At 44.0% G+C, this 60,948-nt stretch overlaps 1 protein-coding gene across 4 annotated transcripts; it reads left to right on the forward strand.

The window, feature by feature from the left end:
• The first annotated feature begins 23,893 nt into the window (after positions 1 to 23,893).
• INO80C (INO80 complex subunit C) lies at positions 23,894 to 53,044 on the forward strand. 4 transcript variants are annotated; one of them, XM_050767313.1, is made up of 7 exons: positions 23,894 to 24,359; positions 32,736 to 32,789; positions 34,681 to 34,734; positions 41,854 to 41,964; positions 43,005 to 43,116; positions 44,077 to 44,144; positions 52,640 to 53,044. In XM_050767313.1, exons 1-7 carry the CDS (start codon positions 24,204 to 24,206, stop codon positions 52,769 to 52,771), a joined length of 687 nt encoding a protein of 228 aa, XP_050623270.1. In that variant the 5' UTR covers positions 23,894 to 24,203; the 3' UTR covers positions 52,772 to 53,044. The 4 variants fall into 4 exon arrangements, with proteins under 4 accessions (XP_050623270.1, XP_050623271.1, XP_050623272.1 ...); XM_050767314.1 differs by lacking the exon at positions 32,736 to 32,789; XM_050767316.1 differs by lacking the exon at positions 23,894 to 24,359 and having other exon boundaries at positions 24,441 to 32,789; positions 34,296 to 34,734.
• Positions 53,045 to 60,948: the final 7,904 nt, after the last annotated feature.

Raw genomic sequence — 60,948 nt, forward strand, 5'->3', positions numbered from 1 at the left:
TTGTTCAGGAAATGAACTATGAACTCTGGAACATGGTAGTTGGCACAAAGGAGTCCTCTGGCTAACCTCTTTTCTTGTTGAACTTAAAGCAGGGATGGTCAGATGTATTCTGATGCTTGTTTCCCTCTAGACCTAGAGCCCCTGAGAACCAGGATCACGGCCTGTTCATTTCCTTATTCTTAGTCCGCAGCACAACACCAGGCACACGGTAGGTGTTCAATAAACATTTGATCAGTGGATGAAAGAACGATAAAACCAGTAAGAGCTCACTGCTATATGCTGCCTATCTCTTCCCAAAGGCAACCCCTTCCTGCCGTTCCAGCAGCTGAATCCACAACTTACCTGTTAGTGCACAGGTAAGTTGTTGTGTAAGATAAGGGATTTTTTTGTTTGTTTGTTTGTTTGAGATGGAGTCTTGCTCTGTCACCCAGGCTGGAGTGCAGTGGTGCAATCTCAGCTCACTGCAACCTCTGCCTCCCAAGTTAAAGCAATTCTCCTGCCTCAGCCTCCTGAGTAGCTGGGATTACAGGCACGTGCCACCACGCCTGGCTAATTTTTTTTTTTTTTTTTTTTTTTTTTTTTTTTTTTGCATTTTTAGTAGAGATGGGGTTTCACCATGTTGGTCAGGCTGGTCTTGAACTCCTGACCTCTAGGCTTTAAGCATGGGAAGGCTAGGCCTGTCATCCTTCAAACCTCAGCTTCCAGTGTTCTGTATTTCAGTTGTTATCATCAAAAGCAAACATTTATTGAGAACTTGATCCCATGTGCAAGGCTGGATTCTGAGGATTCAGGTAAAGTAGCTCAGCTCCTGAAGGGGCTTAGAATCTTGTATCTGTTAGCTTTGGCTGCATAACAAGCCATCCCCCAAAGTACTGACATATAAAAACAAACATCTCTTATTTTGGTTGCAATTTCATGGATTAGTTGGAATGGCTTTTCCGATCCAGGCCAGCTTATCAGGGGCTGGATGATTTAGGTTGGCTTCACTCGCACATTTGGTAGTTGGCCAGCTGTTTGGTGGTCTCAGGGGTTTCTGACACACCAATGGCCAAAACAGGTCATATTCAGATTCAACCTCAGATTCAAAGAGCAAAGACCTCTTGAGGATAGAAATGGCAAAGGGGCATACATACAGGCATGGGAGAAATTACTGTGGCCGTTTTGCAAACTATCTACCCTAGGTCTCTTTGGGACAACATGGGTAATGCATAAAAACATAAATAATGATATGAAATAGCACAAGATACATGCCAGAAAAGCTTCACAGCAGAAATCAGACTTGAGTTGAACAGGAGAGATAGCCTGAGATTGGATGGAGGCAGGGGAATGTTTCAACTTGAAAGAGTACTGCAGATGTGGAAATGCATTTGATGTGTTCAGGGGGCCAACGAATGTATGGCTTTGACCATGGTAGAGAGCTCACTTAGGAGGAAAAGAGGAACCGAGGACAATAAAGTAGTTGAAAGCCAAATTAGGCAGAATCTTGATAGAAGGAATTTGAGCTTAATTCTCTAGGCAGTAGGAAGCAGTGTAGGATTTTTTCGGTTTGTTTTTTGTTTTTTTTTCTTTTTGGAGAACAGGGCCTCACTCCTGTTGCCCAGGCTGGAGCACAGTGGGGGGATGTCAGCTCACTGCCGCCTTGACTTCCTGGGCCCAGGTAATCCTCCCACCTCAGCCTCCCGAGTAGCTGGGACTACAGTCATGCACCACCATGCTCAGCTAATATTTGTATTTTTAATAGAGACAGGATTTCGCCACGTTGCCCAGGCTCGTCTCAAATGCCTGGGCTCAAGAGAAATGCTGCCTCAGCCTCCCAAAGTACTAGGATTATAGGTGTGAGCCACTGTGCCTGGCTGTAGTGCGGGTTTTTGATCCAGGGTCAAGCAATAAGAATATTACTCTGCAAATAGTGTGCAGACTGGAAAGGGAAGTTCTCTGATTTTGCCACAGTATATAGACACAACATCATGCTTGCCCAAAGTATAAGAGATCAAGCACAAGAAGGATCTTTCAGTGATGGGTGGAGGGTGGGTCTCTGTTATTGTTGCTATGTTTTGTTTGTTTTCTAAGTCTACGTGTACCTTGGTTACAAATATACTACTACTTACCTTCTAGGGTTGTCGTAAGGATTGAATTGGTGAATATATATTAAAGGCCTCAGCATAGCACTTGGTTTTTGGTAATTCAGAGTAGAAGGATTTTAGAAAGGGAGTCATAGTTGGGCTGGGCGCGGTGGCTCACGCCTCTAATCCCAGCACTTTGGGAGGCCAAGGTGGGTGGACCAAGAGGTCAGGAGTTTGAGACCAGCCTGGCCAACATGGTGAAACCCCATCTCTACTAAAAATACAAAAAATTAGCTGGGTGTGGTGGTGGGAGGCAGATACTCGGGAGGCAGAGGCAGGAGAATCGCTTGAACCCGGGAGGCTGAGGTTGCAGTGAGCCAAGATTACGCCATTGCACTCCAGCCTGGGTGACAGGGTAAGACTCTGTCTTAAAAAAAAAAAAAAAAAAAAGAAAGAAAGAAAGAAAGAAAGGGAGTCACAGTAAGCAAGAGAAAAGCTATGTGTATTACAATGTCCCCCTCAGAAGGTCCCAGAGCCCTTCCAGCTAGCACAAGGGAGACTCAGCCCATCTGGCCTCGCAAGTTGAGCTTTTAGCTCTCTTCCAGGATAAAGGGGCTGGTCAGGGTGTGGGGTAGAACAAAGGGAACCAGGGGAGTAGAAATGACTGAGAACATGAAGCAGAGTACAAACAATCTTTCAGAACACCAACATCAGACAAGGTCACTTAGACAACACAAGGCCACTTCATAATTTTGCTTAGGCACAGACAAAAATAGTCATTGTGTCATTCACAAAATTATAAGCATTCCTCCCTTGGCTAATATGAGTGACTGTTGCTTCTTTACCAATTATAGCTTTATTCTTGCTCTAGCGAACCCTCTCATAGATAAGTTTTATTGACATAACCAATCACAGAATTGTCCTCACTTTCTGATATTGTGCAATCCAGGGAAAGCCTCTGCCTTCTTGGTTCCTCTTTAATAACTCCCAAAGCCCAAATCCCATAATGGAATTTTTCTAGCACACTCTTATTGAGATGCCCCATGGCTCCCCTGGTGTATTTCTATCTCACTATGAGAAGTACACCCAACACCTCGTCAACTTACAGGTGTGTTCTTGGAGGCCTTTGGGTGGAGGGCGTTTATACCCTGTTGACCATGAGCACTTTCTTTTCCTTTTTCTTTTTGAATTTCTTTTGGAGATAGGGTCTCACTCTGTCACCCACGCTGGTGTACAGTGGCACCCTCATAGCTCACTGCAGCCTTGAACTCCTGGGCTCAAGGGATCCTCCTGCTTCAGCCTCCTGAGTAGCTGGAACTACAAACATGCACCACTGCACCAGGCTAATTTTTATAAAGACTGGGTCTTGCTTTGTTGCCCAGGCTGGTCTTGAACTCTTGGCTTCAAGCAATCCTCCTGCCTTGGCCTGCCAAAGTGCTGAGATTACAGGCGTAAGCCACCAACCATGCCTGGCTATGAGCACTCTGAATCCTGAGACTGAGTGTATTCATTGGGATTCTCCAGAGAAACAGAACTAATAGGATATATATATACACACACATATATATATGAAATTCATATTTATTATATCAACTAATATACTAATATATTATAAATGTTTATATACATGATATAAATAAAATAACAAATCAGGTCATACCATTGTTGAAGCTGAGAAGTCCCAAGATCTGTAGTTAGCAAGCTGGAGACCCAGGATGGTGTGGTTTTAGTCTGGGTCCAAAGGCCGGAGAACCAGGAGAGCTAATGATATAAGTTCTAGCCCGAAAGCCAGCAGACTTAAGACTCATGAAGAGCCAATGCTTCCCAATGAGTCCAAAGGTGGGAGAAGATTCTTATCCCAGCTCAAGGGAGTCAGCAGGAGGAGTTTTTCCCCCCTAACTCACAGGAGGGTCAATCTTTTGTTCTGTTCAGGCTTCAGCTGATTGGATAAGGCTCACATTAGGACGGACAATCTGCTTTACTCAGTCTATCAATATGGATGTTAATCTGATCCAAAAACACTCTCATGGACACATCCGGAATAATGTTGGACCAAATGTCTGGGCACCCTGGGGCCCAGTCAAGTTGACACATGAAATTAGTCATCACACTGTGGTTTGATGTTGGCCAAAGACCTAAAGAAAGACCTGGATGCAGCCAGCATGCTGAAGGTGTGGACAGTGAACAAACAGATGCTGAGATGAAAGGGACCCAGATGACCTCTGCAGTCTACGTCTGTTGCCTTGGCCCTGGAACACTGTGTTCTTATTTTTGAAAGTTTGTAAACAGAAGGAATTTTGTACAGGACCACAGTGAGAGGTGGCATGTAAGTGCTGGTTTGGAGCGTTATCTGCTCTCCCACATAGACTTGGGGACTTGGAGGCAAAGGGAGTATCTGTGTCCAGGAATCAGAGTCTAATTTCTTGAGGGCCCTGGACACAGTCCACAGAATGAAAGGAGGCTAAAGGGAGTCATTTGGGAAATCTGAACAGGAAATGACCATTCTTTTCCAAGAATTTGGACATGACCCAGACGGGTCGAGGTTGTCCATCAAGTTGGTGTCATTTTCAGGGCCAGTTTCAGGGCTGTGCCACCTGGGCATTCACACAGAGTCTATGTACATGGGCCCAGGCTTTGTTGTCACTGTCTTGAAATTTTTAATATCTTTGAACAAGGGACTCTGCATTTGTATCTTGTACGGGAACCCAAAAATTGTGTAGCCAGTCCTGGACATGTGGTCTGTAGCCCTAAATGGTGACACCCATTCTAGATGTAGACAAAGACTGATTCTAGAGTGGACTCATGAGTCCCCCGAGTCCAGGTGTGGTGCCACCAGGGCACCCCTGGCTACCTCAGGTCAGGCTGGGTTAGACCATGACAATTGAGCCCCTGAAATTGTTTTTCTTTGCAATTAAATTGTTTTTAGTAGATTTAAAAGTAGAAATGTCAACTCTTCCTTCCTCTAAACCTTAGCACCTTGTGTGTGGCTCTCATCCATGCAGAGTTGCAGGACGAAGATGGGAAAATGTGTTAAGGGTAGGGTGGAGCCAGGAAGTGGTCAGTGGGCAGACAGTGACAGTGGAGGAGGCCAGAGGTGGCTCAGGGAAGTCCTACAGGAGAAATATGTGGGTGGTTCTGACTTGTCAGGAATTCCATCACAATTTTCCATATCCCTTCATATTATAATAGACTGGCTTCGTGCCCCACATTAGACCTCAAGATGCAGGAAACAGCAACATTCAAGCATTAGGAGAGAATGTTAAGTACCTGGATTTAAGCTAGTGAGTGTACTATTACTTGGTTAGTTTAAATATATGGTATACATATTTTTCCATTTGACTTCATTACCACAATATAACAACATTGTTTTCTACCAGTGTGAGTGCACATGCATTATGGATTAGTTTTAGCAAGGTTTTCATGTAAAACCGGATTCTGGGTGCCAACTAACCAACTGCAAATGCACTTTTGCAACACAACTTGTTTGTAAGCTAGGGCCATGCGTGTTTAAAATTAGTAGAATACTGGATTGCGAAGTCCCAAAGGGAGTGACACAGCATGAATGCACTATATATATATCCTTAGGAGAATTACAGAGGGAACTGGTCTCCATAAGGGCCTCAGTCATATGCAATGATGACGTCTGGGGACATTTGCAGAGTTTGCAGAGTTTCTTTTTTGTTTAAGTCCATGAAACCACATTTGACTCAGTGCCACTTGTGAGGTGTCTGGAACCAGCTCTTGGTATATATTTTGACAGTCAGGAAACCCGGGGCCTCAGATAGAGACTGCCTGACCAATCTAAACACAGAGGGTGTGTGTGAGCTGAAGGAGCCATTGCACGGGAGGATTTTAGGAAGCAAGGCCAGGGAGCCTCCTGCTTTGAGCTGCCCTCCTCTTTACTGCTCTGGTCTCTGATGTTTTGTTGTTGACTGGTGTGTCTGGGCTCATGTTTTATGAGAAGACTCTCTAAATGTTTTTTCCTGCCTTTTCATCTGAGCTGGAGTTCACCGTCTTCATTTTCCCTCAGGAGGGATGGGGCAGGCAGGTGAGTGGAGTCACTTCTCAATCTGACTGAATTTTATCTTTTCAAAATCTATGCTCTTAGGTCACTCCCAGGTAGTTCTAGAAGAAGCACGAAGGGAGAAGAATTTTCCCCAGGCTAGACAGAATCTCCCGGGGCTGGAGAAAGATGATCTGTTGAGTAGGCTGAACCAGCGGGGGTGCGAACAGGAAATGGCTTCATTTTACTTTCTTTGTCTGTCTTGAAACATTTTTAGTTGAATTTCCATTCCTGACTCCTTAACATGTCAGGCTAACTTTTACTTTTAGTTTATAAACTTCCAGTGGCATTTAACTTAAAATGTCACCCCCAATCTAATCCTAACTCTTTCCATCTTCCCTGCACAGGGCACTCATCGCAGCGTGGAGGCAGGGGTGTGGGCAGTCCTCTTCGCTCTCCCTCCTCCACCTCTCAGTGTGCCCCAGCAGTGAGAGGCCACATCTCTCTCCAGTCACTGACAACTCTTCAAAGAGCTCTCCCACTTGAATTTCTTTCCTTCTCTTTAACCTGAGCACGGAGCTGAAGGTAGTGGACCAGTTTAGTCACCTCAGTTATGTGGGGATGCTTTTTAGGATGTCAGGGTGTGGAAGGGAAGAAGGAATCAATAGAGATACACACACACACACACACACATACACACACACACCCCCACCCACAGTGCTCTGTGGAGTCCTGACACCTGCGAGGACTGCACTGAGCTGCTTGGCAGTCTCCAGAGAGATGGATGGACCCCAGAGAGGAGAGGTTGCCAACCAGAGACCATAGCTGGATTTGGTTGTCAAGACCAATGTCTTGTTTAGCATGTTGTTATAAACAATTTGAATGTCACTCCAGTTTGTCATTGACCGGTGCTTCTTAGATCCCGGGCCTCTGCGGGCTTCACTAATGTCCATTCACATCCTGGTTTCTGCTTGGGAACTTGGCCCAGATTCCCACTCCTGGGGGTACCTGGGGCACAGAGGCTGCCAAGGAACCTGGGACCTGAAGGGCCATTTGAGGGCAAGGACAACAGTTAGTTATCCCTCAGTACATACACATACCCTGGCACTATGTAAACTGGGGAGGGGAAGAACATTCCAGCAAGGACAGCTCATGTCATTCAGCAGCTCAGAAGATCTGGGGCTAGGAGTCAGCTATGCATTTATCACTTGAAAAAATCAAGCAACTTTTCTTTGCAGTAAACTTGTCTTCAGTTAGTGAGAGAAAAAAATTTAGAAGGTAAAATTAACAATTTGTCAAGTTATCTTATTTCTCACATTATCTCTCAACTGTCTTTTCAAACATCTATTTTTGCTGTCATCTTCATCATTATGCACAGTCACTGCCTCTAAATAACTGGATGTGTTTGTCCATTCATTCTTTCAGCCATTCACTAAAACCAGGTGGCCACCGCCTGTGTGTGATGGGAACTTAGGACAAAAACAGACAAACCAAAATACAAAAATAAAAAGTCAGACAGTGTCTCTGCCCTGGACAAGTCTATAGCTGGAGGAAGGAGAAGGTGTGATCTTCAGAAACACACTTGCCGCAGCCACAAGCAGACACACCCTAAATCATGGCCTTCTGCTTCTTAAACTGGAGCTTATTTATTTAATAGCACCTCAATGTCGTGTGGATGCACTGGTCCAGTGGCCACTGTCCTCTGCACCCCCAACTCCCCATCAAAGGGAGATGGGGGATGGGGAGGTTTGAATCAGAACTGGTGTGTCTCTGCCTGGGCGACAGAGAGAGCCACTTGAAAAGGTGGCTGTGTGTATATTAATATGTGTGTGAAAACATATACGCATATATTTGTGTTATGTATGTGTAGATGTATGAGAGTCAGTATGGTTTTTTACGTGTGACTGTGTACATGTGTATGAATGTATGTGTGCTATGTATATAAAGGTGTGCATGTATTTTGTGTGTGTGTGGTATATGTATGTATGTGTATTGTGTGTGTACACCTGTGTAAGATGTGATGCCAAGTCTTGGGACAAGCAGGGGGAGCTGAGAGCTAAATGCTTCTTAGTCCCACAGCACAAAATTGCAGTCAGAAGTGGGGCTGGGGGCATTGTGGCTAATAGTCAAGACTGGAGCCACACTGACAGGACCAACATTTCCCAGGGGGGCTCTGAAAATGGGATTCCTTCTCACTGTGCAGTGTCCCTGATAGCTGAGGTCAGCTCTTGGCTCTCTTGGAGGGCCTGGGGATGGCTGAGCCTGAGCTGTCTGCATTCTGTAGGGCACAGCAGGGAACCTGGGCTGGAAACCCTGGCTGAGACAGGCCGCCCATTCCAAAGGCATGACGAAGTCACTCCCATGCGTGGGGCCATGAACCCGGGGCAAGAAGGGAGGGTTCCGAAAGCATTGCAGGCCTCAAAAGGTTTTCACCTAGTGGGGCAAAGGAACCCTGGGGCTGCTGGGACCTCCAACTTTGCTCCTCCTTCATTGGGATACTATCTGAAACTGCCTGGCTCCTAGTCAATAAAGCGAACACAAGAACAACGCCATAATGCTGGGTGGAGTGAGAGGAAGCACCTAAAATTCAGTGTTATAAAATACAGGGTCAAGTTATGAGGAAATAACTGAGTAGCCAGGGGTGGCTTGTGCAGCCAACGGACAAGTTGAACCTGGCTCAAATTTATGCAGGATGCATTCCTGCTGCGGGGAGAGGTTAACATTTCCACACCCTGGAAGGTGCGTGGGATGGCTGGTCTGGGAGGGGCAGGAAGCTTAGCTTGTCAAGAGGCTGCCATGAGACTACCATGATTATCCATGACATAGGCGTCCCAGAGTCACCCCAAAGCCTTTGTGTATGACAGACACTAACATTCAATTTCCTATTTGCTCAGATGTCACCCTGTGAGAGGCAAGAAAAAGGAATACATATTTTGACAGAGACCAGTTTCCCTCTGTGAGACTGTCCAGATGGGACCTTCTGGTCTCTGGGGTTACCTCATGATATGAGCACCCAGTATTATGGAGCAGTCCTGGGTTCACACTTGGTGACCCTGGTCAGGTGAGGTGATGGTGGGAAGGTCTACGTGAGTTATTTGTGGTGTCCCCTGTGCATTTCCTTCGAAGTCAAGGGCTATTTGCCTTTGTAGCCTATGATGGAACTGGGGGGCCCATAGCATAGCTGGGGTGTGTGAGGTAGTGAGGGGAAAAGACCCGTCCATAACCTGGGGACTATGGGCCCCTCTACAAGAGTGACCTGAGGATGAATGTGGCAGTGCATGTGACATGTTGGGCAAATGGCTTGGCACATAGGACATGCTCAGGATGTAGAATACCTGGGCAATTTTGCAGGCTTATTTCTGGAGCTGAACCGTGGCCTCACCTAAACTTAATCAGCCTGCTGAGCCATCATAATAGTAGAACTGCTTATATCAGTGGCACGAAAACATGACTTCCTGCTACCCTTTGTGAAGAAGGAGGAAGAGTTTGAGAATGCTCATGATCCTAAATTTCAGGTGTGTTTTAGAATAATTTTGACATTATTTACTCCTTTCCTAATAATCTTACAATCTTAAGACTTTAAGCAATTCGAATATGGGAGTTGTAGTTATAGGACATTGAGTTTGGTCTTTACGGGAGTTTTGCATGAAATAAGTGATACATTTATTAATAAGATACAGCTGCCTTGAGTGAAATCACAGGATTTCTCCCCAAGGCTCCCATTTGAGTTGGTTGTTCTCCTTTGTCATGAGATTACTTCAAGTGTCTATACCCCAAGGTGGTGTAAAATTTCAACCTGCATTGCTTCTGGATGACCTAAACACCTCAAAGTCCATCAGCAGGAAATCAAGGGCACAGTCAAATTATTAAAATCTGTGGAGAGTTCAATGAAGTAACAGTTTAGAAAGGTTGGGGCTGGGTGTCAGGAGATCACAAGGGAGCGAGGGGACTAAATATCTTGAATCCACTCTCCCTCACCTATTTCCTGCTGAGTTTCCCCATTGGCTGAACCCACTGGGCACCAGAGGGCAAGAGAGCCCTTGGTCTGTTCATCTGGATAGTTCTTGGGCAGAAAACAGGGGAAGGAGTGTTTACCAATTTCAGATATGCACATGTGGGATAGACAATTGAATGAGCTGGGGTATGAAAAATATAAGGGATGACTCCTAAAGAAAAACCAAAAAAAAAAAAAAAAAAACCACCCATGTTTCATGCTGGGCAGATCTATGCACACCTAACCTAACTCAGACTTAGGCTAACAGTTGGCCTCCAGGGACTCAGTAAGAAGGGGATAACCATGCAGGCACATGGTTGAGCTGGCTTTCTCTGGGGCAAGAAGTGAAACTGTGATGTCTTCCCCAACACCCTCATTAGGGCTGGGCTCTGTGACTGAGAGAGTTTCCATCTTGCCCATTCTCTGTGCCCAAAATACTCACTGTCCCTTTTGACTCCTGATTGCCAAGACCTGGTGTGACCCAATGTTGAGCCAGCCCAGGTCACAACAACACTAAAAAAGATCAAGAAGGCAATAGGAAAAGGAGAGAAAGGGAAGAGAAACCAAATACCGCAGTCACCTCAGCCAAGGCAGTCCCACAAGTACACTCAAATAGACATTCAAGGATATGTACACGAAACAACAAGAATCAGAAAAATAAGGAACTGGAAAACAGGGAGATGAGATGAAGAGACTTCATGGATTTTGATGATAAACGTATATTTTAGTAACAGTTGATAGCTTGGGTTTAGGCCATCAGAATAAATGTTCACTGCCTTTTGAAATACTGACCAACTCTCCAACAATAAAAATGACTTTTCTTTGGGAGGTTGAGGTTGGAGGATTGCTTGAAAACAGGAGTTTGAGACTAGTCTGGGCAACATAGCAACACCTCATGTCTACAACAAAATTTTAAAAAGAAAAGAAAATGACTTTCAACCTCTATATTTATTCTTGAAATCAAGGCATATTTTGTTAGTGAGTTCTAAAGATGTTTTTAATAGTATGTGATAAAGCAAATCAAAGTGTGGGTTTTTTTTTTTGAAATTTATTCAAGTAGGAGTAATTCTGCCTGGGGGCAGTTAATATTCACTTGGAAATATATCTGAATTGGACCCTGGTGAATTTCCAGGCCAAAGGAACAGCATGAGGCCTGGAGCATGGACTAGTATGTGGTAGTGGGGGCTCAGCCAAGACAGCAGTGAGTCCAAACCTGGGCCCAGAGGAAGCATGGGCAGTGCCAAGGCTGGAAAGATGAGCCTCATAAAGTGTGAACATGGTATCTGCTTTCTCTGCCTCATGGCAGAGTATAATGAAATAGAAGTAAAAATGCTTTGGATATTAGGAGACACTAACTTTTGTCATATACGCTTTTAGAATTTTCATTGAAAAATCAGGTCAGTCATTTTGCCATTAAGAAAGCCATGTAATGTTTAAGAGACATGCAGACCTGACATATAACATGGGCAATACCTTAGGAGAGAAAGTCGTATATGAAAAGACATTCTCCCTGGTATTTGTTTTCCAGTGGAGCTGCTGCAGAATAAGCAGGCATTAGGAAATTGCATCGGGAACTCCTACACAACGTGCTATAAGGCTGCTCTTATAGCAGTCAACCGCATATCAGGTGGTCTGAGGCAATATGAGAAAAGCAGCTTATAATCTAGTTAGAAAAACATTCAAGAACCAATGAGAAAATAGCATAAGGTAGTGCTTAACAATGGGCTCAGTGGTGTAGTTCTGGCTGTCAGGGTGACAGGAATTTGGAGAAAGGTCTGTGAGGTGTTGACAGAGTCTCAGGGAAGTTAGATGGATGCCAGCTGGGCCTGGAAGGGTGGAGCAAAACTGAAAAGTGCAAGAGAGGGAATATGCTGTTTGAGGGGTGGAGACCATGAGTGACAGAGGAAGGGGTGAGAACCAGCTGTGCTGAGGGCTCCTGCCTGCCCAAGGGTCCTGAGTGAGGGGGCTGAAAACATCACTAAGTCATCTACAGTAGTACTCATCCTCAGGGGCTGCTGGTTTCTGAGAGATTTGGGTTAAATGTGAACTCAGCCCACCACTAGAACATCATTCAGATGCCAGCTTCATTTTCTTTGTGAGCTAACAGTGGTGATTAAAAATAATGACACTAAATACTGTTGGTAAGGATGTTGATGCTGACAACAGCAATTGGAATTGTCAGTTGTTGACATTTCCTGGATTATTATGGTTATTTTAGAATAACAACCAGAAAGCCTCAAAACAGCCATAGATATCTGCACTGGAAAATTCAACCAAACACTTATGGAAGAAATAATACATAATATATAAGTCTTCCAGAAAATCAAAGAGGAGGGAACACTTTTCAACTCAGTCTACGGGGACAGCATTACCCTAATACCAAAAGCAGACACAAAGACATGACAAGGAAAGAAACTACAGACCAACATCTCTCATGAACATGGATGCAAAAACTCATGACGAAATTGTAGCAAATTAAATCCAATGTTACTACAAGGGTAATATATTATAATCAAGTGAGATTTAACCCAGGAATTCAGGGTTGGTTTAACATTCGAAAACCAATCTAATTTGCCATATTAACAGAATGAAAAGGAAAAAGTATATGATATCCTTACTAGATGCAGAATAAGCATTTGAAGAAATCCAACCTCCATTCCTTATTTAAGACTTTCAGCAAACTAGGAACTTCCTCACTTCATAAAGAACACCTACAGAACACCTGCAGCTAACATCATACTTAAAGGTCAAAGATGAATGCTTTCCCTCTAAGACTGGGAGGGAGATAGGGATGTCTGTGCTCATGGCTTCTATTCAGCATTGTACTGAAGAGTCTGGCCAGTGCAGTGAGCAAGAAAGAAGGAGCAGGGCTTTGATTGGCTCAGGCCTGGCACTGAGAAAAGGGGAGAGGTCTTCCAGGAATGCCTTTGATGTTCTCCAGCACACGACGGGACATCAGATACATTGCTGATGCAAACCAGCAGGGCCACTATGGAGCTGCGTGACTTTAAAACATCCTTTAATCTCTTGGAATCTGTTTCCTAAGTGATGGAGTGAGCATAATAGTAGCCCACTGGCAGATTTGTTGTGACGCTTAAATGGAGTAAGATTGGGTCAAAGTGCTTTCAAACTGGAAAGGACTATTCCAGTGTTTGGATTTGTTACAGTCATACTGAGTGACCAGGGGAGCAATGGGATCCATTGTGTATGTAACAGGGGAGGTGTGAGGATTTGGGATTTGAAGACCAAGGTCTAGACTAGGTGCTCAAAGAGGGGCTGGGGGTCAGGCTGGAGATGGGGACTGACACCTGCTAAATTGTAGCAGGACCCTGGAGCATGCTGTGCAGGCAGCCAGCTTGGGTTGAGTCTCTTCTTCCCTCAGGTGGGGCAAAGGCATGCTGGTTAGCAAAAGGAAGGGGCATGGGACATGAGAATCCTGGATCAGATCTGACAGCAGGTGTACCCTCCTTACCGTTCTGTTCTCTCTCTGTTGGCTTTTACAAGCTGTTTCCATCCTAAAGACTTCTCCTGGCTCAGAGGAAAGTGATCTGACAAAATAACTCAAAGTGGGACACCAGGGATTGGCGATTAAACACTCAACCTCTCTGCGGGAGTATCTGCCTTTTAAGAGGCCTCAGGGTCAAGGCCATGCCTACAGTGGCTCTCCAGGTGTTTGGAGAGGTGCTGGGGCTCCTATATATAAGGTATTTTTGGTCTTATTCTTCTGTACGGAGTCCCCTCCTCCCATACTGAGTTAACTGCCCTATAGCAGTGGGTAGGGGAAGTGGAAAAAAAGCCCTCATGACAGAAGGAGGCTTAGGAGGAAGGATCATATAAGCATGACGTGAGGCTGGGGAGAGTAAGGGCAGATAGAGTAGTTTCATAATCCACCCATAGCTGGCCTCAGGAAGAGCACCCAGTGATACAAAAGCCAGCTCTTCTGGCCAGCCCCACAGGGAATGGCCAGGAGGGCTAAGGGCTAAGGAGGACGACACCGGTGTTTGTGATGTGTGTGCATTTGTTAGTGTGTGGCTGGGCATCTGGACGGATGGGAGGAAGCAGATTTCCTTTGCTCTTAGAATGAGTACCTGGTGAGGTCTTTGCTTGAAGGATAGAGTGAAAGCATTCAAATATTTAATTGAGGAATCATGAACCATTATGTTCCAGGACTTGGAACAAGCCCTTGCCCTGCAGATGGCTGCTTTGGATAATGGGAAACTATAGTGGCTTGTTCTGGACACCTCTTGGTTTGACAAGTCCTCCCGCATATCTTGCATGGTTTTGAGAAGTTGTGTCACTTCTGGACACATGACAATTGTGTACTTTGGGGGCAGGGTGGGTTGAAGTTGTGGATCCTGGGAGCTTTAACTATAGAAAACAATAAAGAAAAAAATAGTGTTCTGATGTTCTTTAGTTGTACTTTTTTAAAAACTCCAGGAAGGGTGAACAACTGGCAATCACTTTAGCTCTTGGTATCATCAGTAGCCATAGCCCTAGCAGTCCAATATCTGAATCCATTTTTGGGTTTGGAGACTTCAACGTTCTAAAAAGCAAAAAATGTAACATAGAAATTTTCCAAGTCTCTCTTGCTGTGAGGGCCTGAGCACAGGCTACAGGCTCCACCCACCCACCCAGTGGCCCACCTCAAATTTCATGCAGGAGAGCTGTGTGAGAAGGAGACAGGCACAGGCAGCAGCATCCCACCTGCCTTGCCCAGGCATGAAGGAGAAGGTGCATGTCATCCACGGTGGCTGTAGCACTGCCTCTGCCACCAGCTCTTTCACACTCTGACCATCCTGCCAGCTCAGTCTTACTGTCCAGAACAAAATGACTCCACTCTGAGACCAAGAACTCTTCTTGCAGATTTCTCTTGTTCTTTCCCACCCTTGTTTCCAAAGCCCTTCAGGTCGTCAATGTCCCTGCACCAATGAGATCTCTGCACTTGAAGCAGTACATCTATGGCAAATGTGTATATGTCTGTTGTTTAGTGTCCACCCAGAGCTGTCCTGGGCCTATCACAGGGAGACACTAGAAAGTATGTGACAAACGAAGCACTTCCCGTGAAAATCACAAAAGGAGTCAACACTTTCATAGATGAAAGTGGTCTTACAGATCATCACTGCTTTACAAGTAATAACTTCCTGGTCCAGAACAATTGCATCCTTCTCTTGAGGTTTTACCTGAGTGTGATTTCTGTTATAACCCAACAGAAGGTTACCTATGTATGCTAAAAGACATGTATGCACAACGTTCAAAGCAGCTTCATTCAAAAGAGCCAGAAGACCCTGGAAACAACCTAAATGTCCAGCAGAAGAATGGTTACACTGTGGCTTGTTCTCACAACAGAAAACCATACAGCCAAGACAATGAAGTACTGCTACATGCTGCAAGAGGAATCTCATCCAAGACAGATACACAAGAATACATACAGTACACGACTGATTACATGTCTATAAATCTCAGAACTAATCTCTGGTGGTAGAAGCCAGGAAAGTGGTAGCCTTAGGGTATGGTAGTCTTTTGGGATTGGCAATGGGCACGAAGCAGGGGCTTTTAGGTGCTGATAATGCTCTGTTTCTTAAGCTGGATTACCAAGTGTGTTTACTTTGTAAAAATTCACGTGGCTGTCCACTTATGACTTGTGCACTTTTTTTGTGTTATGCTTTAATAAAATGTTTACTTAAAAAATATCTGACAACTCAGATAAACAAAATTGGTTAGCTCATTTTAGAGATAAGGAAACTGAAGTAAAAAAAAAGTTACAAAAATTACCAGAAAGGCCATTAATCAGATCAGCTAAACTAAATTCTCCAAAGTCCACACACTGAAGCACATGCTTCTGGTCTTGGGATACCCACCCTGTCCCCACCAATACCTCACTCGTGGGTTTCTGTGATTATTTTAGACATATTGACATAATTCTAACACCTGTGGTGGTTGATCACTTCAGTCCACAACATATTAAAAACAGAAAATCTGTCGCATGTATGGGTGTGATGTGGGAGATGTCTGAAGTCAGCCCTTTAATGGCGGAAATGAAATCAGAAGGCAAAAGCTCAAACTGCATACTAGTGCAGGGCCATTTAGTACAGGCAGAAATGCCTTGTCCACCTGCTCGAGAGGTCTCTTGCATTACAACAGCACACAAAAACTGATGTTCAGTTCACACTGACGATCCCCAATCCTTACAAAAAGTTCAGATCCTCAGTGCAAGTAGACGGAGAATGAACTGGAACTTTTCAGAAAGCGCTTCACAACAGCGTCAGGGAATTGCAAAAGTGAATATGGGGTAAGGCAAGGGGCCAGAAGCCACTTCACACACAAGTCCAGGGATTGAGATCGAAAGAGCCAAGGCAGGTGCTGAGCCAGGCTGGGACCCCCAGATCCCTGAGAGAACTGGGATGGAGGGTAGGGTGGCTAGACTGGGTCAGAACCCAGTCAACATTCAGGAGCCTCAATGTGAGAGATGAAAGGAGAGATAAACAGATAGGTCATAGGGCATCCTAGTAGTTTGAGTCTTTCTCTATAGAATGAATGATTTTCTAAAAAACTGTGAGCACATTTCATCTCTTGTTCTTCCAAACAATGGCCATCTTCTTTCGACAAAGTGAGAGATGGGGACTGTCCCACTATCCTTTGTGTTCTCTCCAGTGCCATGCCAAGGAAGAAGACCGCTGACAGCCCTGCCTCTCATGGGTCCTTTGGCCAGAATGGGTCTCCCTCCTGTGGCCACACCCTCTTCTGGCCCTGCCCCTGTTCCCAGGGCTGGGTCACACCTGGGAGCTGGACTGGATAGCTCACCTACTTTGGGGCAGCAGCAGTAGCAATGTCTAGAGCGGGGTGCATGTGGGATATGCACCCCTCAATTTCTCAGTCTTTGGGGATTTCTTGGTGAACTTAGACAATGAACATCTCTAAGCTTCCATGTTGTCTCTGTTTTATTCCATCAGTGAATGTGCCCAAAGCTTGTGGATTGATCTTCTCTGATACTATCTTAATGTACAACTGACAGAAACGAGGTGTCACATGTGAATAAAAACAAACAAAACAAGCAACACAGCAGCGGGGTTAGGAACCGTGACGCTGGGGAAAAGAATCAAGGCAGACTGACAATTTAAGAAGGCAGGTGTTGTCACAGCCTGGGGATTAGCAAATTTGAGGTTTTGAGAGAGAAAACAGGAGAAACGGTATCAGAGATGGGAGAATTATAGTAATTATAATTGTTTTCTTTTTCTATGGCATGCACAAACAGTAAGTGTTAAAACAATAATTCACTTTAAATAATGGGGTGGGACCTCTGGTAAGAGAGGAGGGGACGACCAGTGCCTAGAAGGGGATTCACAAAGGTGGGCAACAAAAGAGAGAAAAGTACCATCCTGGGAGCAGAATCCTGCCTTTCACAATGGAAGGCAAGCACCCCACTATTTGGAAAGTCCTGTGTCAGCCTTTCTGGGCCACATTTGTAATGTTAAATTGGTGTTTACTTAACAGGCATGGATTTAAGAAGTAATTCCAGTAAGCAAAATGGCCCTTAACACTATTTTCTCTCCTTCAGACTTTGCACAGCAGTATTATGTGTTGAGGTCAAACTTCAGAGAGCAGATTGGATGAGTGTGGATGCACCAAGTATGTCTTCCTACTGTATAAGACCTGCAGTGCCCAACTCGAGGGTTGCCATACATACACACAGTAACCACAATAAAGGGTGCTTCTGGACTTCAGCTGTGCCCAACCTGTCCAAGCAGATGTGCCACTCGGCACTGCCACGAGGTTTCTCACAGGTCCCTTCTCAGCTCTCTCTCTAATGGTACCTTTAAAGGGTGGCTTTTCCAAATCTTCCTACGACCCTTCCCAAGCCTCTACCACTCTCCCTCCACCTTGCAGGGGTTGCTACCTGTTACTGAGAAAACCCAGGCTTAGAGATGGAAATCACATCAACTTTCTGCCATCTCAACTGGATCTCCTCCTGGACCTGCCTTCCCCTCTCCTACTTCAGTTGTAAAGGAGGCTGGAGCTCCATGCAACTGGCTTCTGCTCCTCATCTGATGTCTTCCTACTTAACACTCTGAGCACAGGATGCAGGTGACTCACAGTGTGGGCAAGAAGGCCCTCTTCTGGCTCTACCTTTCCACACTGAGCAGAGTGAATAGGGACACCGGGAAATGTGTCGACCCAAAGTCCATGGCTCCCTCCTTTTAGAACATTCTCTGGTGCTTGGGACCCCGGAACCTCTCACTCAATCGGCCCTGTGCCCCCGGGAAGGCCCCTGTGGACCTTGTCCTTGGGTTTGATGTATATCCCCAAAGGTTTGAGGGGTGGTCAAGAGGTTTCCAAAGGTGTACACACATTTCCTCCAGATGCCCTGAGGAGTAGGCGGGGAAAGGGAGGGCTCAGGGCTGGAACAGCTCTTCCCACCCTACCATATTCTGAGCAGAACTCCAAGAAATCTGAGCATTCTAAGTTCAACTCTGGCCTTCTGAGTTATAAAGATACATTTGCCAAGATAGAAGGGTAGAACATATTTTATTTTACATGTTATTAGCTTGCTTTGTACACTTAAATATCAAGGCATATGGTAGGTAGGCCTCCATTTGTATTCTTGCCCTGAACCCTGGAAATGTCATGGTCAGGCCTATTTTCAACCACTCTTTCCATGCCGCTGTCAGGCAAGACAGAGCAGGCAACGAAGTGAGCAAAGGCCTCTTCCCAGCATCCACTGGCCCGAGCTCTCTTCTGCTCTCTCTATTAATACTGATTGTTTACAATGAGGCACTTAGCGGATTGCCACCGAGGGACTGCAATACTCTGAAAACAGCAACAAAGAAGAAACCGTGTCTGCCCAAGTGAGCCTATAACCCACAAACACTTACAAAACGATATACTTTGGTCTGCGATGGAGAAAATACAGGCTACTTTGGGAAGGTTCCTCAGAGATGGTGTTCCAGGAATGAGCGCTGCTCTCACACTCTTGAGAGGACTGCCACTGGTCTCTGAGGATTCCATCAGCTTCTCACTGCAATGGGTTTGTTTTCAACTGCACATCCCCAGAGTTCAGGGTAGGCAGTGCACACTGAGCTGCCTCTTTCAGTATCTGGGAGTTGGGGGATTTTGAGGATCTTGATTGCAATGGCTTCAAGGTTTCTTCCCTTCATCAGGGAGTCCCATATCAACTGGAACAGCCATTTTTCATACAGTGAGCATGACTAGCACACTTCACACAAGGTGTCAAGAGATGAGCAGTGTGTCTTCCATACAGTAGCATCATGATCCCAAATGTCTACCGTGTTTGCTGAGATTTTTGAGAGACAGTAAATTAGGCACTCTGTGTCTCAAGTCATATATAGTAGCTTAGCAGGCATGTTATTCATTCTTAATCATGTCTTAACTAGGATCAAGACTCTGGCTGCGGCTGCGGCTGCAGCTGCTTAACTGGTACACCCCAGTCAAGGCATCAATATCCCAGAGAAAGCCCCAGCAGCCTTTGCCAAAGGAAGTATGGTGTTGGTGACGGACACAGAAGCTGCAAGTACTGAGAAGGAAGCTGAAGAGGAAGAGCAAAGGAGGGCTCACAGTACAGCACGGGTGAGACACACTCTGCAAGTTTTCAGGAACAACTGGGGAGGGAACTTAGGGGAGCCTTAGGCCCTGTCTCAACACATAAGCTAGCAGAATGTTGGGTCATCAGTATTAATTTATCTTTACCAATGGACAAGGAAACCCATGAGTTACACATGCAGCAAGTGTACGGGATCCTGGTATGTGCCAACACTGGGCAGTAACTGGCACTACCACGGTGGGCATGGGGCAGGTCTCTCAAGCCGATGTCCTCCAGCATTTCTCCCACTCTCCTTGTGGCTGTCATCTGTTGATGCTCTGTCACTCAATCCCTGATGACTCTGGCAACTGCCCACAGGAAGCTTAAGTCCAGCTGAGAAGACAAATAGAAAATCTTTCCTCCCCTATTAGACTGAGGGCTCCATGAAACAGGGATTATTCTATTTTGTTTGCTCTTGTCTCCATCCTCTTAAATTAGCACATAAAAGACACTTAATAAACCAGGGCATGGCAAGTGCCTCTAGTCCCAGCCACTTGGAGGCTGAGGTGAACCCAGGAGTTTTAGTTAAGCCTGGGCTACATAGAAAGATCTTCCAAAAAAAGGTGATCAATAGGGAATAAATAACTGAGAGAGACTGATGGGAACGTGGAACCAGACCAGAGGAGAGGGAACATTGAAAATACAGCATGTCAACCAAGATAGGAAGGGTGTGTGGAATTTAGTGAGACCGGAGGAGGGTGAGGTTGGGAGAAAAGCAGCTTCCAGGCAGGAGGAGCAGTGTGTCAAGGCCTGAGGGAGGAGGGGCACAGCTGGTTGTTGGAACTAACAAAGGTGAAAACTGAGCAGGAATGCAGGGACCTGGGACAGAGGCAAGCTGGAGAGATGGCAGGTCTCTAAGGACCTGTGGAACTACCTTATGGACAATGGGCTTCATTCTAGGGACCACGGGAAGCCACTGGATGGTTTCAAGGACGGGGTGTGATCTGAAAAATGCACATTTGTATCTTCAAAGAAATCATCTGGAATCGCATGTTGGAACTGGGTTGCAGGGACCAAAGATGGAGGCGGAAAGAGAACGCCTAAGGCTACTTTGCAAGTCCAGAGACAGATGGTGGCTGGAATACAGTTATGGTGTGGAGTGGAGGAAGGGGAGGAGTCAAGGATGACTCCCAAGTTTTGGTCTGAAGAACTGGTGGCTATTCGTGGCATTTGCTGAGACAGGAAACACTTAAGGAGGAACCTGTTTTAGAGGAGCAGAGAGGATGATGAATTCTGTTTTTGCCATGCGGAGTGAAAGATGCCTGTTAGCATCTGAGTTTACACTAGGGAAAGAAATTTTACATCCGGGTATGCTTTTTTTTTTTGACAGAGTCTCCCTTTGTCGCCCAGGCTGGAGCTCAGTGGTGCAAGCTTGGCTCACTGCAACCTCCACCTCCCAGGTTCAAGCGATTCTTGTGCCTCAGTCTCTCGAGTAGTTGGGGCTACAGGTGGGCACCACCACATTCAGCTAATTTTTGTATTTTTTTTAGTAGAGACGGGGTGTCACCCATGTTGGCCAGACTGGTCTCGAACTCCTGACCTCAAGTGATGCACCCACCTCGGCCTCCCAAAGTGTTGGGATTACAGACATGAGCCACTGTACCTGGCCTTGGGTATGCATCTTTGGAGAAAGAGCCAGATAAGGGATGCAAATCTGAAAGTGGTCTGCATTTAGATGGTAACTGAATCCCCAAGAATTGGTGCAATGGCTGGGGAGAGTATTGACTGAGAAGGGCAGACGGCCTTGGATCAAGCACCAAGAAACTCTCAGTATGGAAAGATTCTGCAGAAAAGCCTGGTTTCAAACCTGGCTGATCGCTAGAATCACTTGGGAAACTTTTAAAACGTGAATCTACAGGAGCATGTGACTATATATTTTGAAAAACCTGTAGTAGCATTAGAGACCATTTGGTAACAGAAGACTGGCTAGGAAAGAGGGAAACAAAAAGATGGTGATGTTTCAGATACCAAGGGAAGAATTTCAGAAAGAAAGGAATCAGACAAGATCAGGACTGAATTTAGTAACAGGAAACCAGATGGCGGTGCATCCACTTGTCTGACTTTTTAAAAGTAGGGAGTTGGTGTTTGAACTCAATAAGGGATGACAGGAAGCAGCCCAGCAGGTCCCCCTGTGCTCATGTGCACAGCGTGAGAACAGGGAAAAGGAAGGGGAAGGAAGGTGTCAGATGGCAGAAAGCTTTTCATTGGAAGTAGCATCCGAACTGAGGCAAAATGTATAGTAATCAGGCAAAGAGCTAAGCATTCCTAGGAGAGGAAATACAGAAACAAAAATATGACAAGCTAAGAAAATATGTACACTCTAGGAAATAGAGTTAGTCCTTGGCTGGAACACAAGGAATTAAGTGTTGGGAACCAGGCAACAGAATGGGGCACAGCCCAGTTTTTGTTGTTGTTGTTTTGAGGCGGAGTCTTGCTCTGTCGCGAGGCTGAAGTGCAGTCTCTGCTCACTGCAAATCTCCCGGGTTCAAGGGATTCTCCTGCCTCAGCCTCCTGAGTAGCTGTGATTACCGATGCGTGCCACCATACCCAGCTAATTTTTGTATTTTTAGTAGAGACGGGGTTTCACCATGTTGGACAGGATGGCCTTGATCTCCTGACCTTGTGATCTGCCCACCTCGGCCTCTCAAAGTGTTGGGATTACAGGCGTGAGCCACCGCGCCCCGCCCAGAGCCCACTTATTAAGGACCTTGTATGACAAGCTAAAACGTTCTTACCCTGAAGGTTAAAAAAAAAAAAAAAAAAATTTACCCTTAAGGTAAAAGGGCCCTGAAGAATCTAAGAAAGTAGTATGATTATATTTGTAATTTAGAAAGCCCATCTGGCAGCCAGTGTGAAGGATGGTCTGGGGTCAGGAATGGATTAGGGGAAGATGGCGGCCGAAACTTCCACCTGGAGGCTGTTGCTCAGATGCAGACATGGGACACAGATTCACCAGGGCAGGAGCAGTGAAGGAGAGAAGCGCGCTGAGGCGGTGAGGAATGGGAGGAGGTGGGGACATTAGTTTGCTTAGGTGACTGGCTTGTTGGAGGTGAGCCCTTGAGTTAAGGAATGAGGAAAAGACTAGCTTTAGATAAGGATAAGGATGGAGGAAAGAACATTTCAACACTGGTAGGCTTATTCCTTTCTCCAAAGGAGAAAATATGTCAGTAACAGTATTGCTAGTTCCCCTAACTGCTCCTTCTCTCTCACCTCTAAGTCACTGGGCAGCCTGTTTACTTCAAATATCAAGACTAATATAGATCAGCTTCCTATATTCAAACATAGTAGCTTCCACCAATCACTGCAGGGAGTTAGTTCATTCGTTAATTACATCATTAAAAATACTTATAATGCACCAATGACTTGCAAGGTACTGTGACTGGGGGAACTGATAAGTGAACAAGACATAACTTACCCTTCCCTCATAGAGATTACATTCTAGCAGGAGCCGAAAACTATATTAATCATCGGATTATAAACCATTTAGTTATATAATGTCGCAAAGGTTCTGTAAAAATATAGGGTAGAATGAGGCAAAGAACAAGGCGGGTAGGGGGACCGAGGTTCCTAAATAGGTTTTAGTAGATCTGTGACCTCCCTGAAATCTGTAAAATTTTGTCTGTGTCTGTATACATTTAACGGGCCGGTGGGGAAGTGGGGGTGGGGGGCGGGGGGAGGAAGCAGAGATTCCATGCTCAGGAGTCTGTGAATCCTAAGAGATTAAGAACCGGCCGGCCGTGGTGGTTTATGCCTGTAATCCCAGCCCTCTGGGAGGCCGAGGCGGGCGGATCACCTGAGGTCGGGAGTTCGAGATCAGCCTGACCAAAATGGAGAAACCCTGTCTCTACTAAAAATACAAAATTAGCTGGGCGTGGTGTCACATGCCAGTCATCCCAGCTACTCGGGAGGCTGAGGCAGGAGAATCGCTTGAACCCGGGAGGCGGAGGTTGCGGTGAGCCGAGATCTCGCCATTGCACTCCAGCCTGGGCAACAAGAGCAAACTCCGTCTCAAATAAAAGAAAAAAAAAAAGAGAGAGCGAGATTAAGAACCACTTTACCCTTCAAGTCCATCTGGGCACTATTTATATACAAACCTTTTCCGCGGGGAAGGCAGGGAGGGATAGAGGGGGAAGCCAGTAGCTTGGCGGTCTACTGAGAATGACCCCAGCTTTACGCTTACAAACATCGAAAGTAATCACTCTTCTATGTGAGAAAAGGCAACACACTCATTAATTTTTAAAAACGTAGTTACTTAAAAAGATTGGGAGATTTTCTATTCCTTATCAATGGAGATTTCCTGGCACGTGCCCCACCCAAGGCCCACGCCCAGAGCGCTCGAGTGGCAGGACAACAACCGCTGACATCTTCCCGTTCCGACGCCACAGGCTGCTCCGAGCTCCGCCTTTTAGATTGCACAGAGAGAAACCAGCGACAGCTTGGAGTCCAGGCCGGGTTTTCAAGCATCAAGACGGAAGTAACAGCGGAAAGGAAGTTCCAGGGCCCGCGCTGGGAAAGAGGTGGGGGGACCTAGGGAAGACTCAGGGTGCGATGGCGGCGCAAATTCCAATTGTGGCCACCACTTCCACTCCGGGAATAGTCCGGAACAGCAAGAAGAGGCCGGCCAGCCCGTCCCACAATGGCAGCAGCGGCGGGGGCTATGGCGCCAGCAAAAAGAAAAAAGTGTCTGCCTCCAGCTTTGCGCAGGTACGCAGTCGTGCTCCCAGCCTGCGCGTGCGCGTCGCGGAACGGGATGGGGCGGGACGGAGCCGAGCCAGGGCGCGTGCGCAGTGTGGGGGCTGCGCGTGCGGTCTCTGGTGTGATTGAAAGATGCTAGCCAGTGGAGTGAAGGACTACTCTTCCCCTTCGTTAGTACACATGGGCTTACAACGCCTTGTGTTGTAAGGAGAGAAGAGGAAGTAGGGAGGTTATTACTGACTTAGTAGTAATAGAAGGACTGCCTCTTCCCCTCGAGGTCGCCTTTAGCTTGAGGTTCAGGACTTCTGAGTGTCAGTCGTTCAGAAATGTGCGTGTCTTCCCCTCGTCCATTCTGCAGACATCTACCCAGTATCTTTGAGGTGCATAGCGCCCTAATGTCCTGCATGGATGAATACAATATGTATTGATAAGTATGCTTTCTCTCATCCTGAGAAAAGTGCTTTTTGGACCCTGGGTTTCCCAATCCTAAAGCGGGTTTGGTCTTAACTCATGGGCTTGTTAAGATTATGAAGTAATGAGTGTAAAGCACTGAGCTCAGCGCCAGGCTTAGACTCCAGGGCCTCTGAGCAATCTAGGCTCCGTAATTCCAGCAATGAATTTTCAGCAGGGAGTGGCTTGATTAGTGTTTTCTCTGGCTCCTCATTTTATTCAGAGCGAAAAAGCAGAGATAGAGTGTGTTACTTTGTGCTCCTCAGCATATGGTGTGACACCGTTCACCTAGCCAGTCAGTGGCTGTTCTAGAAATCTTCTTGTTCCTTCTTCTATAGGTGATTGGTAGTGCTTTTCTTCTTTAACCTTTTAATATTAAATACTTTGCTGTAGTAAGATTTACACACAGTAGAATGCACAAATCTTCAAGAATACTGGCTCAACCACAGATCTTCAAGAATCCTGGCTCAGGCCTGTATACCAGCACTTTGAGAGGCCAAGGCGAGAGGATTGCTTGAGGCCAGGAGTTCGAGACCCGCTCCCCAACCCCCATCCAAATTTACAAATTAGCTGGGCGTGATGGTGCACGCCTTCAGTCCCAACTACAAGGGGATCACTTAAGCCCAAGATTTCAAGGTTACAGCAAGCTATGATCGTGCCATTGCAGTCCAGCCTGGGCAACAGAGTGAGATACTATCGCAAAAAAAAAAAAAAAAAAAAAAAGTACAGATCCAGTGCCCTTTTACATTTGTATACACCTGTGGCCACTGCCTGGATCAAGATAGCATTTCTAAGAGCGGGTGACCTTTTCCTGTGAGTACTGTCTTCCCTCCCAAACAGAGGTACCCACTATTCGGCCGCCCTTCACAATAGACTGACTTTGGGTTGGAGCATAATGTAAATGGAATAATACAGGACAGTAGGGAACATACTCTTTTGCGTCTCTCTAGGTTCCTTTTTGAGACAATGTTTTTGAGAGTCATTCATTCATTCAGTACATCTGTTGCATTGTATAAACATACACCTGATGAATATTTGAATGTTTACAGTTTTTGGCTTTGCGCAGAAGCTGCTCTGAACATTCTTGTACAAGTCTTCGTGTAGATAGATGCTTTCATTTCTCTTGAGAAGTAGTGGAATTGCTGAGTCAGAAGGTAGGCACACATTTAACTCAGAAACTGTTAAACAGTATTTCTGAAAGTAGTTGCACTGTTTTTGCATTCTTACCAGCAAAGTATGAGAGTGCCAGTTGCTCGAAATCCTCAACAATACAGAGCATTGTCAGTCTTTCATTGTCAGTCTTTAACTTTTAGCCATTTTGTTGAGTGTGTAGTAGTATCTCCTTGTTTTAATTTTTTCTGATGGCTAATGATATCAATCACTTTTCATAAGCTTATTTGGCATTCCAAATCTTTTGTGGAGTGCCTAATTATTTTTTCTAATTGGCTTTTTTTTTTTTTTTTAAATTATATTGATGTGTAGAAGATGTTCATTACATTCACTTTCTTGACTAGACTCCTTTGCCAGATGTATGCATTGTAATTGCTCCCAGTCTGCGACTGGTGTGTTTTGATAACCAGTTGTGCCAGGACCAAGGAATGTCACTAGGACATATGGGGAGGAATAATTGTTTCAACCCCAAAGGGAGCATTGATTAACTTCCACTACCACAAGCTTCTGAGCGTGATCAAATGCCTTCAGGAGACTGAAAATTCCCAGTAATCCAATATGGTGGAAATCTTAACTCTCTATTCCCTGTAGGCCTTTTTTTGTATCCAAGCAGCAGCCTCTGGAGAAGTTGGAAAGGGCAGAGCATTTCCTGAAATAGTGCCTTCTTTTGTCCTGACTCTCCTTTTCCCAACTGATAGTTAACTAAAGAAGACAGGGTCTTCTTCTGTCACCCAGGCTGGAGGACAGTGGCACAATCATGGCTCACTGCAGTCTCGACTTCCCCGGCTTAATGGATCCTCCCAACTCAGCCTCCCAAGTAGCTGGGACGACAGGTGTATGCCACCATGCCCGGTTAATTTTTTTGTATTTTTGGTAGAGGTGGAATTTCACCACCGGTAACCCAAGCTGGTCTCAAACTCCTGGGCTCAAGCAGTCTGCCCACCTTGGCCTCCCAAAGTGTTGGGATTACAGGCGTGAGCCACCGTGCCCAGTTGTCTTAGATTTTTGCCTTCCTGTGATCCTTTCATTCTAGTTCCCTTTCCACAGTGTGTAGGAAATAAGCAGGCATAAGCACAGTACCCCTGAGGGCTGCCGGGAATCTTCTTGAGGTCACCCTCATCTGTGTCACTTGCTCAACGTTTCTGTTCTGTTTCAGTTCAGTTCATGTAGCAGTAATTTATTGTACTGTGTTTCTGTTCCATCCGCAGCAGTATGCTTAAGACATTTCAAAGGATTTTTGCTTGTCCCCACACTACCAAAAACATCCCAGGAGAGAATGACGTACATACATTGTATTTAGTTTTCTACTGCTGCCATTACAAATTACCACACATTTAGTGGCTTAAATAACACCCATTTAGTAGCTCATGGTTCTGTAGATCAGAAGTCCTGACACAATGCGACTGGGTTGACTCTCTGCTCCAGGTATCACAAAGCTGAAATCAAGGTGCCGGCCGAGTGTCTGAAGGCTCTGGGGAGAAATTTGCATGCAGGTGAATTCAGGTTGTTGGCGGAATTCTGTTCTTTTGGGGCAGCAGGATTGTGGGGCCCCTGTCTTCTTGCTGGCTCTCAGGTGCTGCCCATGTTCCCTGCCACATGGCCTTTTCCATTTTCAGAGCCAGCTATGGAGAGTCTCCCTTGTGTCCAGTTCTTCTCATGCTTCAGATATTTCCGACTTCTCTTATTGCTGACCCCTAGACTCAGATTTAAAAGATTTATGTGATTAGGCAGGCCTTCTTGGATAATCGCCTTTTTAAAAAGTCAGCTGATCTGAGACCTTAATTGCATCTGCAAAACCCCTTTGTAGCTGAACCCAGATTAGTGTTTGCTTGAATAACTGGTAGAAGTTGTGTGCACACCAGGGGCAGGTTACTTGCAAGGTGGCAGGGGTGTACTGGAATTCTACCTGTCACACAAATGAAACCATTAGGAAGATATAGTAATGTCTAACCTTGAGCCAAAGCTAATTATAGGTGATTATAGGTGTTGGTGCCCTATTGTGGTGAGACACAGGAGGATGATTTATCAGTGCTGGTGATGGTACTCAAAGGAGAGGTAGGGAGGCAGAGGGACTTGAAGTTGGCTTGGAGAGGTTTGCTGGGAAGGCATTCCAGGCTCAGAGCTGTGCACATTGTAAGATTAACCCGGTTGCCCAAGGTTTCATTAGTGGGGAAGTGAGTGTTTTTCTATAAATGATTGTATTTCTTGAGTTAAAAGAGATTTTATAGGTCTTTCATCACCTACATTTCCCAATGTCAATAATTTTAGCTATTTTGATTCTTAAGTAAAAGCAAAGTATGTAAAACTTTAATGGAATTTAAAAATTTACAAAGCACATTTACATGTAGGACATTAGAGTGCTTTTTGAGATTGTTAAAGATAACTTGAATTATCATGAATTCTTAAGGTGGGTTTAACTTTCCTGAAATATGCTTGCTGTTTCTAAAGTAAAATTGAGTGCTTAGCTGAAATTTAAAGAAGTGTAGAAATTTAGATGCTTAGAAGTCCTGAGGAGTTGAAGGGAATATTTTTCATTAGAAGTATTCTGAGGAAAGCATTTATAGAAGCCTTCTTTACATCAGTGTTAGGAAATACTATTAAATAATTTAGTAGTACAAAAACAACTTTGTTTTATCATTTCATCAAGATGGCTGTCTTTAGTTCAGCAGAAATTACTACTAATGTTCATGCTTGCTAAGGGGTGGTACAAATCATCTTAGAATCACAATTCTGTGGATTTATATTTTCAGCATAACAGTTGTTGATTAATAATGTTATGAAAGTGCAGTCTTCCTTTCACTCTGGTTGTTACTTTGAAGGGATTAATGTTGGTGGGTTGGGGAATAGATAACTGTGTTAAAGTGAAAGGAATAAGGATAAATAATAGTAATTAATATTTATCAAGCATTTACTACGTGCCAGGCACTGTTCTAAGTATGATGCCATTTAATCCTCCAAACGACCCTCTGTGAATTGATCACTTAATTTTACAGATAAAAATGCCAAGGGCATAGAGAGGCTGTGAAAATTGCCCAAGGTCATACAGTGATAGTGTCGGGATTCGAACCCACGCATGCTGTCCAGAGTCTACATTCTTTTTTCTTAACTGCCTCTCTTGATATCACTTTGTTACTTTGTATATTAGAAGATTATTAATTAGATCTCTGGTATAACCAAATTCATGGTGCAGATAAATGCTTTTGGGAACAGTTTTACTGGATCAATATAGGGCAATTTAGGCTTTTCAAACGTGTATTAAAGTTGATAAAATGTACTGAGAAATCTAATTAACCTATAGACTGAGAGTTACTTAATAGCCTTTTCATTTGTGAAGCAGCTAATAAAACATCTAAAATGCAGAGGCAGTAGTTGCATCCTTAGAAGGATAGTGCAGATGATGAGAGAATCTTCTAACATTGGAGGGGCAGCCAGAGAATGCTGGACTGATTTGGTTTATTCATTGAAAAAACACTCATCCTACTATTCAACTTCTGTAAAACACAAAAGCAAAAATCCAACAAATCCTGATAATTTTAAGTCTTAAAAGTTATTCTTTTCTATTTTTAAAATTACCTTTTTTTTTTCCCATTTTTAAAGTTGACCTAAAAAGTCACCCAGTCTCCTTCCCCAACAACTATTATAATTTGTGTTTTCTACATGTAGATATAGTTTTTCATTATTTTATTTGGTATATAGCATTACGTGCCCCGTTTTTCACTTAGCATTATTTTGTGAACATTTCTGTATGTTGATAGTCTTCTCAATTAGACTTTTAAAGGTCAAGTAGTCTTTTACGACTGTTGCCTGCATTATATTCCAAGGAATTAACTGCTCATATTTAATTGACTTTATTATTGGATATTTAGGTTGCATTTTGAATTTTTGCTGTTTTAAGTAACTCTATAGTAACCTTGCAGTTTTAGACCAGGGTCAGCTATTTGCATCTATAATTCTATGACATAGATATAACTTGACATTTGACTTTTCAGTAATAAGACAAAGGATACTTTTCTCCTTTCTTTATAACCACAGACAGAATGCCCAAATTATCCTTTAGTCTGAGTCAGAGTCAAGCACACTACTGCCTGGAGAGAGGAAGCCATTGATTTGGGTTCTTCAGTTGGGCAGAGCAGAGCAGGGTGAGACCCGGGCCTTGTGAACTCCAGTCTCTTAGCCATAGGCGTGTGTTTCCTGAGTAGCAGGCTGGGTTTCTCTTCCCTGAGACTTACATCAGCTCTGTTAGTGCTGCAAAGAGGGGGCACCCCTTAGTGCTAGGCGTTCCTTCCTCTCCTCTTAGGGTGTTCATATCTTGGGGCGGGACAGTTCATCTTGTAAAGTCCTTAGTGATAATAGTGCTTTAGTAGCATGGAAATGATGCATCATTTTAATTTTATCTTATTGCATCCAAGCCTCACAGACTTGATCTTCCCTTTGACTAAAGGTCTCTCTCCCTCTCATTCTGTTGTTAGTAGACACAGGAGTCTCAGCTTGGCTAAGCTGAGCAGAAGTGAAGAGTAAGGGTATAGTATGGTGGGGGTTGGGGAGAGGAAAGTGAAGCATAAAACCAGCTCTGGCCTGGGGCAGGGGTATCTCTGGTTAGAGAAGGAAGGGAGCCTGCCACAGTCTCAGAAGCAGTAGGCAGCATGGGTATGATGTGGCTCAGTTCATGTCAGAGTGCCCTGTCTTTAGCCTGACGTCCCAGTCGGGGTCTGGCAGAGGATGGAGTGAGCAAGCCGTCAGGAGGGGTCCCTTTCAAAAACCAGTGCTTCCGTGTGTCATTTTCATCCCCTTCTTGACTCTTCTCTAGCTTGCTGCCTGGAATGGCTGACTTAGACCTCTGGTCCTCTATTCATACCACCCTCTCCTTACTCTCAGCAGATGTGCTTGTCTGCCTGAATCTAACAAGGGCGCCTGTCTGGCATTTTTCTCCCCCGTCTCCCTGGGGCCTTGGAACTAAATGCTTATGTCAGAAGAAACCCCTGTATTGCCTTCCTTTCACTGGGCACACAGTACCTTTGAGCTTCCTCACTGGGATTGGGGAAGTGGAATAAACAGAAAGGGAGAAATGTAGTATTTGGCCAGGCGCAGTGGCTCACACCTGGAATCCCAGCACTTTGGGAGGCCCAGGTGGGCAGACCACTTGAGTCCAGGAGTTCGAGATCAGTGTGGGCAACATGGTGAAACCCTGTCTCTACAAAAATACAAAAGTTGGCTGGGCATAGTAGTGCGCACCTGTAGTCCCAGCTACTCCTGAGTGGTGGCTGAGGTGAGAAGATGGCTTGAGCCCAAGGAGGTTGAGGCTGCAGTGATCTGTGATCATGCCACTGCACTGCAGCCTAGGTGACAGAGCGAGACCCTATCTCAACAACAACAACAAAATAATAAAAAAAGAAATGCTGTTTCTGAGCATCTCTGGAGTGGAAGAAACAGCTAACTCCACTGCCTGAGGATAGGACCGTGGGAGCTGGCAGGTCTGTGGATGGTTCTGTAATCACGGTTGGAAGCTTGGGGGACTGCATTTTCCCCTGCCCTTTAGTGTGTCCTTTTTGCTCTTTAACAGTTCAGATTGTTTTTTTCCTCCCTGATGGCCACAGTATTGTATCAGTAGTTATATTCTTTGAGAAACTAAAACTATAAAGTTAAAACTTAAAGCATATATGGCCCCAGGAAATCGCTTTCATAGCCTGTTTACCCTGAACTGGACCTGAAGCTGTCCCTAGTGGTAGTTTCTTTTTTTTTTTTTTTTTTTTTACTTTGGACGTGGTGCTTACTGGGTAGCTCTCAGGGTTATCTCTCTTGCTCATTTTATTTAGGCCACTTGTAGGCCCGGTCTCCTGACAGTCCAGGGCATTGAGTAGTCCTGTGGCCCACTCTGTGAATAACCGGTTAGATGATTGGGAGAGTGGTTGCTTTCCTTCTGCTAATGCTGGCGGGTCTCCTAGGAACAGCTCACCCCATGTACCTTCCAGTGGGCCTGGGCTTTCTCCTTTGCCTTTGTACCACCACCTCCTGAAAGAGCAGATCACTGGTCACCCTTCCTACCCTGCATGCCAGCTCCACCTTCGTTCTCAGGAACCAGGAGTCACCACCTCTGGCTCATTCGCAGCTGGGTGTGCCCCTTGGGGAGGCTTCACTTGGTCACTGTATTTTTTTTTTTTTTTAATCCTCTAAATATTTTAGTGTGAATTTCTTAAAACCAAAGTCATTCTCTTACGTAAGGACAGTTAGGAAAGACTGCATATGGGGGAAGGATGAAGTGAGGGGCAGTCCAGACAGAAGAGGGGTATGAACAGAGGAGGGCCCAGGTGCCCACGTGCAGAGGCCCTGGAGAGGAGTGTGGGAAAGTAGTGAGGAGAGATCGTTCCGAATTTTATCAAATTCCGGGAGTTAACTGATGCAACACTGATATTTAATATACAGATTTTATTCTTGTCCCTTATCTGGTTCAGAATCCAATCCAGGATCACACGTTGTATTTAGCTGTATATCTTTTTAGTCTCCTTTAATCGGAACACTTCCTTAGTCTTTTTATCTTTTACGACTGATATGGTTTGGCTGTGCCCCCGCCCAAATCTCATCTTGAATTGTAGCTCCCATAATTTCCATGTGTTGTGGGAGGAACCCGGTAGGATATAATTGAATCTTGGGGACAGTTTCTCCCATACTGTTCTCATGGTAGTGAATAATTCTCACATCTGATGGTTTTGTAATGGGAAACCCCTTTCACTTGGTTCTCATTCTCTCTCTTGCCTGCTGCCATGTAAGCCGTGCCTTTCGCCTTCCACCATGATTGTGAGGCCTCCCCAGCCACGTGGAACTGTGAGTCCATTAAATCTCTTTTTCTTTATAATTTACCCAGTCTTGGGTATGTCTTTATCAGCAGCATGAAAATGGACTAACACAATAAATTGGTACTGGTAGAGTGGGTTGCTGCTTTGTAAAGATACCCCAAAATGTAGAAGCAACTTTGGAACTGGGTAACAGGCAGAGGTTGGAACAGTTTGGAGGGCTCAGAAGAAGACAGGAAAATGTGAGAAAGTTTGGAACCTCCTAGAGACTTGATGAATGACTTTGACCAAAATGCTGATAATGATATGGACAATGAAATCCAGGCTGAGGTGGTCTCAGATAGAGATGAGGAATTTGTTGGGAACTGGAGTAAAGGTGGCTGTTGCTATGTTTTAGCACAGAGGCTGACAGCATTTTGCCCCTACTCTAGAGGTTTGTGAAACTTTGAATTTGAGGGAGATGATTTAGGGCATCTGGCGAAAGAAATTTCTAAGCAGCAAAGCATTCAAGAGGTGACTTGGGTGCTGTTAAAAAGCATTCTGTTTTAAAAGGGAAACAGAGCATAAAAGTTGAGAAAATTTGCAGCCTGAAGATGTGATAGAGAATAAAAATCCATTTTCTGAGGAGAAATTCAAGCTGGCTGCAGAAATTTGCCTAAGTAATGAGGAGCCAAGTGTTAATCACCAGGACAATGGGAAAATATTTCTAGGGCATGTCAGAGACCTTTGTGGCAGCCCCTCTCATCACAGGCCCGGAGGCCTAGTAGGAAAATACGTTTCAGGTGCCTGACCCAGGGCCTCCTCTGCTGTGTGCAGCCTAGGGACTTGGTGCCCTGTGTTCCAGCCACTCCAGCCATGGCCAAAAGGGACCAAGGTAGAGCTTGGGCCGTGACTTCAGAGAGTGCAAGCTGCAAGCCTGGCCAGTTTCCACATAGTGTTGAGCCTGTGGGTGCACAGAAGTCAAGAATTGAGGTTTGGGAACCTCCACCTACACTTCAGAGGATGTATGGAAATGCCTGGATGTCCAGGCCAAAGTTTGCTGCAGGGGCAGGGCCCTCACAGAGAACCTCTGCTAGTACATTGCGGAAGGCAAATGTGGGGTTGAATCCCCCACACAGAGTCCGCACTGGGGCACTGCCTAGTGGAGCTGTGAGAAGACAGCCACCATCCTTCAGAGCCCAGAATGGTAGATCCACCAACAGCCTGCACCGTGTGCCTGGAAAAGACACAGATACTCAATGCCAGCCTGTGAAAGCAGCAGGGAGGGAGGCTATACACTGCAAAGCCACAGGGGCAGAGCTGCCCAAGACCATGGGAACCCATTTCTTGCATCAGTGTGACTTGGATGTGAGACATGGAGTCAAAGGAGATCATTTTGGAGCTTTAAGATTTGACTGCCCTGCTAGATTTCGGACTTGCATGGGTCCTGTAGCCCCTTTGTTTTGGCCCATTTCTCCTATTTGGAATGAATGTATTTATCCAATGCCTGTACCCTGATTGTATCTAGGAAGTAACTAACTTGCTTTTGATTTTACAGGCTCATTGGTGGAAGGGACTTGCCTTGTCTCAGATGAGACTTTGGACTGTGGACTTTTGAGTTAATGCTGAAATGAGTTAAGACTTTGAGGGACTGCTGGGAAGGCATGATTGGTTTTGACATGTGAGGACATGAGATTTGGGAGGGGCCAGGGTGGAATGATACAGTTTGGCTGTGCTGCCACCCAAATCTCATCTTGAATTGTAGCTCCCAAAATTCTCACATGTTGTGGGAGGAGCCTGGTGGGATATAATTGAATCATGGGGGCAGTTTCCCCCATGCTGTTCTCATGGTAATGAATAATTCTAAGGACATCTGATGGTTTTATAAGGGGAAACCCCTTTCACTTGGCTTTCATTCTCTCTCTTGCCTGCTGCCATGTAAGACGTGCCTTTTGCCTTCCGCCATGATTGTGAGGCCTCCCCAGCCACGTGGAAATGTGAGTCCATTAAACCTCTTTTTCTTTATAATTTACCCAATCTTGGGTATGTCTGTATCAGCAGCATGAAAACGGACTAACACAATGACCTTGATACTTGAAGAGTACTGGCCACTTATTTTCTAGAATGTTTCTCAGTTTGGGCCTGTCTGATATTTCCTCATGGTTAGATTTGAGTTACATATTTTTGACAAAAATGGATAAGTGATGCTGTCTTCTTCTCAATGCATCCTGTTGTGGCACTTGATGTCAAATTACTAATGATATTAGATTTGAGCACTTAGTAAGGTGGTATCTGCCAGGTTTCACCAATGTGAAGTTATTCTCTTCATGTTTGTATTGAAGTATATTGTGGGAAGATACTTTGAGACTATAAATATCCTATTTTATTTCATACTTTGCCAGTGACTTTTAATATCCATTGATAACTTTTGCTTGAAATAGTTATTATTGTGGTGGTTGACAAGTAGTGATTTCCCAATTTGAATCTTTATTCCTTTTAGATTTATTAATTAGAATCCTATTGTGAGCAACAGCTTTCTCTTCTCTTCCATTCATTCATTTTTTTTTCTATTTTACTTCTTTTTTTTTTTTTTTTTTTTAGAAATGGGGTATAGCTATGTTGCCTGGGCTGGAGTGCAGTGGCTATTGCCAGACACAGTCATAGCGCAGTGCAGCCTCCTGGGTTCAAGTGATCCTCCCAGCTCAGCCTCCCAAGTAGCCAGAACTACAATAGGCCATTTATTCATTTTTTAAAATCAGTATTTATGTCATGGATTTTTATTTTATTCTATGGGTTATAATCCACTACTAGCTTTATTCATTCCTTCTTTTATAAATTTATCTGTAGTAGCTTTACTGAGATATAATTCACATACTATAAAATTCACCCTTTTAAAGTATGTAATTTAGTGGCTTATGGTATATTCACTGAGTTGTGCAATCCTCACAATATCCTATCTAATTTTAGGATATTCCTATTACCCCAAAGAGAAACTCATTACCCATAAGCAGTCACTTCCCATTCCTCTGTTCTGCCAGCCCCTGGCAACCACTGATCTACTCTCTGTCTCTGAATGTGACTACATATCTCATATAAATGGAATTATACAATATGTGGCCTTTTGTGTCTGGCTTCTTTTTGTTAGTGTAATTTTTTTCAAGGTTTATCCATGATAGAGCATGAATCAGTATGCCATTTTTGTGATTGAATAATATTACATTTTATGGACATACTACATGTTGTGTTTTATTTTTTATTTCTTTTAGAGACAGGAGCTCACTCTGCTGCCCATGCTGGAAGTCAGTGGCACAATCATAGCACACTGTAATCTTGAACTCCTAAACTTGCCTCAGCCTCTAGAGTAGCTGGGACTACAGGCACATGCCACCACAACTGGTTAATTTTTTATTTTTATTTTTTGTAGAGACAAAGTCTTGCCACATTGCCTAGGCCACTTTTGAACTCTTGGCCTCAAGCAGTCCTCCTGCCTCAGCCTCCCAAAGTGTTGGGATTACAGGCATGAGTTCCTGTGCTTGGCCCTACCACATTTTATCTCTTCATCAGCTGATGGACATTTAAGTTGTTTATACCTTTTGGCAATTATGAATAATGCTGCTATGAATATTTGTGTACAAGTTTTTGCATGGACATACATTTTTCATTCTCTTTGAGTGTATACCTAGAAGTTAAATTATTGGGTCATATGATAATTCTGTGGTTAACATTTTGAGGAACTACCCAATTTTTTTTTTTAAAGGGTGTTTTTGCACCATTTTATGTTCTTACCAGCAATGTATGAGAGTTCCAGTTTCTTCACATCTTTGCCAGTATGTGTTATTGTCTTTAATTGTAACCATCCTAGTGAGTGTGCATGGGAATTTCATTGTGATTTTGACTTGCATTTCCCTAATGACTAGTGATGTTGAGCATCTTTTCACGTGCTTACTGGCTGTTTGTATATCTTCTTTGAATAAATTATTTGCCCTTTTAAAAACTGAATTGTCTTTTTGTTGTTGAGTTGTAGAGTTCTTCATATATTCTGGATTTATGTATATACTGGGTTGTTGCTTAAGTTTTTGAGATTGGTCCAGTAGAAGCCTCTTCAAACTGGCTCCTTTGTCCTTTAGTATGCCCGTATAATTTTTTGGATGCTGTTATGGACTGAGTTTTGGTACCCCCATGCCCCCAGTATTTATTATTTTGTCCTGACCCCTAGTACACCTCAGTTACATTCTGGAGATAGGGACTTCAGGGAGGTAATTAAGATTAAATGAGGTTGTCTGGGTGGGCCCTAATCCTGGATGACTGGTGCCCTTATAAGAAGAGGGAGAAACTCCAGGGATGCACACAGCCTCAGGAGAAACCAAACTTGTCAACATCTTGTTCTTGGACTTCTAGTCTCCAGAACTGAAGAAAATAAATTTCTATCGTTTAAGCCACCCAATCTATGGTATTCTGTTATGGCGCCCCAAATAAACTGACACAAGTGCTTTCTTTCTGACAGCACAAGATGTTCTAGTCTTATACTTTCCTGCTCCAGCCCTAGAGTCAGCCATTTATTCATGGATCACTGGTTCTTAGAGAATAATACACTTGCCACTCAGTATAGGTATGTGGTGAATTGGTTCCAGAACCTCCTGTGGATACCAAAATCCATGGAACCTCAAGTCCCTGATATAAAGTAGCATAGTGTTTTCATATAATTTGTGCACATCCTCCTGTATACTTCAACCATGTCTACATTACTTATAATACCTAATGCAATATAAATGCCATGTAAACAGTTGTTATGCTGTACAGTTTAGGGAATAATGACAAGGAAAGAAGTTTGTACATGTTTAGTTAAGATGCATTTTTCCCCCACCAAATGTCTTCAGTCTGCGGTTGGTTGAATCCATGGATGCAGAATCCCCCTATATGGAGGGCCGATTGTATTTAGAAAGGATGATCTGAATGTTGCTTTGCCTACATTTCATTGTTTCCAGTCTTCTCAGTGGACAGAGCTAGGAAATTTATGTGTGTGTATACCTGCAATCCCGACACCTCTGTATCTATTTCTATAATTATCTGCCTGTGTATTGAAAACTGTGAGTTCATACTGATGACCTCTAGCTTCAATCCAGTTCCACAGTGCTCATTCTGGCCTTCCCCCTTTTCTTCTTTGCTTTTCTACATTTGCTGTGTATCTTAGAATACATATAAAGTAGTTTCATAATTATTAACATGTGCCCCTGTGAGAAACAAACTTACCAACTATGTATGGTTCTTTTTGGCCTTTAACCTTGGATTACATAGTCAAAATACCATATTCATAGTTACTCAGGTTATTTCTCCCTTGCCTCCCCTTCAGTGTGGTTGTGTTATTTGAAACACAAATGAATTTGTGTTTATAAGGTTTTTAAAATTCTATTTTTTATCCCCTGCCCCGTCCTTGTTGATTTTATTTATTTTTTCAAGTATATGAAACCTTAACATGGTTCAAAAAGTCAAAACTCTATAAAAAGCTATACTCAGAGAAGATTTTCTCTCTTCTATTTCCTTCCCATCTCCCTCTCCATTCCACTGTGTTCCCCTCTGCCCCTGCAGGTAACCACACTCAGTTGTTTCTTTCCAAGTTATCCTTCCTGTGTGTTTGGCCACTGCATCCCAACCAGAGATGCTTCCTTGTAAGGAGCTTCTCAGCATATACATCTCCAGTGCTGATGCTGGCATTCAGTCATGCCACTCTGTCTTGTTCCTTAACATTGATCAGTTCATCAATGAATCACTCATTATTTGGTACCTACTCTGTGCTAGGCACTGGGTTAGAAGCAGGGACAGAGGCTGAACTATGAAGTAAAGCAGCATGTTTTGAGCCCTCTGTGTATCCTCCCTCTCTGAATCTCCCTGTCTCTCCTTGTCCCCCTTTCTTCTGATCTGTTATTCCCTGCCTATATCATAAAGCTGCTGTTTTGTCTAAACTATCAATCATATATACAATATATACTAGATGTTACTCTTACAAATAGTGCAAAATAACATTGACAGCTGGCTAAAACTGCACAAGGTAACGTTTGTTACTGATTAAATGTGATGGGAGAATCAAATCTTCCTTATCAGACTGGGTCTCCCAGAGTACAGGTACCTGGTAGAAATATGATTACCATAAAGGAAAAAAAAATTGTACAAGCAATAAAAGTTATGTAAAAAAAAATACTAAATTTCACCTTTGTTGTAAAATTAAAACCGACATGGACGAATCCCAATGAAAATAATCTTAGTACAGCATAAATGAAAATGGAAAAATTGGAGACTATTTTTGCTATATAGAAAATGGCTAAATGGATATCGCACCAGAAAAGACAGAATATAGGAAGGATGGGGAGCAAGAGGCAAGGCTGGAGAGGAGGCCTGAATTTGTTCCTAATCCCAAGGAAAGTAGAAACCACTGGCCAGTTTTAAGTAGTGAGCATCATCTTGCTTGCATTGAAAAGTGTGTCACTGGCTGAGCTGTAGAGAATGGGCTGGAGTAGGCAAGATGAGTACTGCACAGTCCTACCTCTGAATTTTGTAGCTCAGGAAGTTACCAGATAAACGCAAAGGACTGTGGGAGGAAGGGAGAGGTGGGTGCGGAGGGAGGGTGGGAGGAAGGAAGAGAGAGATCACTGTGGGTACAGATGGTAGGAAAAGGATGAGGAATGGGCAGCCTCTCAGTTCTTAAAGTTGACATTTGCACTGAGCTTGGAGGGAAGAAAAGCTAAGAAAGACCTGGGAAGTGGAGACGATGAGGTGAAGGGGAATCCACACAGAAGGTGGCAGCCACAGTGGAGAGGGAGCGCAGGGCTTGGAGTCCTTGGCTGGAGCCCCGACTCATGTGGAGAGACCTGGAGAGGCGTCAGGGAAGGTGTTTGAGGAGAGAGCACTCAAAGAACTATTGCAGCAGTGTGAGAATGGTTCTTGTCTTCTCCACTCCTCTTCCCCCAACATGAATGAATGTATATATTCATATTCCACCATACTCTGTTACTAAGTAAGTTGAGCACCTTATCAGCATAAGGAAGCCAGAATAAGTTGCTAAAATTTCAGCTGAGAGTAGATAAGTTGTGTTTTGGTTAATCATGTAGTGTCTTAGTGTCTTCCATGTTCCATGTGACAACATGATGACTTTTAGCCTTAACTCTTTTTTTTTTTTTTTTTTTTTTTTTTGAGATGGAGTCTCGCTCTGTCACCCAGGCTGGAGTGCAGTGGCGCGATCTCGGCTCACTGCAAGCTCGGCCTCCTGGGTTCACGCCATTCTTCTGCCTCAGCCTCCCAAGTAGCTGGGACTACAGGTGCCCGCCACCACGCCCGGCTAATTTTTTGTATTTTTAGTAGAGATGGGGTTTCACCGTGTTAGCCAGGATGGTCTCGAGCTCCTGACCTTGTGATCCGCCCGCCTCGGCCTCCCAAAGTGCTAGGATTACAGGCTTGAGCCACTGCGTCCGGCCTTAACTCTTTTTTTGAAGGATGCATGCAACCACTTTGGAAAATGATTTGGCAGTGACTTGTAAAGTTAAACATACACTTACCCTATAACCCAACCATTCCACTCCTAGGTATTTGCCCAAGAGAAATGAAAACATCACAGAGGCTTTATTTATAATAGCTGAAGACTGACAGTGAACCAGATGTCCACCAACAGGAAAATGAATAAACAAATTGGGGTGCATCCTTACAGTGGAGTACTATTGTGTTGAGTAGTGTGCAAATACAATGAAACAAACTGATCCATGCAACAATATGGATACATCTCAGAAACTTTTCTTTGTTTTTGAGACAGCAGAGTCTCAGAGTCTCACTGTCACCCAGGCTGGAGTGCAGTAGCATGATCTTGGCTCACTGCAACCTCCGCCTCCTAGATTCAAGTGATTCTCCTGCCTCAGCCTCCCGAGTAGCTGGGACTACAGGCACATGCCACCACGCCTGGCTAATTTTTGTATTTTTAGTAGAGATGGAGTTTCACCATGTTGGCCAGCTGGTCTCAAATTCCTGACCTCGAGTGATCCTACCACCTTGGCCTCCCAAAGTGCTGGGATTACAGGCGTGAGCCACCATGCCCGGCCACATCTCAGAAACTTTATGCTGAGCAAAAGAATCCAGACACTAGAGTACATGCTGTTAGATTCTATTTATATGAAGTTCTAGAACAGGCAAAAGTAATGTGGTAGAAATTAGAACAGCAGTTGCCGCTGGGACTGGAAGGTATTGGCGAGGATAGGAATTGTGCTAGGGTAAACTTTTGGCAAAACTCATGACAACTACATTTAAGATCTGTGCATTCCATTGTATGTAAATCACATCTCAATTTTTAAAAAGTTAATTGAAGACTGGGAAGATTGGAAATTGTATTACAGATCAGAAGTGGCTTCTTACTTTGGCTTGTTTTTTCTTTGTATTGTTAGCTTAAAGGTTTTTTGCTTTAAGCCATATTAGCCTCTTTGTCAGGGCACTCTGGCTGCTGCCAGCTGACCTGTGGCCCTCCAGCTTTTTTTCCATTTTCCTTCCTTGCAATGCCCATGTCCTGTTGTGCCCCTTAAGCATACCAGCTCCAGTCTGGGTTCTCTGGCCAGCTAGACCCTTAAAGGGGCTGGACCTTTTTTGTCTTCATATTTTAAGACAGAGTTCATAAGATCAGTGCAAGTCAGAACTGTGTGGTGTCATGGAGATTGTGAGGGCTTTAGAACTGGCCCAACCTAGGTTTGAATCCAAAAGTCAATCACTATGTGACCTTGAACCTGTTCCCCTGGGCCTCAGTTTTCGTTTCTGTATGTTGGGGATAATAGCACCCACTGTGGAGTGGTTGCCAGAATTAAATGACCTTACTTGGGTAGGACAGCCATCCCTGTGCTTAGCATTTAGGGTACCTGGGAATCATAGTAGGTGGGGGTCCTGGCCTGTTTCTCCTGTGGCTTCTGCACAGCAGGTGCTACTCCCCGTGTGGTGTGCCCTCCCCTGGGGCAGGCTACCTGCTGGAGCTCTGGGCACACTGTCTTCCCTTGCATGCCCTGTGGCATCATCGTATGCCCTGTTGAGAGCAGAGGTGGGGAACTCAGCTGGAAGAAACTGACTTCTTCGAACTATTTTTATTGTGTTTGAAGGGTATCAGCATGGAAGCCATGAATGAGAATAAAGTGGTGCCCTCTGAGTTTAGCACAGGACCTGTGGAAAAAGCTGCCAAACCTTTGCCATTTAAGGATCCCAACTTTGTGGTAAGCATCGAAGGTATCAGCTGAATAAACAGCGAAATGCCACACCTCAGCCTCAGATCTTGCTGGGCCTGCAGGCAAGGTGGCACTGGCATTCTCTTCTCCCTCAGTCCCAGTCGCCTCCTTCTCCCCCATGGGTGAGATGGAGACAAAAGAAGAAGGGTTCTTCCTGTGGATCTCTCAATGTGCCATATCCCAAGGATTTGGGTGTCCTTTGTGGATTCATTAAAGGATACTGTTTGGAGGGTGGGTCATTTCCGTGATGATTGTTCCCCTAACCTTTTCATTGGTCTTACAATCTTAGACAAAGCTTGAAATATTAAGCTAAATGAGAAGGATTTCCTCATTAGTTTCGTAAGGTAGATCAAAGCTGTGGTGCTGTTGAGTGGAACACAGGGTACTCTTCCTTTCATTCTTGAGACTGGTAATAAATGGCAGCAGTTCAACGATTATAGTGTTACATTTTTTTAATGAATTAGTTTTGGAAATACAATGTTACCAGTGTTTGCAACAGATTTTGGTATTCTTTTCCATTTTATTTTGTCATCTTTATAGGATTTAAAAAAAAACCAGATATACAGAAGGTTTGCCATACTGCAGCTGGAGCTTTCTCACCTTTTCCAGGATCCCCAGTTTGCTTGGCAGAGACTTGCCCCAAGAAGGGAGTTTAGAGACGCAGTCATGGATTTAAATCTGACTTTGTAGTAAATTTATCTAAAGTATGAAGAAATTCATGAATGAATTCTACAAAGTTAGACCCAATAAAGGCTTTTTTTTTACGTGCATATAAAGAAGTAGCCTTTTATTTCTACTCCCAACACAAACTAACTCAAGGGTTTTGACAATCTGAAAACCTCTTTTTTAAAATAAGATTAACATGTTAACGTGTACAGTGAAATACCTTTTAAAAAAAGTCTCAGGGGTCTAAATGATTGTTGACAGATGAGCGGTACATTACAGTTATGATTAAGCATAAATGTCAGATTCTGAAATGGTAGTCTCCATTGGTTTTTGTTTCTTCTAATCCATGCCTTCAATTCGAGCACTCTGGCCACGGTGGCGCAGTAGCTGGCAAGAAGAACAGAACCTGGAAGAACCTGAAACAAATCCTCGCTTCCGAAAGGGCATTGCCGTGGCAACTGAACGATCCTAACTGTGAGCTGGCTAGAGCCTTCCATGTGTTTACAATGTTCAGAGTAGGAACTGTCTTATAACAAACCTACAGTATTTTATTGTGTTTGCATCATCGTAGGAAATAATTTTTAGCTTGAGAATTTTACAGTGGCATCAGTGTGGGCAGATTATGTGTGTATTTTCTCATAACTGTATCTGTATTGAGCCTGTTTGTTTGTGTTGTCATGGATGTGTGGGTTTTAGTGTCATAGGTCCCAATATGATAATATTGGTGTTTCTACTAGACAAACTTCTCATTCAAAAGTCTACTCTTAAAATGTGTTTCCAAAAACAAGGTAGCCCAAGTATAATGCCAGATTTAGGAGAGTTCCTGACAACCAGCTTAAAGTCCAGCTCTTTTACTTTGTGAGCCAGTGTTTAGCAAGAGTAAATACTTCATGCTGCAGGGTGTCCAGATTTATATAAAACACTGTTATACGTTCTGTTCAGCTTCACTGGGAAGTACAAGTTCAAAGTTCTCACCATCTCCTGCTCCACTACACTTCTTTCGTGGGGGTGACTCACATGGGTGACAAGTGAGCTAGTCAGTGATTCGTCTGGGTGTGGACACGAGGGTGTCAGGATGCTCAGATCCAGTTATTGGCTTGTTTGGCATTTCATCACCATCAGCCCATGTAGTGTGAGATTGTGAAAATCGCTGGTGGGCAGATGAGCTTTCCGGTGCTTCTGCTGGCATAGAGAGAGCATCCCTGGTGACAGGGCGGGGCTAGATCTGGAGCCTGCACTTGGCCTGTGACACACTGCATTATTTCTGGGAATCCTCTCCTACTTCTCTAGTTAATCTCCAGAGACTTCTGTGACTACTTAATCACAAAGGAAATTTTCAGGAATATTATCAAATACTATTTTAGGAAAAAAAAGAGAAGGGATTTGAATGTTTTCAGTTTCGTTTAGTTATCTTTTTTTTTTTTTTTTTTCCAGACTTCAGTATTGATGCTCCTCCATCCTTTAAGCCAGCTAAGAAGTATTCTGATGTTTCAGGTCTGCTTGTGAGTATCTCTCTTATAACATTAAATGGAAAAGATTTCACAGTAACGTCTAATTAGACAAGTGTTGAATGTTGACCACGGCTGGTCCTGCCTGGAGCCCGTCTACAGTGATAGGTGATAGGTTTGTGCAGTGTGTTCATTGCTGCAAACAGGCATCTGTGGGGCAGCCTGCGGGGAGGATTGAACCAGAAAGCAGGAGACTCCAGTTTCTCTTCTTTACCTCTGCTAGTTAACTATATGAGATAACATGAAAGAAACAACTATGTATTTCTTTTTTTACTGCTGAAGTTTTAAAAACCTGCATTTTAGATGATGATTGTATTTACAAAACCATGTTTAAACTTCTCTAAATAGGTGCTTTGGCAAAGGTTGTGACATTGAAACTTACTTTTAAGCATCAGAACCCCTTTTCCAAGTGAAATCTTTTACAGAATCCAATACATAAACAGCCTGGAGCCACCTTTCTGCTGCGGTCCCATGTGGATCTGGCCACCTGTCTTCTTCCCCACTCCTCACCACAGTGACTGCTCAAGCGCTTCTGGGGAACACAATTCAGGAGCTGCCAGCATAGCTGGAATAGTGGAAAGCAGGCAGGTTACTAAAGCTCAGGAACCTCAGAGCACCCCCATTTCCTTATTTGCAGAAGTTAGAACCTGAGATGCATCTTAATCCTTTTTCATCTCATAAATTTGGAAAAATAATTTAAGTGCTTTACATGTTAATGAAAATATGACTCCAACTTATGTAACAAATTGGCCAAATTAATTATGTACAGAGGAGAATTGTCTCCTTTGTTATTATTATGTAATATCCCTGTTTCTCCCTGATAATATTCATCGTTCTGAAGTCTACTTTGTCTGAAATTAATATCGCTTTCATTCATGTGTGGATGGTATGTCTTTCTTGATCTTTTCACTTTTTTTTTTTTTTTTTTTTGAGACAGAGTCTTGCTGTGTCACCCAGGCTGGAGTGCATTGGCACAGTCTTGGCTCACTGCAGCCTCTACCTCCTGGGTTCAAGCGATTATCCTGCCTCAGCCTCCCAAGTAGCTGGGATTACAGGCGCACGCCACCACACCTGGCTGATTTTTGTATTTTTAATAGAGATGAGGTTTTGCCATGTTGATCAGGCTGGTCTCAAACTCCTGACCTCAAGTGATCCTCCTGACTTGGCCTCCCAAAGTATTGGGATTACAGGTATGAGCCACCACGCCCAGCCTATCTTTTCACTTTTAAACTATCTATATATTTAAAGTGGATTATTGTTGAAAGCATATTGTTGAGTTGTTGGGTCCTTCTTTTCCTTTTTCCTTTGGAGGTAGGGTCTTGCTCTTCTGCCCAAGCTAGAATGGAGTGGTGTGATCATAACTCACTGAAGCCTTGAACCCCTGGGCTCAAGTGGTCTCCCAACAGCAGCCTCTCAAAGTGCTGGGATTAAAGGCGTGAGCCTCTGCACCCAGTGGATCTTGCTTTTATCCAGTCTATCAATCTAAGAAATGTTGTCCTCAGGCTATTCATATTTAAAGTGATTGTTGATATGGTTGTATTTAAATCTACCATCTCACTAGTTATTTGTTCCATTTGTGTTTGCTTATTCCTCTTTTTCTGCCTTCTCTGGATTTATTGAGCATTTTTTAATAGACTGTATTTTTCAGAACAGTTCTAGATTTATGAAAAATAGAGACAATAGTATAGAAAGTACCCATATAACCCAAACTCAGTGTCTGCTGTTATTAACATCTATGGTATATTTGTTACAATTAATGAACCAATAGTGATATACTATTATTAACTCAAGTCTATAGTCTATTCACATTTCCTTAGTTTTTACCTAAAACTGTATCAAATTTAGTCATCACGTCTCTTTAGACTCCTCTTGGCTATGCCAGTTTCTCAGATTGTCCTTGTTTTTAATGACCTTAACAGTTTTAAGGAGCACTGGTCAGGTATTTAGTAGAATCCTCCACCACTGGAATTCCTCTGTTTTCTCATGATGATAAAACTGGGGTTAATTGAACATTTTAAAATTCTGTTTTCTTATTATTCACACCTCTTTTAAAAATAATGAATGGTTACTTTCATGTTTAAAATATACATTTTAAATAACCTGAGTCTATTTTCAAATCCTATACCACTTTGTGTGTATTGTGAGGGTCTTCTGGTAGTGAATTTCTAATCCCAGTCTCTAATTCTTTGTTGTCATATAGTTTACTTTTACATATGCTGCAAACAAAATACTTGGCTGTTAATTTGTGCTCTAGACAGTTAGCTTTTAGAGAAATAAAAATAAGAAAAAAAAGAACTTTCTTTTATCTTCATTTCATTCTATTTCCACCTTTTTTCATTTTGTTGTTTATTTCCAAGTTGCAGTCTGATGTCATATTCTTTCTACTGGAACAGTTTACTGTGCTTTTCTTATAAAGTAGATTTGCTGCTAATGAAGTCCTTTCTTTTTTTGTTTTGTCAAAGAGCCTTTATTTATTCTTCTTCTTTTTCTTTTCTTTCTTTCTTTTTTTTTTTTTAAGACAGAGTCTTACTCTGTTGCCTAGGCTGGAGTGCAGTGGAACCATCTTGGCTCACTGCAGCCGTCTCGACCTCCCAGGCTGAGGTGATGCACCCACCTCAGCCTCCCAAGTAACTGGGGCTACAGGTGTGTGCCACCATGCCTGGCTAATTTTTTGTATTTTTTGTAGAGATGGGATTTCACGCTGTTGCCTACGCCTGGTCTCAAATTCCTGGGCTCAAGTGATCCTTCCCGCCTTGGTCTCCCAAAGTGCTGGGATTACAGGCGTGGAGCCACTGCACCCAGCCTTGTTCTTCCTTTTTGAATGATATTTTCAGTGAGTATTTTTGAATGACATTTTCAAGTCTGAGCTGACAGTTTTTTCTTTCATCACTTTTAAGATGTCAGCGGTTAAATGTTGTCTTTTTGCTTCCATGGTGAGAAGTTTGATGTAATTCTTACCTTTGTTCATCTCTACGTAATGTTTCTTGTTTGACGGCCTTCAGGATTTTCTCTTTGTCTTTTGTTTTCAGCAGTTTGAATATGACTGGGTATTATTGAATATGACTCAGGGTATTATTTTTCTGGTATGTATTCTTGATGTTCTCTGAGGTTTTGGATTTGTGGTTTGGTATCTGTCAAGAATTTTGGAAAATTCTTGGCCATCATTTCTTCCAATATTTCTTTTGCCTTGTCTTTTTCCCTTCTTCTAGGATTCCAGTTACACACATGTTAAACTATTTGATAGTGTCCCAAAATTCTTGGATGCTCTGTTCTGGTTTGTTTGCTTTTTAAAACTCTTTTATTTCATTGCGGTTCAGTTTGGATGGTATCTACTGATGTGTCTTCAAGTTCTTTACTCACTGTATAGAGTATACCAATGAATAAGCCCATTGGAAGCATTATCTCTTTAACTGGGTTTTTAATTTCTAGCTTTTCTGTTTGATTATTATAGCTTTCATGTCTCTGATGAAATAACTTTCTTTTGAATTATTTATTTATTTATTTAGAGATAGAGTCTTGCTCTCTAATCCAGGCTAGAGTACAGTGGTGTGATCACAGCTCACTACAGCCTCAAACTCCTGGGCTCAAGTGATCCACCTGCTTCAGCCTCCCAGGCAGCTAGGACTACAGGTGTGTGCCACCACACCTGGCTAACTTTAAAAAATTCTTTTATAGAGAAGGGGTCTCACTGTGTTGCCCAAGCTGGTCCCGAACTCCCAGCCTCAAGCCATCTACCCGCCTTGGCCTCCCAAAGCGTTAGGATTACCAACGTGAGCCACTGTGCCTGACCTGAAATAACTTTCTGTCTTGCATGTTGTCTCTCCTTTAACTCCTTCAACATATTGATTGTAGTTATTTTTAATTTCCTGTCTGATAGTTTCAAAACCTACATCATATTTGGGTCTGGTTCTGGTGATTTCCTTGTCTTTTAAGACTACTTGGTCATTAAGTCTATATATATATATATTTTTTAAGTCGTCAAACACATAATAGCTGTTTTAAAGTATTTATCTGCTATTTCCAACATTTGGTTCATCTTGGCCAGTTTCTATTGACTGCTTTTTTTCTTAACTGTGGGTCACATTTTCCTGTTTCTTTGCATCTATGAGTTTTTTTGTTGTATACTGGACATTATAGATGATGTATTATAAAAACTCTAGATTCTGTTATCCTTCCCTGAGGAGTATTTTTTTTTCCTGTGGTAGCTTAGTTCCTGACTGATCACCTTGAATGGGTGTAGGTTTGGTTTTGCACTTCGTTAGGACAGGTCTGCGGAAAGCCCATGTTTCCCAAGCTTCTTTAACTTAGTTGCACTTAACTTCTAAGTTCTTTATCCTCTACCAGTCTTAATGAAGTTTGGTGTTAGGCTTTGTTGTAGTGAGACTAGAATAGATGGTACTCAAGGGCATGATTTTAATTCCTAAGCTGTGGCCTTTCTGTTATCTTAGCTAGGTGCCAGGAGTGTTACAGCAATCCCTATTCTGGCTGGGCTGGCACTTCAGCAACTCCCAGCACTGCTTAGCCTCTGGAGTTTCTGTTTCCCTCTTAACCACTCTCCAGTAAGACCTATATAGTCTTGCCTTGAACATGCATAGTCCAGCCCATGGTTATGGACTCGTGTGGAATCCCAAACTGACTTTTGCCTCCCTTCCAAGGCAGCTCCCTCTTCTGTTACTCGGTTTTGCCAATATCAGGTGTTTCAGTAGCCCCTGAAGCTGATCTCTGCCTGCCCAGCTCAGTGGGTCCACTGAGCTCTGCATGAGCTCCACCTCTGCCCCACGGTCAGGAAATTGGCACAGGCAGAGAGAGTTTGGATGATCCTGGAACTTACCTTGTGAGCTTCTCTTTTCTCAGGCATTGCAGTCTTGTGCTACCTCTTGTCTGTTGCCTGAAAATGGCTACTTCATATATTTGACCTGTTGTAATAGTCGTTTATGGCAAGAGAGCTCATCTGGCACCAGTTATTCTGTGATGGCCCAAAGTGGAAATCTCTCCCTGTGTCATTTTGAGTTTCTGGAGGCCACAGTTATGGCCAGACTTGAGGGTGGTTCCTTAGAATGTCAGCTTTATCCTTACTGTTTCAGGCAGCTCATCTGCTAGCACAGTGGTTTTCACACATTAGGAGGAAGGAGAATCATTATTCCAGGCCCCTTTATGTCATTGGCAGTGGACTTGTCATGTTACACATTACCTAAAACTTCTTGCCCCACTGTATGTAGGAAATAAGAAATTCTGAATAGACAAAGAAGTCTCCCAGTTCATTAAAGGACAATCCCACAGAAGAATCAGCAAAAAGGATATAAATAGGCAATTGCCAGAGAAGAAATATAGATGACCAATAAGTAGATATTCAGCTTCACTGGTAATTAGGAGAAAGACTCATCAAACAGGGAAGAAATTAAGACATTTGCTTATACATTTTGGCACCAACATACAGAAATGGATGTCTTCATACATTGCTGTTTTGAGGTGGGAACATACACTGGTACTGCTTTTTTGGAGGACAATTGGAACAGTCTGTTGAGATTAAAAAAAAAAAAAGCAAAAGCATCTGACCTTGCAATATGCCTCATAGGCAGCTCCCTAGAGAAATAGTGTGCACAAAGAACTTTATGCAGAAATGCTTATGAGAGACTGCATTCGCAAAATGCTGGAAGCAACATCAAGGTCTATCACAGCGGATATTTTCATACTGTTCTTGAGCTCAGTGCATAGTAACAACATGGATAAATTTCCAGGATGTAATGTTGATTGAAAGATGCAAAGCAATATAAATAGCATGGTGTTACATATATAAAATCAACACACACACACACACACACACACACATTGAGTTATTTCTCTTGTGTGTTTACATATGTGTATAGGGGTAGACATAAAAAGTCTGGAAAGGTGCCCACTTAGCAGTGGTTTCTCCAGGGGAAGGCAGAGGACTTTTGGATGGTAGATGGTGGTAAATGAGGACTTTAGTCTTATCTGTAATGTTTTCTGTTCATTTTTTTTTAGGGGAGAACATGTTCGTCTATTGCTTACATAATTTAAAGTTACATAATTAAAAAGTAAAGCCTAGTTCACATTTACATGGACACACACCTGTTCCCAGCCAGCCACATGACTGTTTCCCCTGTGCCTAGGCACGGCAGCCAGACATGCAGGGTCACCCCTGTGTTCAGTGCTCATTACAGAGCTATGAAAAGTGTATTCTGGGTGAGACGGGCAAGCTGTGAATACTGCCTGTCACCCTGCAGCAAGGGGGGCCTGAAGCTGTTTGCTGGATTCCCTGTGGGAAGTTGGCCTTTGCTTATTTCACTCAGGCTCAAGGGATGGCATCCAGAGGAGGGTGGACTGTAGGTGTGAAGCTCTTGACTTGTTCAACTCTGGGGTGTCACTTGGCATCCTTCTATTCAGAATCCTAGATGCTGGCCCCTGGGTCCAGTCCAGTCTGTTCAGGTTTTTGTTGGTAACTTTTTTGTTGGTGCCACAGGATCTCTGTATTCTGCACTGTTTATTCAGCAGCGCTCTTGGCAGTGAGGTCTGAACTTGGGCGGGCCGGCTCAGCACAGTTTGCTGGTAGGAGTGAGGCAGCCACAGACATGGAGCTCGGCCGAGGCTGGTTTGTCTACGGAAGCCAGATGGTCCACGCCAGACACACATGCCTGTGCTCTGCTCGGAACTGCAGGGCAGCCTCTCCTAACAGTTAACCTAACTTCCCTCATGGCCAGGATCCCTCAGAAGAGACTTGTCACTGTTTTTCTAATTAAGCCGTTCCTTATATTACTGTCATTAAAGGAAATGTGGTACAGAAAGGTAACATCTAGGTCAAGCCAAGGGATTGAAGTTTTATTTTATATAGAGCTATTAGTTAATCTTAGCCTTTTAGGAATAATCCCATTTCCTAACACACAGCAGTTAAATACTTAGGGGAGTCCCCAGTGGCAAAATGGAAGACTTTTTAGGGCATGAGAAGCCTATAAATAAGTTCCCGACAGCTCGTTGCTTTTTTATTGAGTGTTCCCTCCCTTCCTAAATCACAGATTACTGTGAGTCTAGGTCCACACAAAGATGATCCACATTAAAGTAGACATCTACACTTGAATAATTGGATGTTATCTATCTAGACTTTAATGGCATCTTTTATAATTTTTTTAAAGGAGCTCAAAATGACTCACCGTCATGTCTTTTGTTTCAAAATCCGTAGAAGCCCATGTACTTTGAGGTATATAGTTAGTGAATTATTTTCTCCACTTGGCACACAGGGAACAGAGACCAAGTGAGAATTTTGATATGTCTGGGAAACAAGTACTCTCTTCCGCGATGGTCCCAATTGTCTGTTTGTTTATTCATTCATTAATCATTTGTTTTGTTATACAAACCTGACTGGAGGCCCTCTGTGCACTCTGCATTGCACTAGGAGCCAGGCTACAATGATAAGCAAACCACAGGGTTCCTGTCTCATGGACCCTCATAGCCTAGACCATCATCAAAGAGTCATGTAGATAATAAACTTTAAAGCAGCAGAGATGTGCATTCCACTGGAGTATTTTTGCTGCTGTGAGAGTGGAGGGTGAGGCTCTGACCTCCTGTGGGGGTACAAATAGGCTTCCCTTGAAGTGTAGCTTTGGGGCTGAGTCCTGAAGAATGAACTGGTGATTACTGAGCAAAATGGGCCACAGTTGGGGTCCCCTGCGGGCATGGTAAAAGGGAGGAACTTAGAGGCCAGGGATAGTTGGAATCAGAGTGGGGACGTGTGGCTGAGGAGGAGGCTGAGGACAAAGGAAGGCCCAGAGCCGAGGAGCTGCACTGAGGACTTGGGCCTTTGTCCCAAGAGCAGAGGAGCCATTTTGAGAGATTTTATGCTAAGGAATGACATGATCAGAATTGCACATTGCGAAGAAGATCCTGGCTGCAGTTCTAGGGGAAGGGTGGCTGTGGACGGTCAGTGATGCACTACAGAGTGGCTCCGAGAGGCGTGGAAGTGGCGCAGGGGGTGTTGGAAGAGCTGGAAAGGAGCATGCTGGAGGTAAATAGAGCGCAGCAGGGAGGGCCACATGCCCAGCATGCAGGGCATCAGCTCCTGCCTTGAGTACAGACCTGGGACATTTGTTGGAAAGAGGCAGGAGTGGGAGGGATGACCATCATGAATTCACTCTTGGACCTGTTACAGCCCTTGAGGCACCAACAAGAAGGGTCCCAGAATCTAATGCGGTTATTCCCCTTCCTCCTGTCCGTACCCTGAAGTGTTTCTGGAGTCTGGGAAGGTTAATGAGCCTGTGCCACAGTGAGTGATTTAGTGTTCTTGGTGGCAGAGTAAGACATAATGAAAATATATATCACTTTCAGTGAAACAAAAATTTTTTAAACTTATACTTGAACTTATATCCCTACCAGCAAAAACTTTCTGGTAGGGATATAAAAATTTTTTAAACTTATACTTGAACTTATATCCCTACCCACAAAAACTTTCTGCCCTTCCCTGTGCCTCTTTCCAGGCCAACTACACAGACCCCCAGAGCAAACTGCGGTTCAGCACCATTGAAGAGTTTTCCTATATTCGGAGGCTGCCCTCTGACGTCGTCACCGGCTACCTGGCCCTGAGGAAGGCCACAAGCATCGTTCCCTGAGCCCGAGAAAGGGAGATGAAGTGGAAAGCTGTTTCAAAAACAGACTCTGGACTCGTGATTTTGTTTCACGGAAAACAAACTCGTTCTGCTGTCAATCTGAAAATGCCAGTGCTGTGCCTTGGAAAGAATGTTTGGCTTTCATTTAAGGGTTTTTTTGAGTGTGTGTTTTCCCTCCAAGTGTGATATTTCCTGCTGAATTAAATTATACTTCAGTTGTTGCCTCAAGTAAAGGTGTTTGACAAGAAAATACAATGAAACTATACTTTTCATTTATCCCAAGTCCCTGAATTTTTGTTTTAAAGTAGCGAACCCCATATAACACATTGAAAGACTCTGCAGTGAATCCACAACAGGTCTGGATTACTTCCAATCCTGGCGACCCCCTTTTAGAGCGTGTTAGTCTTTGTCTCTGATCAGAATGCTTGGAAGAATTCCAAAATTGGGTCCAGAGAAGAAAGAGGCAAGTAACTTGTTCTGTCCCACTGGGCTGGTTCTCACCTGAGCCTCTGCCTCAGATCAGCCTCCCCTCATCTTTGGGAGTGTGGGGTACCAGCATTCGCACTCTGTCCCAAAAGGGCTTTCGTCTTGGTAGAGGATGCCGCCCCTCTGGCTGCAGCCTGCTCCAGAAAGGGAGTGTTTGCATCTCCATCCTCCAAGAAGAGGAAGCATTTTCTTGGCCAGAGAAAGGAGAGTGTCGAGACAAGTCCTGGGCCTCTCTGGGCCCTATGCCTGCATTTCCCCAGGGAGGACAGTGGAAACAGGCCCTGGGGCTTCTGGACCACAGCTGCCTCTGCTTTGGGGGATTAGGCACCAGGTGTCCTTTCTCTCTGGGGAAAGCCCTTCTTCAGGCTTAGAGAAAATAAAACAAAGCAAGTCAGCTGGGAGAGCAGCCTGTGCAGGTGGCAGCTGCCTGGAACCAGGCTCCTTTTCCTCCAGGCTGGCAGCCCCATGATCCTTCAGCACCTTCCCAATAACCGTGAGAGCGGGGGAGGTGCTGTGGGGCCTCCCCCTGTCTCCATGACAAGGGACCTGAGGGGATGGCCAGAAGAGGTGGGGCCTTTCCTAAGCCCAAAATCACCGAGCAAGCATCAGAATCACCCGGGAGCCTGCTGTGACGCAGATTAGGGAGCCTGTCTCCCCGAAGTACCTGATCAGTAGGTGGTCTGGGGTGGGGCCCAAGAATTTGCATGTTTGCTTTGATGATGCTTTGAGGTCCACTTTTCTGATAAAATCAGTGGTTGCTGAAAGACCAGAGGCTGCTGCTTGGTTTCCGCCTACACTTCCTGCCAGCTGTCCGCCTAGGAAAACGCCAGCTTCCGTTTTGGTAGAAGCAAGGAGTGAATGAGCCAAGGGTCCTTCCTGCTTCGCTTCCACCTTCTATTGTACAGAGAAAACTTGGGGCAGGTCCACTTCTTTTCCATGAAGGTCCCCAGTTGGACAGTGCCCTGAAATCACTTCTAACACTGATGCTAGGCACCACCTCAGACCTACCGCTCAGACCAGGGGCAGGGCCCAGGGTTGAAGAGGGAAGCCCTGCCCTGCATGTGTTCACCAGGAAGGGCCCACAGACTGCTGCTCCTGGAGGCCTCTCAGGGTTTCTGGATGTGTGTGTGTTCCATAAACCCTCAGAGAGTCACCTGGAGACCTGCTAAAACGCAGGTTCTTGGGCCACATCCTAAACCTTCTGACCGACCCAGGGAGCGGGGCCCAGGAAGCTGCTTTTGACAGATATTCCCGTGTGATCATCATGCACAGAGGAGTGAGAGAACCAGTGTTCTCCCCGGGCAGAAGGGAACCTCACCCCGCCTTTCCCATTCCCCTGCCAGGCTCTCCCCGCTGACGTTGTTTCGCAGGAGAGCTGTGAATTCTGAAGATTAGGTTGCTTCTCACCCCAAGCTCCAGAAGTCTAGGCTGAGCCAAACCAAGCTTCAAGTTGTGAGTATTTTGAATAATGAGCCCTTGCTCATTAATCGATCCTGTACTGAAATAGCCCTTGCTGTCCATGCTTTAGCCCGGTGGTTCTCAGGCCGGGCTGCATGTTAGAATCACCTGTGTGGGTGGGGGTGTCCAGGAGAGGGACGGTGACGGAGGTTTAAAAATGCCCGGAGATTCCGATTCCGCTAGCCTGCGCAGGGGCCCCGACATAGTATTTTAAACTCCCAAGATGCTTCTCATATGCAGCCAGTGTTGAGAACATTTGCTGTAACTATGAAGAGAATATTTCATGTAAGGTGCATTTTCTTCTTCTCAGATCAGCTGGCTCTTTCCATCCTAGGGCCATGAGCAACTTGCAAGGGGTTTCTTTGGGGTGTGTGTGCATGTATGTGTGAATTTAGGGTTCCTTTTTACATGGCATCCCACACTGGAGTCAGAAACATGAATGCCATTGCAGATTCCTCCCTCTTCATTCCTATATCACCCTCTTCGTCTTCTACTTGGCCCTGCTCCAATCCTCCTTCAGAATCACCTCATACCCTGCCTGACACTTTCAGTGTCCTCCTAACAACTTTGAATGACTTTGCCCATCACAGCATATCTACTGATCATTTGCCTCTGATACGAAGTCAATTCTTGTATTGGTCTGCAGGATCCAAAAGAAAAACTCAGCCCTTTTAAGAGAAAAACAATTAGCTGGACTTGAGAAACCCTCTTAAGACAAAACTCAGGTCCAGTCTGCTCTGACTGGAGTTTGACTCTCTCTTAATCTGGTATTGGGCATGGTTTAAAACAACCTGTAACGTTGAAGATATGCTCTTCAGAAGCGGAAGGAAGTCCCTGTTGGTGAGGGGGACCCATTTTCCCCCATCTCCCAAGTTAAAGCATGGATCTGTCCAGATTTTAAATGTGTTTCATAATTCATTTGGCACCTGGTGGAGGGCTAAACATGTTTGCAATAAGAAATCTCTAATTGCTGAATCCATAGTCATTGGAAAAGGATATCAGACATTTGTTACTGTTTCCAGTGTCTGTAAATTGGGAGTGTTTAACTTAGTAAAAATAAAAGGTAACGAAAGAAATCAATGGACTATGGAACTTGACCCCATTATCAAATAGGACAGATATCCTGGGGAGAGATTACAAAATATGGCCTCTCACAAATGCGTGAAACAATAGTGCCATTTAAAATAATGTTCTATCTGATGGACATATGTGGGCCTTATTTGGATCCTCATTCAAACAAAAAAAACTTTAAAATTTTGAGACAATTGGGAATCTGATATATTTTGATATCTGATAATATTTTGGAATTCTCATAAATAGTTGTGATTATGCTATTGTAATGTTAAAATAAAGAATTCATATTTTTAGAGACACCTACTGAAATATTTATGGATGGAATGATATGACATCTGGGATTTGCTTCAGGATGATATGAGAGAGAGGAAGTGGATGAGAATCGTGTTGAAATAAGATTGGCCATGAGTCAATTATAGTTAAAGTTGAGTGATAAGTCCGTGGGGGTTCTTTATGTTATTCTACTTTTGGTGTACGTTTGCATTTCTTCATAATAAAAAAGCTTTCAAAAAGAATGTGATGTTTTTATTACTAAAAATAGTGATGAAATCTTACCCAAAGTGAGTGCTTTGTGTTAGCTTGCACTGGCTTACAGATGCTGAAAGTTTGAGAAATGCTGCCCAAATGGTATGAGGTCTTGAATAGAGGAAATACGCAATTCCTAAAACATCTAACAAAGAATATAGAAGAAAGGAACCAAAGACAGGTCAAGTTGTCCTGTAAAGGTTCTTAATAGAGGTCTTCACTGTGTGTTCCGTTGTCCCGGAGGGCTGTGTATTTAAGAGTATTTTCTCTGTAGAGGTTAGGAAGCCTGACAGTGAGGAGACCAAAGACTTCAGCTCTGAGGTTCTAGTGGGGGATAAATCTTAATAGAGAGGGCTGTGGATGCATAGAATGACTGACTATGGTTTGAATAATACCTGTTGTTCTAATTCCTGATAGAATCTGCAGTATTCATTTATGTGCATAGAGAAAGAAATTAGGTTATCAAAGAATGATGCACCTGCACAAATTGTTTGGCTTCAAGGAATTGCTTTTGCTGAATTTCAACAGGGTTTATGCTTTTGTGCCCATATTAAGGAATTGCATTGAAAGAGGTCGGGAGATATGGTCCTACAAAAATGCCTATTACATTTGTCTCAGAAATGTCCCACAGAACCCCACTCCCCCACTGTGGTCCTGCAGGGTGAGCTTTTTGGTTCAGGACCCAGACATGGAGCCTGATAGCCTGGGTTTGAATCTCATTTCTACAACTGAGTAACTCTGTAGTCTTGGGCACATTACTGACTTATTCTTGAATTCTTAGTTTCCTTATCTGTAAAATGAGTGTTATAATAATGTCCACCCCACGAGATTGTCAGGATCAAATAAGAAAATGTCAGAGAAGCACTTAACCCAGGACTGTGATCACCCACCTCCCCTCTGGTCTGTGCATTAGAGAGGCAGAGCTTTCCTGACTTGTACCTTCAGCTTGGTTATATTTCTCATTTCCTTGGCTCCTAGGACTCTTGGCTCATGCCTGCTTGTAGTAACTGAATAACATCATATGATAGATGTTTCCATGTGCTCATCTTATTGCTGGCTCTATGAACTATTTTCCTTGCCTTCTTCATTGCTTATTTTGACCATTTTTTTCATCCTTTATTCTGTGTATTCTAATAAGCTTGCTCAACTTTTTTATGAGACAAGGGAAGGAGTAAATAGCTGAAGAAGCAACGATCTGTGATTGAGTCCAGGGGAGAAAGAGGGGTTGAGGGATTTGTGGGGTGAATAGCAGAGGACTTTAGTGAAGGAACTCCTCTAGGATAATGAGGGAGACAAAGAGCCAATAGAAATCACCCACTGGACCTCTTAAAAATCACTCATGTTTTATGCCTTCTTTGGTATTCACCATGTATACTACCGTGTTTCCTATGTAATAGCAAACCTTAAAACCCTAAAAACAAAAAAGGGGGGGGACTAGTTGTTTACTTGTTTTGATGACCAGCTTGAGCAGGAAAATGAGGGATCCTTCTTCCTGTTGTAAACACAGAACTGTATCCAGCCTGGTTTTCTTCCATAACTCAGTGGCCTCCGTCTACTTGTATTTCTGTTCCAACTGCCGTCAAAGCCTTTCCTGAGAAGAGTCAGTGTTTTCCTGGCCTACAGGATGCTGACTACTGGCAGGTGCACAGTGTGCACCAAACACACCACTGCCCTCCCCTGGGGTCAGGAAGATGAGTCACATCCACCAGCGGCTTGGAGCCTTGGGTCTTTCCAGTGTGAATCCTGGAGGGCATAGCCTGGGGTTCTGCAGTGTGGAATACTGCAAGGGCTTTTATCAGGGAGCCAGCCAAGGCCTTGGTGACTGATATCTCCCCTAATAACATCTGGAAAGGAAATTGCTCACTAGAGATAAAGATGAGAATTTCTGCTCTTTGCAATGGAAAATTATTACAGACAACATCAGACCTCAAAAATGAGGTTCCTCAAAGTATGCATTTGTACAATTCCCCCCAAACTCCTTGCTTGGCTCTTTGGAAGGTTTTGTAGTAAAACAGTAACCTGGCCAGGCGTAGTGGCTCACGCCTGTAATCCCAGCACTTTGGGAAGCCGAGGCGGATGGATCACCTGAGGTCAGGAGCTCAAGACCAGCCTGGCCAATATGGAGAAACCCCATATCTGCTAAAAATGCAAAAAATCAGCTGGGCATGGTGGCGCATGCCTGTAATCCTAGCTACTCGGGAAGCTGAGGCAGCAGAATCACTTGAACCTGGGAGGTGGAGGTTGCAGTGAGCCGAGATTGCGCCATTGCACTACGGCCTGGGGAACAAGAGCGAAACTCCGTCTCAAAAAAAAAAAGAAAAAAGAAAGAAAGAAAAACAGTAATCCAAGGATTTGTGTGCACTTGTTACCATTTTCTTTGAAATTTAATGCTGCCATTTGTTTGCTTACGGAGTGGCACAGAGCCCACAGCATTTGGCTCTGCCTCAGAGGCAAACATGGCTACAGGAGCCAAAGAGAAACGCAAAGGAGGACACTCTAGGAATGGGATCTGTAAGTGGGGACTTCCGGGTGCACATGGGGTCTTGGAGAGCACAGGCAAGGCCTCCAGGTAGCATCACCTGGGCCAGGGCCCTTCTCAGAGAAAAGAGGACTGAGCAATGTGGATGCTTTCCCAGAAAACTGATTTCATTGGCCTACAACAAGGTTTATATGTTGTTTGTAAGAAGTCTTTTGTTTGTTTTTCTTCTTTATCTTTCTTCTCTACTTTGAGTAGAAAGTTAAAAAAGCCTACTACTATGAAGTCAGATTTAGATATTGAAAAATACATACAATACGTTGGTAAGTGAACAACAATAAAATCACAAATATAGACAACCACCTTTTTGTAATTAAAAAAAAAATCGGTAAGAGAGGATGTGAAAAATGATTTATGCTAAGGAGTTAATGATTGTCTTCTTCAGAAAAAGGAGTGGATTTGGGGTGGGAGGATGAAGAAGGAGAACTTGAACATCTTAGAATTTTTGGAAAGAGTACAATATAATTTACAAAGAGTGAGAGAGACTCAATTTAGGAGCTCTGGGCTGGGAGGATTGCTAACACTTTCCTGTGAGCTCGGGAAAACTCCTTGAGGTTAGACCATCAGTCCTCTGCAGCCTCTGTCCATAAGGGAAGCCCACCGCCACCCATCAGGATCCAGGGTCGCTCCGCCCTGCTCTGTGTCACAGCCCCTAGCCCTCCTGAGAGCACAGCCACTGCACCTGATGGCACACCATGCACCCCACGCACGTTGTTTCCATCTAATGCCTACAACAATATTGAGGCAAGTGTAGCCGTGGGCTCACTCTACACCTAAGAAACCTGAGGTTTAAGAGAGAAACTAGAGGCAGGGAAGGCTGTGAGCTGGGCCCCTGCATCCACGCCCAGGACTCCTTCTCAGCCCCTGTGTCCTCTGGCAGGAGAAGGTTGGCTTAGAGCTACCTGCGGAGGGCGAGGAGAAGCAGAGGAACACTGCCTGGACACGCATGAGAGGCACATCACCCCGTGTCACGTTCTGTGATGGTTAATTTCATGTGTGAACTGGGCTAGGCCACAGTGTTCAGACACTTGGTCATATGTTGTCTGGATTTTTCCTTGAGGGTGTTTTTTAGATAAGATTAAGATTTAAACCAATAGACTTGGAGTAAAGCAGATTACGCTTCATAGTATGTGTGAGCTTTATCCAGCTAGCTGAAGGACTTCGAGGAAAACAAAAGTGAAGTCCGCAAAGAGATGAAAGAAGCCTCTAGGCCCTCAGACTCACATTTCCCTGGGTCTCCAGCTGTCCATCTGCCCTGCAGTTTTCAGACTTGCCAGCCCCGACAGTCTTATGAGCCAATTCTTTAAAGTAAACCTCTCTCTCTGTATATATATATATACACACACATATATATATGTATACACACAGCCTATTGGCTCTGTTTTCCTGAAGAAACCTGGCTAATACACTTTGTTTAAAGCAGAAGGGTGGGTGGACACATTTAATTTAAACTACCTTCCACTGGCATTACCACACCTAGCAGTGAGCATTGCACATCTTATATGCTTCATAAATATTTGAGTGGAAACCAACAGTAAAATGCTGAATGGCTTTGCCAGATGTAGTATTTATTTAAACTATTGTTTTGTTCTCTTATGAGTCATTGAATGGGAAGGAACCGAAATTGTCTGGATGAAATTGTGAGGGGGTAGAGAGGGCTGGGAGCAATAGGTGGTGAGGTGTCCCCCATTTCTAAAGATTCTATGACCCACATTATTCCAGAAATTCTAGCTTGTGTTTTGTGTCTTTCTTTCTCTCCTTCTCTTTCTTTCTTTCCTTCTTCCTTCCTTCCTTTCTTTCTCTCTTTCTCTCTCTCTCTTTCTCTCTCTCTCTCTCTCTCTTTCTTTTCTGTAGACAGGGTCTTGCTCTCTCGCCCAGGCTGGAGTGCAGTGGTTCCATCATAGCTCACTGCAACCTGGAACTCCTAGACTCAAGGGATCCTCCTGCCTCAGCCTCCCAAGTAGCTGGGACTATAGATACACTTGGCTAATTTTAAAGTTATTATTATTGTTTTGTAGGGACAGGGTCTTGCTTTGTTGTCCAGGCTGGAATGCAGTGATGCAAACATAGCTCACTGCAACCTGGAACCCCTGGCCTCAAG

This window comes from Macaca thibetana, chromosome 18 (assembly GCF_024542745.1).
Source record: "Macaca thibetana thibetana isolate TM-01 chromosome 18, ASM2454274v1, whole genome shotgun sequence".
Lineage (NCBI taxonomy): Eukaryota > Metazoa > Chordata > Mammalia > Primates > Cercopithecidae > Macaca > Macaca thibetana.

Coding starts and splice junctions, on each gene's coding strand:
- INO80C (XM_050767313.1), top strand. CDS start 24,204: ATGGCGGCGCAAATTCCAATTGTGGCCACCACTTCCACTCCGGGAATA. Junction 43,117..44,076: donor GCAACTGAACGATCCTAACT/GTGAGCTGGCTA, acceptor TTTTTTTTCCAG/ACTTCAGTATTGATGCTCCT. Junction 44,145..52,639: donor CTGATGTTTCAGGTCTGCTT/GTGAGTATCTCT, acceptor GCCTCTTTCCAG/GCCAACTACACAGACCCCCA.